This window comes from Schistocerca nitens, chromosome 2 (genome assembly GCF_023898315.1).
Source record: "Schistocerca nitens isolate TAMUIC-IGC-003100 chromosome 2, iqSchNite1.1, whole genome shotgun sequence".
In the NCBI taxonomy this organism is placed as follows: domain Eukaryota; kingdom Metazoa; phylum Arthropoda; class Insecta; order Orthoptera; family Acrididae; genus Schistocerca; species Schistocerca nitens.
Window position 1 is genome coordinate 910,885,935 of NC_064615.1, and position 72,089 is coordinate 910,958,023.

General features: G+C 40.0%; 1 protein-coding gene across 1 annotated transcript; it reads right to left on the bottom strand.

Annotated features, from left to right (window-relative positions):
• Positions 1–2,355: 2,355 nt before the first annotated feature.
• Positions 2,356–40,108, bottom strand: LOC126237224 (hemolymph lipopolysaccharide-binding protein-like). Its single transcript, XM_049947112.1, has 5 exons — positions 39,979–40,108; positions 23,834–23,997; positions 23,624–23,759; positions 8,097–8,351; positions 2,356–2,703 (listed from the first exon to the last, which is right to left on the bottom strand). Exons 2-5 carry the CDS (start codon positions 23,987–23,989, stop codon positions 2,531–2,533), a joined length of 720 nt encoding a protein of 239 aa, XP_049803069.1. The 5' UTR covers positions 23,990–23,997; positions 39,979–40,108; the 3' UTR covers positions 2,356–2,530.
• Between the last annotated feature and the right edge of the window lie 31,981 nt (positions 40,109–72,089).

Consider the following 72,089-nt stretch of genomic DNA (forward strand, 5'->3'; position numbering starts at 1 on the left):
TACTGTGGTATCTTTTGAAGACTTTAAAAAGCTTATGATTATATACATAGGCAAACATTATTCCACATTTTAGGGGAATTCAAGATTGACAGGAAAACAAGATCAGTTATCCAACAGACACTAACAGGAACAACCTATGAAGTTAAATTCATGGGACAAACGTCAGAAGCGTTTCATATTCATTCTGGTGTTCGCCAAGCAGATGGCCTCTCCTCCCATCTATGTAACATGGTTCTTGAAAGGACTGTGAGGACACTAGGAAAGGAAGTAAAGGGAATTCAACTCGGGATTAAAAAAGGAGTAGAGAATCAATGTGAAGTGTCTGCCTTTTGCTGACGATCTTGCCATTCTGACCGAAAATAGAGCAGAAGCCCGATTTGCACTGGGCAAGCTTCACGAAATCTCACAGAAAACTGGCCTACAAATCTCGTGCGAGAAGGCTCAATACAAGGAAAGCAAGGATGCAGATAATCTCCCCATTACAACACAGTACGAGAAAGTGGCACGAGTTGCGCACCTCGAATATCTAGGACAAATAATCCAAACAACAGCTATGAACTCCATAGGCAATCAAGAAAGAATCTCCAAAACGCAAAGGGCGTGTAAGCTCACTCGTAATCACTACAATAAAGAAATCTGTTTCTGTCAATGCAGAACTAAAGCATTACAACACAGTGGTTCTACCAAGAGGACTCTACGCTGCAGAAACTACAGTGATTAATGGTCATATCGAAATCAGAGAGACTGAAAAGCGAGAAAGAAAAATTCTGAGGAAAATATATGGACCAGTGTTTCTGGGAGGAAATAAGATAAAGAGGCCAAGAAGAGAGATCTACAAAGAGATAGAATCAATAATGGACACATTTGGAATTAGAAGGATTAAAATTTATGGCTATATCAGCAGGATGAACAAGAACAGGTACACAAGGCATATCTTTGACATAGCGAACACAAGCGAGGGCAAGACAAAGACATTAATGAACTGCGAACCATACAAGACAATATAAACAATCGAGAGCAGTTCAGGAACATAATTGAGAAACATACACTGAAACAAAAACACACCGAAAAAATTATAGGAAACGAATGGTAGGAAGAACGCAAGAGAAAGCACAGTAAGCTTATGAAAAGAAGTTGGGTAGAATGAAGGAAGAAAAAGAAATCATGACTACTCAAGTTCAATGGCTCTCTTAAAAGGGAATAATCGAAATAAATAATATTAATAATGACCGGTATCAGTAAAACTGTTGTTAAATTCGTGCAACTATTTCATTTCAGAAATGTGATATGAATTACCACTTTCCAGTAGTGGTCACCCTCAATAAGTGCAGCTTCGTATTGGAGGCCTTCACTTCTACTCACCTGTACATTGCGAAGAAACCCAAGTCCACGGACAGATCCAACACTAATACAACGCTCTTGGTGGCCATCTTCATAAAAATTTGAGTCATCGCGGCTTATTATCCATCTGTATCGAGTAACTAACTGTTTCTGTGGTGACGCAACCGCTGTTTGTGGTTGACAACAATAGGCGGAGTCCTCGCTTCTCTTCGACAGCGATGCTCACTCACTCACACGCTAAGACGTCTCCCACGGATTCAAGTACGAGAGATGAAGTGCGCAACAATGGGCGGGGGTGATGGCTACAGCTTAGTTCGAATTGCAAGCGGCAAATACTGAGAGATTATGTAAGGGGCACCGATCCGGAATTCTCTCGCAGTTCGTCTGTGAATGACAAGCATGATTTTAGTAAATTTACATCGTGGTCAGACAGAGGTTCCGAAATTGTAGTGCAGCGTCGCTCATTCATCCATCGCCCGCCAAAGTTTACATTTTTGCATTTTCCATACATATCTCTTCTTGGAGTGTTCTGCAAAGGGCATGATCAAATAGTGGCCTTCCACTTTACTATTTGAATGCTGCAATAAATAGTCTCAAAAACCGGTGTCTGCTCACATCTTTCAAATTAGGTGTGTTTCTTGAAATGGACATGCATAACTGTTGCCAATGAACGAAACCTAGAGTTCGTGAGAAAGCTTTCCTGTATGATCGCTTAAAGGGTTAATTGTACTGGTCAGTAGAAACAATATGAATAAAAACTAGTTGCAACAAGCTCTCCCACAGAACTGACCGTTTTAAAAATGTAAATTTGCCTGTGATTCGACGTTCTTAAGTGCAAGTATGAGTACGTAGATAGTGAAAGAATAAACACGACAATAACAATTTTCATTTCCCACGGAAGGTAAATACACTCTAGCATCAATTTAAACGTGAAAAATATTGATACAAATGGCAGTATAATAAATGCAACTCTTAGGAACATTCTCATTGGCTTCTTGTACGAATAATCAGCACTAACAGAAGAAGAAATGATTTTTATTTTATGTTTTGCTTTGTAACATCTTCCTATTCGCAGAAGAAGCCTGATACGCAGTTTGTTTCTTCCATAATTTGCAACCAAGCGCAGGTGTTGAAGTTTCAGCAATTCACAGCTAACAGCAGGATACAAAAGAGTCAGCCCCGACAAACATTAGAGACTCTGTTCGCACACAAATGCCATCTCCAGGGTGCACCTGCAGTCGTTGATGGTTCCGTCTGCGTAAATGTTCCCGCAGTCCTCGCCTTCCGGAGAACCGGGGAACATCCCGTTATTGGGCTCCCTCTTTGCCCACCTTACGTGGCCACTCGATTTCAGAGGTTCACCTGGAGCATAGGAAACAATAATTTCAGACACGTAAAATTTATTATTTGAATAATTGTTAAATTTGAGCAGTGAGCAAAAACCCTTGTACCTAGGCTAAATCCGTTTCGCAGTCTCGAAAAAATGGCACTCATTTATGATAATCCAAGTTCCCCACGTCATCTTCCGGTCTTTTGCAGAACCAAAGTCGAATTTTCAATTTTTTTTTGAGTTCTTACAACTGAATATTGAATGTGAATTCACCCAAACGGCTTCCTACTGAATCACTCATTTTCATGCTAATGCAGCCATAAAAAACGTGTAACGTGCTAGCAGATGAAATGGGATTCAGAGGCCCGCAGGCACGTCGTGTCCTAGAAGTTTACTCACTCGCGTGGCTCAGGTTCAGGAAATGCGTAAGTGTCAGAAGCTCACGGGACTTGGACGACAATGGGTGTACGCTGAAGGTGCGGGGGAGGGGGGGAGGATTTAGAGAAATCCCACCGACTATATATGTAAAGTGCTGAAATTATAACCTACATACTACACTCATAGAAAAGTAGTAATCTGAAACTGTAACTTACATGTGATGTTCATGTAGTGTACTGAAATTGTAGCCCATACGTTGTACGTATAGAGGGTGATTTTTTCCACCGTGTACAAATTCTAGGGATTGATGGATGAGAGGATACGGAACAAAAACGGTCTAATGAACTTAAGTTCAGAAAAGCATTGTTTGCATGCAAGAGACCATTTATTCAATTATACTTTGTTACGGAGACAGCGGTCTAATACGCGCTGTACCATACAGCCACAGTTACAGTATGCATGGTTTCCTCCTGGAGGGTCGTACTGTATGTATCTCGTACATCACGTCCGAGCACCCTCTCCTGTCATGGTAATTGGTAATGTTGTGTCCGATTCACTTCTCTTGCTAACTCACCTTGTACCAGATTTGATACAGCCTTGTACACAGTGGTTCCTTATGGTCACTGGCACACAAACTGTACTTTGCATCAATGATAATCACGAATCCGCGGCTCTCAGTGCCACTCTGATGATTGCTCGGTCCTCACGTCCTCTCTTCTCACTAGGTTGAGAGCTCTCTTCTTGATGCTGTGTTCACCCATTCTTGCCAACACTGATGAATAGAGACGTCGCTCGTATTCAAATGTCGACCGATTCGCCGATTACTACAACCGCTTTACGAGGCCCCTTCGAATCGAGAGCTCGCCGACGTGGTGTTTACTTATGGAAAGGCAAATGGTAGAGGGCAGCGGGCTTCAAGGTTGTATCAGGAGACCTGTCCTCGCCGACAACAACCACAGCAGTCAATGTTTGCAACAGTGTTTCGTCGTTTGCCGGAGACAGGAATGTTTATGGAAGCAGGAAATCATGAAGGACATACCCGAAGTGTTCCGACACCAGACTTGGAGGAAAATTTGGTTAACGCTGTGGAAGGCGACCGCCGTATCAGTACCAGGCGGTTGACCCGCCAGTACAGGGTAAGCCATACGACCGCTTGGAACATTCTCCATGGCAACTGTTACTACCCTTGTCACTTACAGCGTGTGCAGGGCTTACTACCGACAGACGTTCCACATCGGGAGCAGTTTTGTCACTGGTTTCTTCACCAGACAACCACGATTTCGGGGTTGGTATCATCCAACCCATTCATAGAACAGGCCAACTTTACGCTCAGTGGCATCTTAAACTTTCATAACGATTATCCGTGGGATAGTATGCAGAACCCCATGGTATGGTGACAGCGAATCATCAGCATCGCTGCCGCTAGAAACTGAGCAGGGAAACTGGCAACGATATTTTGGGACCAGTATTCTTCCCCCGGCGCATAACAGGCCGGAACTATCAGCGTTTCTTGAGGGTGATTTGGCTTCCCCTTGCTGGAATAAGTGCCACTGATAATTCAAAGAGTTATGTGGCTGCTACATGATGTTGCTCCAGCCTACTTCGCCAGTAACATCTAGACGCATCTCAGTAGAATCTTTCCCCGTCGATGGAATTGGACGAGGGGACCCGGTTCCATGGCCTACTCGTTCGCCGAATCTCAACCCTTGCGATTTCGTCATGGGGCCGACTCAGAAGTATCGTGGATGCAGAGCCCATTCCAGATGTGGAGACAGTGGAGCAGCGTATTCACGCTGCCTTTGACACTTTTCGCGTGCAGCCAGGCCGATGTGAACGTGTGAGACAGAACATACTACGGCACGTACACACATGCGTTGAGGCACATGGAAACCATTATCAACACATAGTGTATCTGTGGCTGCATGGTACAGCGCGTATTAGGCCGCAAACTCTGTAACGGTGTATTATTGTATAAATTGTCTCTAGCATGGGAACAATGCATTTCCGGACATAAGTTCATTAGTCCCCTATTGCTCCGTATCCTCTCATCGATAGTCCCTAAAGTTTGTACACAGTGGAGAAAATCATCGTGTGGAAAAGGTGTATTGGTAGTAGTAAATGAAATTCTAACCTATATCTTGTAGATGTATTATGACGCACTGGTTGAAGATGTACTACGAAAATGTGATTGTAGCACACTTGTCGTAGATCCATTACGAAAAATGAAACGAAATAATTCTTTATGAACTTCATATTTCAGTGATTTTATTGTGATCAACACCTAAACTTACTGCTTGAACCTGCTTGGCAGGCTGAATATTCCACTGTGATATTATCTACCATAAGGACTGGAGGAACTGGTTGGTAAGCTAATCCTTACGAATATTTTAGCTCTAATGTAGAAATATTATCCAGAGCAACGCTTTTCTGAAGTCAAGCTCGAATTGTTTTCATTCTTAACCGCGCCCTAACGAAGAAATTTTGTACTAGTTCCCTTTGTCCTCACTCGTTGCTGCAGTGTGCTGTCCAATGGTAATCAATTGTTGTACTACCAAAGGTAGGATAGTGTTTTATTTATTTTTTATTTATTTTTCTTGGTTTGGTTTTAAGGCGCAAAACTGCTATGGTCAATAGCATGCACTTACAAATGTAAAAACACTCTGTGTTGTTATGCGCAGGACATGGAATGTTTTGTGTGGAATGTACCTGCAGACATGCACTTGGCCTTTGGTGCTGCAGGAACTATGGAAGGAACACGGCGTTTGTACGCAGAACGTTATCCAAACAGACGAATACCAAATCAGAGTCTGGAACCGCGCTGCTGCTACGGTCGCAGGTTCGAATCCTGCCTCGAACATGGATGCGTGTGATGTCCTTAGGTTAGTTATGTTTAAGTAATTCTAAGTCTAGGGGACTGATGACCTCAGATGTTAAGTTCCACAGTTCTTAGAGCCATTTGAACCAAATCAGAGGCCATTTGGGGCTGTGGATCATCTTCTCCGTGAAAGGGGCACATTGAAAGAGATTTCTCTGCTCGACGTCGACCATGTAGTACACACAGTCATGGTTTCGAGAAACGAGTACATCAAATGTCCGACAACAAAAATTCAAACAGCATACCTCCGTTGCTCATGCTCTAAATGCTAGTTCTAGCAGAGTTATGAGAACCCTTCGTGATGATCATCGTCTTCCGTACAAGCTGAGTAAGGTACAGGACTTTATACCTGCTGGTTTTCCAATTCTGAACGACTTTGCAGCAAAGAATACTAATTCCCGCAATCACAAACATTGTTCTGTGGACTGATGAATTGACTTTCAAAAGCAAAGGAACGTTCAACAGTCTCAATTCCCATATATGAGCTCGTGAAAATCCTCGAGCTACGGCTGTCCACCATTTTCAGGAACGATTTTCAGTTAATACTTGGGCTGGAATTATTCACAGCCAAGCAGTGCGGCCTTACATTCTGGCTCCGAGGCAAAACCAGCTTCATCAGTAAACACAATAGACCTCCACACTGCAATCACTTAGCTCTTTCTTGACCCCACTGAAATCGGAAATAGCGATGGTTTGGTGTCAGTGGAATGTGCGCTACAGGGCTCGTAGCTGTCCTTGAATTAAACGATTTGTAAGAGTTCGTTGTGTCACTATGGTACCAACTGCTACACTAATTATGGCTGCAGATGCAGTACGATGCGCCAGAGCCGTACGCAGAACACGATGGTCTTCCCTCTCGATGGTGCCACGTGGCCGCCTGGATCTCGGTCCTTTTGCGACAGTACATTGTCGTGACCACCGCTGACAGCAATTATACACTTGGACACGTTTCTGTCAAGCCTTTCTGCAATATCGCAGAATGAACATCCACATGGAGTTAATGTCTGGGGTGGGATTTCATATGATAGCAAGAGCCCTCTCGTGGTTTTTCCTTGCACCCCGACAGCAAATTCGTACGTTAGACTGGTGATTCGAACTGTCGTCCAGTCTTTCACGAATATTATTCTAGGGAGTCTTTTCCGACAGGATAGTGCCGGCATTCCATTCTCTACAGAGTGTCGACGTGTCGCCTTGACCTTGTCGATCACAGATCTGTATCCAGTGGAGTACGTATTGGACGTCATCGGATGACAATTCCAGCACCTTCCATATAAACAGCATTAACTTTCCCTGCATTGACCGACCAAACGCAAAAGGCATAGAACTGACATCCGGCACCTGTAGAATACAATGCAGGCATTCAACATTATGGCGATTGCACTGGATACTAAGGTACTAGCATATCACAATTGCTATAGCTTGTCTCACGCTTGCAGCAACCAGTTTTTTTCTATGTTAACCACATAAATATGTCGTCCAGACGTATTTCCGAAATATCATTACTCTACAGTAACTATTTTTTGCTGTTGCGATTTTTATTGGGTGATCAGAAAGGCACTGAACAGCTTTATAAGGGTGTTTCAGTGTAGGCCGTGTTAAGAAATAATTACTCAGAAAAAAATTAGCGCTCTCACCTAAGCTTCGAGAACAAGTGACACTAACTGCACCTGGCGGGCCGCTTGAATCTGGGCGCGCAGAGGCCTGGTTGGCTAACTTCAGTAGCAATTAATTAGGAAATGGTGCCATGTACCTAATTTTTTTTCTTAACAATCCCATCTCAGCACAAAGTACCTTGTAATAGCATTACGAGCATTTCAGCCTGTTTCTGATCGTCCTGTTTGATGAAAGAGAAAATTAGGATTCCTGATATTTGGATGTTTCCTCATCCTGTACGAACCACATCTGAAGTCGTCAACAGGACATCAACCCTAAATGATCACTCCTGCTGTTAACGCCATACAGCTACTTACTGCAAGTACTATCAGCTAAAGAAGGAATGCGGTGGAAAGAGAGTAGAAACTTCTCTCAAATACTGGGCATCTCTTCGGAAATTACACACGAAATACTGACTGATTTGTTCTGTGAGTTCCGTTTTTCTTTCATGTTGAATGATTGAAATACGAATCTTTCCAGCCAGTCTAAATATGTCACTTACATAATAGTGATACTCACCCAAGACAGTGACGTATTCTCCTTCCTTGAAAATATCGTGGAAACCGATGAAAGCAGGGAAGTTTTCTGACGAGTGAGCTCTCATTACTTCGCGTATAGCATTTTCTTCCGCCTCAGAGTTCACAATGGCGAGGTGCGCACCTTCCTTTGCGCATGTTCTCCGAGCATTTTCCCAGTTCATTTTCTCAGTGTGCAGCTTATAGTATCCAACATTTCGAAAGAATTTGTAGTCGGCACCAACACGGGGAGGAGGTGCTGTCCGTGATATATCAAATGACACATTAGGTTCATGAAACAATAGGGAAAATAACGCTAATCATACAAAGATATGTCAACAATAGGTTAGTACAGACCGTCCTGTAAAAATCGTGTGTACTCTTATAGGTAGGCCAAAGACTGTTGCTATCGAATGACTCTGGGATGTGGCTAATTAAACTAACTGTGTATTATTTTTTGTGTATTACAAATAGTATATTGGCTACAATATATTGAAACTTAGTGCATATTAGGTTGGTAACACTGTCTACATGTATGCGAGATTAACTCCAACATTGGCATTGTTGTTGCGGTAGTGTCAGGCTGTACAGGTTGTTGAACGTCCGTAGGGGTCTTCATTACCCTAATGTGCGTTCCGTTTAGTTCATTTATGCACACTGAAAATAATAGCTTGATAAAAACACAGTATTGAAACATATACTATGTGTAACTTATAACTGTTTCCTTTCAGTATTAGCCCTATATTATTTTATTTTATTTTTCAGCGACATTGAGTTAAAGACTTATAACAGATGACGATATACAGTATATACTGCACTTTTGGATGGGTTGGACCAGGAAAAACATTCATTTGGAGGTCTAGATTCCGATGAATATCCTGATTCTGTCGAAATACAGGAATCATCAGGTACAGAAGAGAGTGGAGAAGACGATGATGATAGTCATGGTAGTTCCTTCATTTCAAAAATCTTTCTAGGTGAGAATGGGTATAAGTCGTCTTCAACTACACCATCTAAGAGAGAAAGGACTAAATCCAGAAATTTAGCTACTCACCTCCCAGGACCAAGGGGTCAAGCATGTTTTATTTCTAGTCCAATTAAAGTAAGTCAGTTATTAGTGACAGAAGAAATGCCAGACATAATTGTCACTTACGAGAACGACGAAATTACTCGCAAAAGTTCTTCAACCTGAAACCCGGAAAGTTACCATAACAGTACAATAGTATTGTAGAGCTAAGAGCTGCCATTGGACTCTTGCAACTCTGTGGCGAAAACAAGGCTGGTCACACAAATTTAGAAGAACTTTGAAAATGCCCTGTTTTGCTCTACAATGTCACAAAGGCTATTTCAGTTTCCGACTAGTTGTTTAAGATTCGATGACAAAGCAACCTGCATGAAAGAAAACAAGAAGACTAATTTGCACTCATTCAGGACATCTGGACTAAATTTATTGACAACTGCAAATCCCTACACACCTCTTTCGAATACTATACAATAGAGGAGCAGCTAATGGGCTTCCGTGGCAAATGCCCATTCAGAATGTACATATCTTCAAAACCGGACAAATATGGAATTAAGATTTTGATGCTGAATGATTCCGAGACTTATTACATACTAAACGCTATTCCATACATTATGTGAGAAAGTTATCAGAACCGATCCATGGCACTAATAGGAACCTGAAGTTGACAACTGAATTTCGTCCATTCCTCTTTGTCAGACAATGATTGAAAGCTTTGGTTTGACAATGTTGGCAACTGTATGAAAAAATAAACCTGAAATACCATTTTTACGTTCTAAAAATGACAGTAAAACACAATTTGCCTTTAATGCCAAAATATTCCGTAAAAATCAAGTAATCCATTATATTATGTTACACTATATTACTTTACACATTCAAGTCAGGCTCATGTAATAAAAAATATATATTAAACCTTATTCTCAGTATAGTGCTGAAGTGTAACACTTACCAAATTTATAAATACCGTATGGTACTAATTGTAATAACTAAATAAAGTGAAGTAAGTCATTCTATTCCATTATACACATTCAAATATGAGACAACTAACATAAAGTAATACAAAATATCATTTATTAATAATACTATGCACATTTTATAAATACCATATGTTACTCATTCTTGTAATAATAATAAAATCACTACAGCTAACTACATAGTTATTTACAACGTCATATATATGTAAGACAGTCCAATGTATGTATTAATGAGCTTGGAACACATGATATATGATAATATTTTACTGGGCTCCAGTGGACCCCAGTGTGAGGTGCAAGGTAATTCAAATCAAATTTGCGGTGCGATGGTTAATACACAGGGTGGTCAGAAAAGGCCTGAAAAGCTTATAATGGTGTAGCAGGATACGTTTCGCTGAGAAATAAGTGTTAAACAAAAATTTCTAAACTTTTGCTGGCCCTGAGTCAGCATTGCATTTATCCAGTCGGCCGGCCGGTGTGGCCGTGCGGTTCTAAGCGCGTCAGTTTGGAACCGCGTGACCGCTACGGTCGCAGGTTCGAATCCTGCCTCGGGCATGGATGTGTGTGTTGTCCTTAGGTTAGTTAGGTTTAAGTAGTTCTAAGTTCTAGGGGACTGATGACCTCAGTAGTTAAGTCCCATAGTGCTCAGAGCCATTTGAACCATTTATCCAGTCAGGCCGTTGTGCGCACAAATTCAAGCAGCCCTCCAGTTTAGAGTTGTAAAACTGCAGTGGCTACCGCAGATTATCACAAAGAAGCGTAGATCTCTACAGTTTTCATAGTAGCTTTGGTCAGTTAAGGTGACATGTTGGACGTGTTTCATAGCTATCGGACTTTATCCCATAACGATCGGTTTCCGTATGTACGCAATGAGGGTCTTACGAAATTCCACTGTAAACCAGAAGCTATGAACCATCTAAAAAGTGAATGAGGATATATAAAGGGTCATGTAATCTACGAAACATCTGCCCTATACAGTTATCCTCTTGTTTGTTATTTAAAAATAATCCGTATTTGCAGCAAAATTGAAAATGTCTATGTTTAATTCAGATTTCATTCGAAAATTGTTGATTTGTGACGTCAAACAGAGGGATGTTGTAGCAAAAAGAATACAAGTATCCCATATGGCGATAGGAAACGCAGTTACCTAGAAAAAAGTAAAATAGAAAAAACAAAGAAGAAAAATACATCAAACATCGCTACAGAACATATTTGGCGATACCGTCTCTGATAGGGCTGTTGAACTTACGCACCTGTCGGCCTGACTGGCTAACATAAGTGCTAATTAAGTCGGAAACGGCGCATCACATCGATTTTTTCCTTAACAATCATTTCTCAGCATAGACTACACTGCAACACTGTCAGAAGCTCTTCAGAATGTCTAACTGAAAGATAAAGGTTATCGTCATCTACAATACAGTTGCGAAAGTTAATCAGTTCCAGTAGAAGCCGACCATAATTCGATATATCTTCATTAATATGACACGAGGCATGTAGGTGACTCTTTGTCGTGAGAATATCGCCTGCAAGGTACTCATTCCACAAGACTCAGGCCAAGTGTAGAGCACATACAAACATTGCAAATATCAAGAGACGGTGTGACCAGATTCTATTGCATTTGCTCGGTTAATTTAGAACGAGGACCTTCGTCTAAATATACGGAGATAGACATAGCCTCAATGAAATTCCATAGAATAAACCTTCAGTACTTCTTGCTGTTCTTTTTTATATGACTTAAGTTCGATATTGTCAGACAAAACATACTTTCACTTATTCTAGAGCATAATTACTTTAGCTACAACAACAAACTGTATCAACAACATGAAGGTTTGGCAATGGGAAGTAACTTATCTGGGATATTGGCTGACATTTACATCAACCATATAGAACAAACATTTTTCTCAACCAACCAGCACACCTCAAACAAAATAGTCTACTACAGAAGATATGTTGATTATACAATCTTGATTTTTGATGGCATAGGCAATGAAATAGGTACATTAGCAGCAGATCTAAGCAAAATGCATAAAAATATTAAATTCACAGTTGAACATGAAACTAATAAAATCATTGACTTTCTTGACCTGAAGATTTGCAATAGTAACAGTGAACATCAATTTAGTATTTACAGAAAACCTAACACCACAGATGTCAATATTGACAACTCATCTTGCCACACCTGCCAACAAAAAATGGCGTATTTCACAATGATGCTACACCGAATTAAAAAAGTGCCAATGAGTGACACAGACCAACAAAAGGAAATCAATATAATTCAAACAGTTGCTCATAATAATGGATATAAACGCATAATAATAGAAAACTCCACAACAAAATGCAGACAAAAACCACAGATCCACTTCACAGCAGTCACCTGAAGCCAAATCAGTGTGCCACAGAAGCCAAACCTAAATATGCTACTCCCTCATACATAGGCCCACTATCATAACGAATAGCAAACTTATTTAAAAAGAAAAATATCATAATCAGCTTTTCCACAAATAATAAATTGCAACAAAAAGTAATCCATGATGTAAATACCTCCAAGAGTCCCTACCGTAAATCAGGAATATTCAAACTCAAATGCGATACAGGCCCAAAATTCTACATTGGACAAACAGGCAGAAGTTTTGAAATTAGATACAAAGAAAACATTGATGCTTTAAGACTTGGTAACTTGAACAAATCTGCATTTGCAGCCCATATTGCTGAAGAAAACCATCCAGTGAGAAACACTGAGAACAACTTAAAAATTTTACATCTAGCAGAAAAGGAGCCACCATGAATATATTAGAAGAAACAGATACACACACACACAAAAACAGCATCCCAGACTATATCCTTAATGAACAAACAGAGTTTGCTAACACCCCTTTCCTGAAAAATTTCCAAAAATTATTTTCCAACCTCCAAAGCAAATAATATTAGTACGCCTATCTGCAGATCAAGTAGCAAATTTATATGTCACTATAATTCTCATGATGCTAAATGTAATTAAATAATGTACTATACCTATACAGTAACAAAAAAAAAAAGAAACAACTTTATAATTAATGTAACAGTATCAACTCAAAAAATAAATGTCTATATACTAGTGTAAAATGCATTTCAGTTGCGTTAAGTGAAAATATGATCCTTTCCAAACGTAGAACATCTTCAAACGTTACGATATATCATAGCATCTTTGATACTCATATGTTTGTAAGCTCTTTATATGTATCTAATCATGTGGTGCGTGGTATAAATCTTCTTTGTGACAAATCTAAAGTGTTCCGTGAGAAAAATTTATATGTGCAACAATAAGTATGCAGTGGGATGTATTCACATCTGTTGGACGAATGTTATGAAAACAAACACTCCAAACCGACATCTCACGTCAGTCACATGCAACGAAAATCTGTAACGCAACCACCTGTGTGGGGCGTGCTTACAATTATGTATTACTTATATTTTAGTACAATTAATCTGTAAAAAACACACCACATGTTATAAGGAAAGCGTGTAAACCGTCTGAAGATGGATCACAACGATTTGAAACCGGTAACAGTACCCTTTGAATAAAGGAACTGAAAGTAAATTTGTGGCAGGTTGATGTGCCAACACCATCAACATTTGTCTTCAAATAACAGCCACGGTCTCCAACTATGTCATCATGTGAGAAAATTGCAAAACACAGTGATATTTGATAAAACTCTGTGTGTTGATTTGTTAATAAAACTTACCCAAAGCTAGACGTAATTGTTTTATAATTACAATCCAAAACGTAGGGTAAGAGAGGATTATAATCGTTCCCAAAATTATTCATCATTAGATAGAGAAGTGGAAATGGATTGAATATCTGATGTCGCAGACTAAGTATCTATACGTATTTGCTGTCTCTAAGGATACATCTCTTCCCACTGATCTCGCTGGAAACGACCGAAACACAACTAAAGTGTTTTCACCATGTCCAGACTATAAAGGGTGAAGATAAATACGTGCACCCGGCCTTCGGAGCGCGATTCCTCAAATACTAGCAGTAAACAAATATCTATCACAAAATTTCGTTCTCCGCGTATTTCCGGCAGTGAATGAACGTTAAAGATTGGCAATCTGGCCATACTGTAATCTCATGTACAGTAACCACCTCTGCCAGAAGGACGGAGCAGTGCCGTGCATTTGGTGGATAGCGGTTTGGCTTGGCTTGCCATGAAGGAGATCGGCCGTTCGAATCTGGGTCAAGGCGTATTTGTTCTTGTAAGTTTCATTGTTCCAAGTAATACTGAAATACATACACTGCTTCTTGAGCCACTCGTATCCGACATTTACATAGCACAGGGTTTTGTAACGGTGGACATAAAGAAAGGTGGTCAGACGAGTTAAAAAGAGACAGTTGAAACAAATGACCTGTCTTAGGACAGAACAACTGCAAAAAAATATCAGTTTCGAGATGCCAAACATGACTGCACAGTTAAATAACTCAACATCTGCTAGTCATTAATATTATATGCAGTATGGTTGCTCAGATGTAACACATTAGCAACCAGTGACAATAATAATTTCCATATTAATGACCGAATGATGTTTAAAACAGGATATGTTGTTCTCAGAGCAGATCGTCGAAGTGACCTCCCTGTAGTCCAGTCATTAAACGACCCGATGGCTCATACGGCTCTGGACTCTTCGCAACGTGGATGGATTCACAGACGCAAAAGCACCATGAACACGCACAAGCAGCTCTTCCACTTATGTCGGCGGGGTAGAATACACGTGTCCTTCAAGTGTTCTCATGGGAACGTGTTGATGTTTGGTTTGTGGGGCGCTCAACTGCTCGGTCATCAGCGCCCGTACAAAGTCCCAATTTCTAAACAGTCCAACTTTTTTACACAGTCCACTCTAGCCCCTGTTAAGAATGATGATGATGATGAAACGACAACACAAACGCTCAGTCCGCTGGCAGAGAAAATCCCTAACCCGTCCAGGAATCGAATCCCTCACATGACGAAATGCAAGGGATTTAGGTCAGATGAACGCGGAGACCATACAACTGGACATCCCCATACAACCCATTCCCATGGAAATATTCTGTCTCACATGAATTTCAAAATGTGGAGGTACACCTTCATGTTGGAACCATAACCTCTACCGAAATGAAATGGAACATCTTTCAGTGCGTCAGGCAAACAGTTTGAGAGGAATTTATGGTACATTCGTGCACTTAACCAGTCAGCTAACAAGCAGGGACCAAACTCCTGTCTCCCAATTTTCCGTACATGCTACAGCGAACTTGATATCCATAGTTGCGGGTGACGAACGGGTTAATGTCACACCAATTCTGTGAGCTTTGTGCATATTGAAGACACCTTCACGAGTGAAGGTTGCTTCATCCGACCATAATACAGTGTTTATGACGACTTCGATGGCTTCCTGATGTTGCTGGAGCCTTTCACAGAACTGCACCCATCTACATCTACATTTATACTCTGCAAACCACCCAACGGTGTGTGGCGGAGGGCACTTTACGTGCCACTGTCATTACCTCCCACTCCTGTTCCAGTCGCGTATGGTTCGCGGGAAGAACGACTGCCGGAGAGCCTCCGTGCGCGCTCGAATCTCTCTAATTTTACATTCGTGATCTCCTAGGCATGTATAAGTAGGGGGAAGCAATATATTCGATACCTCATCCAGAAACGCACCCTCTCGAAACCTGGACAGCAAGCTACCCCGCGATGCAGGGCGCCTCTCTTGCAGAGTCTGCCACTTGAGTTTGCTAAACATCTCCGTAACGCTATCACGCTTACTAAATAACCCTGTGATGAAACGCGCCGGTCTTCTTTGGATCTTCTCTATCTCCTCTGTCAACCCGACCTGGTACGTATCGCACACTGATGAGTCATATTCAAGTATGGGTCGAACGAGTGTTTTGTAAGCCACCTCTTTTGTTGACGGACCTACATTTTCTAAGGACTCTCCCAATGAATCTCAACCTGGCACCCGCCTTACCAACAATTAATTTTACATGATCATTCCACTTCAAATCGTTCCGTACGCATACTCCCAGATATTTTACAGAAGTAACTGCTACCAGTGTTTGTTCCGCTATCACATACTCATCAATAAAGGAGCCTTCTTTCCATCTATTCGCAATACATTACATTTGTCTATGTTAAGGGTCAGTTGCCACTCCCTGCACCAAGTGCCTATCCGCTGCAGATCTTCCTGCATTTCCCTGCAATTTTCTAATGCTGCAACTTCTCGGACGGATGTCTCCAAGAAACAGGTTTGCGTTAAAGTATAATGATAGGGGTGCAGCCGATGCTCGCGCAGCTCATCAAACAACGTGCTGACTTGTTACGCTACGCGTACTTCACTGGGTTCTTGGTGTATGATGTCAGTAACTAAGAGTGCGCCTAGTCCGTGGACAACTATTGTCACGCGGTGGTGGAGGGAGAGAACCTCTCTCCCGAAAGCGAAACTCCAGATGACGAAATACATTTTTATCAGTATGACGACGACCAGGACATCTGGCTGCATATTCACGAGCTGCAACACCAGTCCAGTAGTCAGATGCACCAAGGACCAGAAGCATATCCACATATTCATCGCTTGTGTATGTGATACGTCTGCCACACTGTTTTGAATAATGCAAGAAGAAAATACTGTTTGTATAAACGTACGTGGAGTCGGTCACGGACGCGTTACTCCGCTATAAGCTAGTTCGTGTCTGGTGAATGGCGGATACAGTACAACAAGTCATAATTCGCAGCGGGCTATTCCACCTCTTTTACAGCTTTTTTTCTGCACGATTTATCCCCACACTGCCGATTCTGCAATGTTTATTTTCGAAATACACTGTTTCCCTACCGGTAAGAGACGTGATGTTTCCTCATTTCCATTGATGATAATATTAATAATAACAGTAACGCATGTAAATACCTACTAAACAGCATGCATTTACCATATTCCACGTTGAAAAGCATGATTAGTGGTGATAATATATACAAATGGTAACCGAGTTTGTAAATTATTTGTGAAGCAGTTTACTATCCCTACTGGTGACGCAAGGCCCGAACGAAATGTAACTGATCGGAATGCGGCAAGAATAATAGTTGGTAATAATCGATGGGACCATTGACGGAGTGTATGCGTATACAGAAGACAGGTTTGGAATCTAGTAGAGGGAGTGGTTGCGAAACATTTGGCCTCCATGATGTGGTTCAAATAGCTCTAAGCACTATGGGACTTAACATCTGACGTCATCAGTTCCCTAGATTTAGAACTACTTAAACCTAACTAACATAGGGACATCACACACATCCATGCCCGAAGCACGATTCGAACCCGCGACTGTAGCAGCAGCGCGGTTCCGGACTGAAGCGCCTAGAACCGCTCCGTCACAGCAGCCAGCTCCATGATGTCCAAAAATCTTCTTTAAAAGCTAACCAATGAAAACTGTGGTACTTCCATTCCTGATTCGTTTTACGTAAGTAAAATCATTTTGTAGAATACCGACTGTAATCGCTGTATGACGATTAAGATGCAAAATAATGTACCATGCAGCCTACATCTAGCACATAAAAGCACTTACGCCTCGATGGAGACTCGAACCCTCAACCTACAGCATGCTGACCCAAAACGCTGTCTACTGCAACAACTGCACGGCACTACTGCTCTTTTCTGACAGAGATAGTTACCGTACATGCGGTTACAGGGTTCCTGATTGCCAATCTTAAACGTCCATTTACTGCCGGAAATATGCGGAGGACGAAATTTGATGAATGACATTTTTATTTATTGCTTGTATGTAAGGAGGACCGAGTAGGCGAATTTCTCTTCACCATGTATAGTAATTTTCTGACACATACTACAGAAGGTACCATCTTCGTAATGTGTCCCATTTGGCGATGCACTGCTGTTCACGTCGATATTTTTCCCTTCATTTGGTGCAGAAAATTCAATCTCCGTCATTTACGTTTTTATAGTTTACAATATAACTAAGCACTATAAACACTTCCGACAAATTCAATCGGATTCGTTTTATTTTTTGACACTATGAAACTTTTCTGAGAAACTCATCTCGATCATCGAAAATTTTGGACCACATTCACCTTCCTTATCTTACACAGAACTGAAGCACGTTTTAATTCTGTTGCTGTAACTGTTCACAATGAAGTAGAAGATAACTCATAAATATTCACTAACTTGAGATAAATATCATTTGGCGATAAATTACAAATAACAGAAGTCTGGCCGGTCGGAGTGGCCAAGCGATTCTAGGCGCTGCAGTCTGGAATCGCGCGACCGCAACGGTGGCTGGTTCGAATCCTGCCTCGGGCGTGGATGTGTGTGATGTCCTTAGGTTAGTTAGGTTCAAGTAGTTCTAAGTTCCAGGGGACCGATGACCTCAGCAGGTAAGTCCCATAGTGCTCAGAGCCATTTGAACTATTTTTGAACAGAAGTCTACAAAGATGCAGTTTTATATGTCATTGATCCAAACAAAATAAATAGAACACTGTAACTAAACTAAAAGTCTGTTGCCGCTGATAAAGTTGACTCTTGAGTAACATACTTTCACTATATCTGCAACGTAACATATCTCGTAATATTTCATTGATATGAATACCATTTTTGTGCCACTTACAGAAATTTTCACTCTGATCTTTCATGGCAGCAAAATATTGCCTTCCTTATGAATTATCATAATTGAATATTGGCTAAAAAGAAACGAGCAACATAATCGGTAGTTTCTCAACTACCCGCAGCAGCCTAGGACGAGGCATATTTTCAAAATAAGTATAGGAATATTTAAAGATTATTGGACCGTTGACTTCCGACATTGATATGCTTCGGAAAATCCTTAATAATCAGAAACATTTAAGACTTCGTTTTACATCTCACATTTGTTTATGTATTTATTTGATGGATAACATTCCACTCTGCATGAAGTGCTATTGTGGTTATCAATGTGAGCCTTGTCACAAATGTAAGTGGAGCTGCGGTAGGAAATGGAGAAATTGCAGTGGAGTGTAGAAGTTAAGAACGAAAGTAACTTGCGTTATGTGTGACTGGCAATAAACAAAGCTCGGTGAAAGTTGGACTATATGTAGAAAGAAAGGTAACTGAATCAATTACAGAATGAGATGAACAGAAATGAAACTTCCGTTATACAATATCACTTACGTCACCGCGATTTATAATAAGTCCCAAGACAGCACAAAAGCCTGGACATGGTTCTTAATAGTGTGTGTGGTGACCATGGGCAACAGTGCAACCTCTGCATCGTGTTCCCATGCTGGGAACAAGACTGCTAGGGAGTTCTTGCGGTATGAGGTTGCATCTCTCCACCTGCGCAGTTGACAACAGCGGTTTGACAACTGCGGGAAGTTCGTTGGTGCAGGTGTCCGTGCTGCAGCAGTATATCACCCGTCGCATTTTACTCGTGCCGCATGACATTTAACTCGGGCAAACGATCGAATCAGTCTATCCGCCGAATATTATTTCGTACCAGGACCTACTTCACTTGTGCTGTTATACGCAGTCGCCCATTTTCATTCATAAACACGAAGTAAAGGCTGAATACACCCCTGGAAATCGCACATAGGGATGAAATACAGTGTCACATTAACGTTGACCGGTGAATGGAGGTATGGAGGTTAGTGCACCCATGCGATACTATTCCTCCTTCACTGGGACTACCAAAGAAATCTTTTTCGACAGCGCTCCTGGGTGCATTACTTTCGGTCATATGGCGAGACGTGGGAACACGCGTTACACCCAGAAACAGTTCTGAATGTCTTGTGATACCTAATGATGATAAGAGAACTAAAACTCGTCAGTGAACTAGACACCCAAAAACAAAAAATGGCAACACTATGTAAGGGGTTCATTAGGGGTCCATTACTATTTTCTAGCGCACTTGAGCAGATGTAATTTCGATCGATTGCTCACCCGCTGCCTGCGATATGGAATATCTATGCTGCAATAGAATCGCAGGTCAGAGCAGTGTTAGCAGTAAGTCGAGTTTAGTAGCTTGCAGAGAGCAGTCGTGTTTTGTAGCTCGCACAGAACACTTGAGTTATGGATTTCGGACAGAGCAGTGCTGCAGTTGACTTGTGTTGGGCCGGTCGTGCATAACGATGGTGGTGCCTGAGCGATGCGGTATAAGGTAAAAAAAATTATTGTTATGTATTGCCTCGAGCATATGTTAATTGCCATAACTGATTTAACTACAATTGTTAAGTTAAAGTCCCATGTAATTCCTTGCAGAAATGTTTCAATAGTAACTTTTGTTCTGAAGAAAACTTTTCCAGTCATTTATCTAAGTTTAAAGATTTTACGAATTTTTCCTGTGCTTACTCATGTTGATTAAGCAAAAGAAAATCAGTTGTTTCCCTATAAATGAAAATCTAGTGGCGAGCATTACACTGACTTGCGCCAAAAATTTCTCATGGGAGCAGATATATAGCTAGCTTTATCCGGCGACATCATTGTGAGGTAAGAATTTTTCAGTTTATTCAGGATGATTTCACAGGGCCATGACGCAGCGCTGCTGACGTCAAAACTTTAATGGAAGATCACATTAAAAGTTGAAATTTTATTATTGGAAAGAAATTTTTCTATTGGGAACTTAAAGGAGATTTTTCTGTGTGGAGGTTACACTAAATTTGAATATTATAATTATTTTTTTCTTTTGGGAGGTTACAACCAGAAAAGAGTTGCGTGACATAAACGGAAGTTGGTAGGTATGTTTCTACACCTCTCGAGCGTTAGTTACCTGTGAGACTGGACATTGTGAATTGATGTTAGCCACCACTCCCTTGTAGACGACAAAGACATCATTGTCAGCACTTCATTGAGTTTGAAAGAGATCGTGTAATAATGCTACGAGAAGATCGATGTCCCTTCTGCGATATTGCAGGAAGTCTTGGTGTTGTGTTGACTGAAGAGCCGAAATGCACGCGTTTTAGCTCACGCAGGCCGGCGTGAGTAGGGAAGAACTATACTGACGTGAGGTCTGGAACATGACAAGGAATTAGAATTCATAAAGCGGACGTATGTAGTTTGATACTTAACTTTAAACCATTAATGATGAACGTCGCTCTTGACGGTACATGAGTCACAATATTATCTGTTCAGAAGACACAGTAACTGGATATGGTCCGCAGCTCGTGGTCGTGCGGTAGCGTTCTCGCTTCCCACGCCCTGGTTCCCGGGTTCGATTCCCGGCGGGGTCGGGGATTTTCTCTGCCTCGTGCTGACTGGGTGTTGTGTGATGTCCTTAGGTTAGTTAGGTTTAAGTAGTTCTAAGTTCTAGGGGACTGATGACCATAGATGTTAAGTCACATAGTGCTCAGAGCCATTTGAACCATTTTTGAACTGGATATAGCGCCTTGCTAGGTCGTAGCAAATGACGTAGCTGAAGGCTATGCTAAACTGTCGTCTCGGCAAATGAGAGCGTATGTAGACAGTGAACCATTGCTAGCAAAGACAGCTGTACAACTGGGGCGAGTGCTATGGAGTCTCTCTAGACTCGACCTGCCGTGTGGCGGCGCTCGGTCTGCAATCACTGATAGTGGCGACACGCGGGTCCGACGTATACTAACGGACCGCGGCCGATTTAAAGGCTACCACCTAGCAAGTGTGGCGTCTGGCGGTGACACCACACTTGGCAATAATGCGGCCACTGTACCTTTTCTATAGGGAACTTAATCGAGATTTTTCTGGTGGAGGTTACACTAAATGTGAATATTACATTTATTTTTTTCTTTTGGGAGGTTACAACCAGAATAGAGTTGCGTGACATAAACGGAAGTTGGTAGGCATGTTTCTACACCTCTCGAGCGTTAGTTATCTATGAGACTGGACGTGGTGAATTGATGTTAGCCATCACTCCCTTGCAGACGACAAAGACGTCATTGTCATCACTTCGTTGAGTTTGAAAGATGTCGTGTAATAGGGCTACGAGAAGATGGATGTTGCTTCTGCGATACTGAAGAAAGACTTGGCAATAATGTAGCCACTGTATGTACCTGATCGGTGGCAGCGGTGGTCACGAGAATGTATGATCGCAGGAGGACTGCGCTACAGACGGTCACGTGGCACTACTGAGAGGGAAGAATGTCGTGTCCAGTGTATGCCTCTGGTGCATCGTACTGCATGCATCATAATGCATCTACAGCAGTAATATGAGCAGCATTTGACACCACTGTGACACAACGAACTGTTACAAACCGGTTACTCCGTGGACAGATCGAGCGAGACACCAGTATTATGCGTTCAACTGACCCCAGTGACTTCAGTAGCGTAAAGTGAGAACTCAATGGAGGCAAATTGGAGGCCTGTAGTGTTTTCTGATGAAAGCTGGTTCTGTCTCGAAGGCAGTGACGACTGTGTGTTGGTATGAAGGAGACCAGTTGACGGTCTGCAACCATCCAGTCGCTTGCGAGACACATGGGCCTACATGTGGATTTATGGTCTGGGGTACGATTTCGTATGACAGTAGAAGCAGTCTCGTAGTTCTTCCATGCATCCTGATGTCAGTTTGGTGATTCGATGTTCTGTGCTGCCCTTCATGAACGCCATTCCAGGGGCTGTTTTGCTACAGGACAAAGCTCGTCCACATAACGCTGTTGCACCCAAACATGCTCTACAGAGTGTCGACATCTTGCCTTGGCCTACTCGATTACTAGATCTTTTTCCAATTTACCACATATGAAACGTCACCAGCTGACAACTGTACCGTCATCAACAACAGCATTATACGTTCCTGTATTAGCCCAGCTACTGTAACACACATTGAAGTTCATCCAACAAAGTGACATTCGGCACCTGTACAACACGATGCAGGCACGTTCACATGTCTGTATTCAACATTCGGGTGTCTGTACCGTTAATTAATGTACCAGCATTTCACATTTGCAATAGCTTATTCGGGTTTCCATTAATCTGTGATCTTGCAATATTAATGATTTCAATATGTTACTTAGAAAAATGTAATGCAGAAATTTCATATCCCTACACCGATTATTTTTTGTCTTTCGATTTTTTTTGTTTCTTATATGAAGCTTTTGGAAGGAAGAAAGAATCGTTATAACAATCATTCGTCGTAGAGGTCATGAGAGATGGCGTAGAAACTCTGATTCTGGTATAGAATGAAGGAAAGCGGCCATGCCTTTCTTACGAAACTATCCCGGAATTTTCCTCAGACGATTGAGAGAAAGGGCGGAAAATCTAAAACTGGATGGATGGAAGGAGGTTTGAATCGCCCTCCTCCTGAATGCGAGTTCAAATACACGTAAGCAAAAAGTGCGAACAACACTCTGATGAGCATGGAAGGAGGGGAAAACCAACAACATCAATGAGTAGCACAGACATTCTTCGCTACAGAGCCTAATTCGCGAAGATAGAAGCAACAGGAGATAACAGAGAAGAGATTTCTTTCATTCTGACAGAACCAAGGTTTTCTTCCTTCTTTGGTGCTCAGAGGCGAAACTACACTTAACTAAAATAAAAATTTGCTTGGAGTCGGAAGCTCCTTTCGTGATGTTACGTACTGACCTACAACACTGAAAAACGTCGTCAGGGTTTCGTCGTCACCACAACCTTGACGGGTAACGTCGATGTCGTAATGCAACGGCCTTTCCTCAGCCAGCAGGTCACTGACGTCTCTTCTACTTTTGCGGATGAGAGCCGCCTGTAACAGACCAGACAACTGATGAGTTTCGCTGGTGTGAGGGTAGTGTTAGCAGCCGGCGAGTGTACACCCACCTTGGTTATCCAGTGACCCGTAAGGTTGCGGAAGCTGCTCGCAGAGAGGCTAACACTGCTTGCAGAGGACGACACACAGTCGTCTGCGTGGAGCTCTCGAGGCGATGCCACAATGAAGAGTGTCAGCAGAAGCTGCCAAGTGCATTCCCAGACCATACTGTCCTCTGAAAAACCAGACAGAACACGATTAGGAAGCCTTTTCAAGGTACAGAAGTCGATTCGAATGCACAAAGCCCGACACAGTACTTAAATCATCCAGAATTCATGGGCGGATGTCAATGTAACTTTGTACACATACTCTCCGTCATCGGGTGTGTAAAGGGTCGTAATTCTACGTGATACGTGGAATTGGCACCAGAGCTCATTAAGTGTTGTTCGTGGTAGGTATTATTACCAGTCTTGGTAATATATACAGTGAAGTGACAAAATTCATGACCCTTCGTAATATCGTGTCGGACCTCCTTTTACCCGGCGTAGTGCAGCTGTAACTGAACACCACCAGACCACCGTTCCACCAACCTCAAGTGCTTGATCTGCAGCCATGGATGCAACAGCGAAAAATAAGGGAGTTTTCTCAGATATTCAGATACCCCAAAAGCGTAACCATTGAGGATGGCTTCATGTTACCTCAACAACAATGGCCTGGCTGCCAGCGATTCCATCCCGGGGGACCGCATGCGTTCACCGGCCAGTAGCACCACTTGTCCCGCATTTAATAGCATAAATGGTGGCGTTAACGCTTCCACACAGGGAAACACTGCACCTTATACAAGCTGCCGATTTGTTATTGTCTACCAATCACCACGAAAGCTGCCTACCAATCACTTAGCAGTGGCACAGGCAACCTGCCAGTACGTTGTTTCCTACCAGTTTCATGCCAGAGTTGCCTTCCAATAAGCCACCAGAGTAAAACAGATAATACCCTGGCGTTCAGTGATTCCCCCCCCCCCCCCCCCCCGTTGCTCCAACCCCTAATAGTACACATAGCAAGTGTCAAGTGACATCCCAGAAGTGTGACTTTGGTAGCCACCAGATAACCGAAACAGACTGTATATATGGGAAGACATTTACCAGTATTCGCCAATTAATCGCCCTGAAAAGCACCACAGCAAGACGGTCTAAGCCTCTGCTGTTAAGCTGATTTAGTTCTTCATAATAACGTGGCCTGATGCCTAAAATTATTTTGCTGAAAACCACACTACCCGTGGAAGGCTACGATACCATTGTATGCAGTTGTAAAACGTTTCGTATGTGCTATTAGTTAGTGCTAAGCGAAGTATTATGTTTGATTACGCTATCGTTTGAAAGCTGCATGTACTATAAACAATGAGACAGGCGGCAGCAAACTTTCTTTGTATATCGACGTGTTTGTCTAAATTGAATACAGGCAATAAGCTTAACAACCATTCTCATTACGGTGGGTGCTGAAAAGATCGCCGTTGAGCGCCCACAGACACCAAACACAGAAACACTCGTTACGGTGACACAAGTGGAGAAGTGGTACGGTTCGTTTATGCTGCGATAATACGGTCAGCCCAGATACAGAGAAGAGAGCCCCAACACTGTTGCCAGCCGCTTCTTACGGACTAGTAACTTCTTTATCATTGTTATGATTTTTTTAATTTTTTTATTTGGCCTTTGAGTGTGTACTCAATTTATCCATCGGCAACACATAGTGACAATGTACACATAATTGAATAAACAAATACAGAAATGCATATTTACAAGAATAAAAAGCTTAACTGCTACAGTTTTGTACATAATGTTTTAAAAATTGAATTGAATTGAACTGGAAAATAATTAAAAGTGTCTTGGCTTACAATTCACACCAATTCTGAAATATCTTCATCAGCAAAACATATTTATAATTTACGTACACCATTAAAACCTACAGATTCTAACCAGTACTCTTGATGAAGTTAACTATCACTTTATATAGACGAACGTCTTTAGTACACAAAAGAGAAGAAGCTGATTGAGGAAGATGGTAGCCCATACTCAGCAATGTCTTCAGAAAGACCAACCGTTCACGGTCAAATTTGGGGCACATAAATAAGATGTGGTTGACATCAGCTTCCGACTCAGGATCACACTCACATGCTGGTGAACTGTAAACGTTGATCCGATGTAGATGTTGTGGGAAAGAGGCATGATTGAAGCGGAGTCTTCTGTAATGCCTTTAACGAAGTTATTTATTCCAAAGTCACTGTCCTCCGCTTATTTTTTAGCTGACTATTTAAACGTAACATAACTAATAGCAACATCTGGTCAGTCTACTGTTTTTGAAATTAAATTTTTTGGAACAAGTGCGTCTCTTCTGAAATGCATCTGCACACTTGATATTAAACTGTGTGATAGTTTGCACCAACGCATGCCAAGCTAAATTGTGTTTTATGCAAAATTATATGCATGTACATAATATTGATATATTGTTACGAAAGAGGTAATGTACAGGTTTCATGTCACTTTCTGATATGCACTTCTTCAAGTAATGGAGATATTAATGGTGTTTTTAAGAATCTGGGACAGCCTACAAATGCGTTGTTATACATACAGGGTGTGAGAAACACCACAAATACAACGTATAGCCATGCCTTACAGGGAGTAAGGAAAACGTTGACGTTCAAAACAGTTTCCAGTAATTTTGAAATACGTTAACACAGATCCTCTATGGTTTTCAAGGGAATCTTATTCCATACTTCCCACAAAATAGTGGAAGGTGGAGGTAACGAAAGAGGAGGTGCATAGCGGTCACACACCCTTCTCTCCAGAGTAGAGCACAAAAACTCAATAATGATGAGGTCTGGCGACTTTCACGGCCAGGAGAGATGCTACAATTCTCCCTCGTGCTCACAAGACCAGTCCTGAACGATGCGAGCTTTGTGGACACGGGCCCTGTCGTCTTCGAGCACATCATCATCACTGGGAAACAAACACTCTACAATACGATGGACCTAATTATCCAAAATGGACGTATGATCTTTGACAGTAATGTGACCGTGCGGAGCAACAATGGAGCCATGATTACCTAATCCCCGCCATGGTTCGCTCTTAGCACATTGGAAGGGAAGCTGAGAGAGTGAAACGAGACTCATCTGTCCAAATGATATTTCTAAGTTTAATGGTTTTGGCACTACTGTTTCCTGTTATGAGAATATGGATCACTGATGTATGGTTCTGAAATCCCAGCTCGCCTTGCAATGCCCTGTTTCTGGAACCCTCTTCACTTTGTTTCAATGCTGACAGCGACCGTGAGTGCGACAAACTATTGTGCAGTGGCTTTTCCAGCTGTCGCCCTTAATTTTTTGCCACAGTTGGTCGGTGTTGTGATTTATGATATGATGTGATATAAATCTTCGATTCAGTACCTCTTCAAATCACAAACACTTCGGGTCTCTTGGTTACAGAACCACCTGCCATACGAGCACCAACAATTTACTCACGTTCGAATTGTTTCAGCTGTGACATAACACTACACAGATCACTGTTCCCATCGGGACTGACACTTGCATCGTATCGAGGCCACTGCGCAGGTGCCGTTCGCGGTCAAATACAGTACAAAAATACAACAGCGCAACCTCCAGACATGGCTATCACTTGCATTTATGTTCATGTATGTATGTCCCGCGGTGTTCCCATATTTTTATCCAACCCCGTTATTGAAGACATGTTATTCAGAGGGATATATTCATGGGTGTGACGTGATAATACAATGAATAAAGTCATGAGTTTTTTATATTTTATAGGAAATCGAATTTTTTGTGTTTTTAAGTACTATGATGTTCAGAAGTATCCGAACGGATTAAATTGCTTTCCGACTGATTTGTAAACGACATACTAAAGTAACTGTCTTGTAGCTCCCTTATCTCTTTTCGGTACACTCGTTTGACAAGTGCAGATGCAAATTCATAGAATAATAATGCTAGTATCAGAAAACACGTTATTAGAGGCGACAAAGCTTTTAACCCTCATAAACACAAAGTTTTATAAAAATCAAAAGTTAAAAAGGAAGTCTCAACTGATGTTACGTGGCGAAAATTTTTGTACTTGACCGAAACTCGGGTGTTCTATCCAGAAACTATAGTTCCCGTTGACTAACCATGAAATATCTTAAATATGATTTCAGCCACACGTAACAAAGTACACACGTGTTCAAAATCGAAATGACGTGACGTAAGGTATTTGTTAGACGGTGATTGAAATCCAATACATAATGTGGTCGTTCCTTCAACGGATATAACAGAGATAAATGAAACTGAAACGACGAGAAGATAGAAGTTTCGGCTTACCCGGATTTGAATCCTGCATCTGTCGACATTGTTTTATAGTCACCAATAGAGGTCAAATAACGCTTCCTTTCAGCATGCAACATCGTTGCATGTACGAATTGGAGATGACGTGACAAAAATTCCGTTTCTGGCGGGGAGCAAAATCGGCACCAATCAAGATTGTTGACAACGCACGAAGAAATTTTAGAAATCAGGATAGTTTGTACCGTTAGTTATAGCTATAAAATGACATGATGGAAATTTTTGTGCCGGAACAGGATTAGAAACCTAGACACCTGCGTATCGTGGAGACCTCGAAGAGTTAGCACGAAATATGAAACCGTATCGCCCCGAAGCGGTCAAACCCGCGAAAGAACAGATCTCTCTTAGAATTCCAGTCCAGCACAAGTATTTTCAACGTCTCAAGTACAAATACATAACATTGGTTTATTAACAAATAAAAATTTGTGGTGTAAGAGCTGTTACTGCTGATAACCTTTAAACTTGCCGCGACTTTCCACCCTACACCCACTTTTCTCTCGTCGGTAGCGAAGGGACAACAAGTTTAATGTGGATTTGGAAACGTCTGTTCGTGCATATTAAAAAGCACACAAAGCCATACTCATTCCAACAGAATAGCGAACTACACACACACAGCTGCCTCATGATTTTCTCGTAATAGAGGATACTTCACTCTGGATGAGAATACTGACTTCCAGGAGGTGAAATACAGCCTCTTTTCCTTGAGCGTCCGTCCGCAGCTCGTGGTCGTGCGGTAGCGTTCTCGCTTCCCGCGCCCGGGTTCCCGGGTTCGATTCCCGGCGGGGTCAGGGATTTTCTCTGCCTCGTGATGACTGGGTGTTGTGTGCTCTCCTTAGGTTAGTTAGGTTTAAGTAGTTCTAAGTTCTAGGGGACTGATAACCATAGCTGTTGAGTCCCATAGTGCTCAGAGCCTTGAGCGTCCGCATCACCTAAAAGAGCTGCCAAGGCAAGCCAATACGTTACTTTAGTTTGATTTTGTAATCACTAAAATAAAATCACATAGTGGCCATCTGCATCTTTCATGGTCAGATAATTGAGGCGAAGGTTTCTGAATATGATATCAGGCTCATGGCCCAGAACAAAATTTTCAGAAGGTAACCTGCTTTTTAATTTTTGTTTATTATGATAAATTTGAGATGACAAGCGTTAAAGATATGTCATATCCAATAACGTGTTTCGTGATATTTGTATTATCACGGTAGTAATTTGCATGTAGACTGGTAACCATACAGGGCAGTGTTTTCTAGTGGTCTCTTGCAGTATCCGTTTGGAGTAAGTAAACGACTGTACCGGAAGTAGATTAAAGGGCCACAATAAAGTTATGTAATCTGTGTTTCGTACAAATCAGAAAGAAAAGAATACTTTTAAGCATCATATTCACTGTTGGGCATACAGTTTGGTAATGTATTGAAATCAGTAAACATAAGCCTTTCATGCAAATAATCGGCGTTTTTCTACTTTCTTTTAATTATTTATAACTTCAAACATTATATCTTGTATTCACACCTATGCGTCAAGACATACAATCACGTGACAAAGAACACTACCCATAGGACAGCTTAATTAAGATGCGAATTATAAAGCCTACAATTAGGTCAGAATAGTTTATATAACAGTCTGGAACCAAATGTTATAAGTGATTTTAGAACTTTTACTTTATAGGAGAGTATCGTTCGACGCTTGATAACACGTCTTTGTTGATATAATTTCAATGACCTTTTTTTTGTATGTTGAAGAGGCAACGTCGCTTGATTGTATAAATCTGAACTTCAATAGTCAGGCCATTCTCACATATTGGCTTTGAACCCCGCCACCCCTTAGATTTTGAATAAACATCACCAGCAGTGGCGGCAGAAGACACCCTTATCTGCCATCGGCTATGTCGAAGAGAATCGAGGAGCTGACAGAGATTCAAGGAGCTCTCTTGTTCTTGGGTTGGGAAACTGCCCTCTTAAGTCAGAAGAACAGGGATGATCCATAACATGAGAATGCAGAAGGCAATGGAAACCACAGCACTAAAGGCACATAATATGTACCCACAGGACATGTGGCCTCTGATTAAAAAAATTGTCACAATGATCTCTCCCTTAGCAAAAGATTCCAGACTAGCACCCATTCGGATATCTGGGACAGGATTGCACAGTGGGAGGTGATCATGATCAAAAGATTGAATAGTCCGACGAAGGATAACGTCCAACAATTCGGAGCGGGGAATGTCAAAAGTTTTAACGTGGTTGGTCTAACAACCCTACCACAACAAAGGTCAAAATTTAATAATGATTGTGGTGTTGCTCACGCTGCTGAATACTGCATTTTCGGGCAACAACAAAGTTATTATGTGGCAGGTGTCATTAGAGCACAGTTAATAAAGTCATTTCATGTAATAATGATTAAACTAGGCACTCATCTTTTCGTGTTTCCCACGCTGGTTTCGTTGTAAAATCATAGCTCAATCGTCGAAAATCTAGGTGGTGATGATTTCAAGCTCGGATGCAAAGAGGCCTAGGTTTTTTTGTGCGACATTCAAAAGTTTTATAGATGTGTTTCACAAACCATTCTTGAAGATTAAACCTTTGAAAGTTAGCACAATGGTGATGTAAAAAATTATCAGCACTCCGAATTTAAGTTACACTTCCTTTTTATTGCTTTTGTTGCAATATCGCGTAACACACAAAACATCACTTCACAATAAAAAACATACTTGAAAACATCTTCCTCACTTTAAAAGTTCACATTTTATAAGCTGACTACGTTATGCGTCTTTCCAACATGACGATCGACTCTCTAATTAACTAACTAATACTCGCTTACGCGCCCAAAAATCAGAGTTACAAGTACGTCATAGATCATAGTGACAAAAGAAAGAATACACATAAGAATAATATCATTGCAACATAAACATATCGATGTATCAAAGTATCTCTACATTAATGAAATCAAATCTGAATGTTGTCTCATAAATATGTTAACTACTTTACAGAAACACAGTAGGATACTGCTGGTATCGAGAGGTTCAGGTGAGCTGCCGTAATGGTTACGTAATTCAAGTACCATTACATTGGGAAGCTAAAAAAACTGTAAAGGGAAATACAAAGACTCAGTCAAGAAATGGTGAACTTAAATGAAAAGAATATGAGGATTATGGTCAGATTAGTGTAGGGCAATATCAACAGCATCAGAAATTTGTATAACGGGAGTAGGATTCGTTATGAGTAGGAATATGGGGCAGAGAGTGAGAGTTCAGTGATAGGCTTGTTCTAATCAGAATCGACATCTAACCAATATCAAAAACGATATTTCAGGTATACATGCTGACAGCTCGCATTCGAGAGGACGACGGTTCAATCCCGCGTCCGGCCATCCTGATTTGGATTTTACGTGATTTCCCTAAATCGCTCCATGCAAATTCCGGGATGAATCCTTTGAAAGGGTACGGCAGACTTCCTTCCCCGTTCTTACCTAATCCGATGAGACCGATGACCTCGCTGTTTTGTCTCTTCCCCCAAACAACCCAACCCAACCCATGCTGACAGTGCAAGCCGAAGATGAGTTAGAGAATGTATACGACGATACTGAATGGGTAATTCAGTACGTAACTGCAGATTAATATCTAATAGTCATGGGGAATTGGAATGCGGTTGTGGGGGAAGAAGTAGAAGAAAGGATTACTGGAGAATACGGATTTGGTACTAGGAATGAGAGAGGAGGAAGACTAATTGCGTTCTGCAATAAGTTTCAGTTAGTAATAGCGAATACTCTGTTCAAGAGTCGCAAGCGGAGGAAGTATATTTGGGAAAGGACGGTAGATATAGGAGGATTTCAGTCAGATAATATCGGGGTCAGGCTGAGATTTCGAAACCATATACTGGACTGTAAGGCGTACTCTGAAGCGGATATACATTCAGATCAAAATTTAGTAGTGTTGAAGAGTGGGTTAAAACTCATGCGGCTAGTCACCCGTGGTCTGGGGGTAGCATGTTCGATTAGTTATCAAAATGTCCTTGATCCCGGGTTCTAAACCTACTAGGGTTTACTTTTCGGTTAATAATCAGCACTGGCGGCCGAAGGCTTCCGACATACGACATGACCCTCGTATTGTCAAAGAGGGCGGAGGAGTGGACAGAGGGTTCAAGACACTCTCTTGCTCTTGGGCTGAGAAACTGCCGCTAAAGGAGGAAGAATCAACAATGATCAACGACATGAGGATGCAGAAGGCAATGGAAACCACGGCATTAAAGACACAGAACGTGTATCCACAGGACATGTGGCCTGTAATTAAAAAAACTGTCGTGAGGATATCTCCATTGGCAAAAGATTGCGGAGTAGTCCCCCATAGAGGACTGGCAATAGGGAGATGACCTTCAGAAAAAGATTGAATAACCAACGAAAGGATAAGATTCTATGAGTCTGGGCGTGGAATGTCAGAATCTTGAACGTGGTGGGAAAGCCAGAAAATTTGAGAAGGGAAATGGAAAGGCTCAATCTAGATGAAGTAGGGGTCACTGAAGTGAAATGGAAAGAAGACAAGTATTTCTGATAAGATGACTGCAGGGTAATATCAGCAGTAGCAGAAAATGGTATAACGAGAGTAGGATTCGTTATGAGTAAGAAAGAGGGGCAGAGAGTGAGTTACTATGAATAGTTCAGTGGTAGTGTTATTTTTATCAGATCAACAGCAAACCGAAATATTTATTATTTTTAATGATTTCTTTTATCGATCCGCAAATTTTTTTTTCAGTCAAACGTAACCCAAAAATTTAAGTATCAGTAGTGAATGTGACTTTTCACAAGATATGTCATACTCATACTTCCGGAGCCTTCTTAGACGTCTGCAGGATGTTGGGAAATTTCCGTTACAAAGTTCTAGGTAATTGTGAAGGGGAGTGAGTAAACAATATTTTGAACAGGAACCACGTGTCATCAGTTTCTAGTGCATTGGCAAGAACTCATTCTAGCAGATCTTCCTCTGCCTCTACAGAGTCTCGTAAATTAAATTCTGTACACAGACATCAGATGATCGTCTGACGTAGTACGCGTTATCCTGTCTACACTATTGCATACCACCACATGCAACTCTGAGACTTTTCTCTTTCCCTCAGCAGCCGTGGACCTCTATAAACCTGAAACGGTACGTTTCCGGAAATGGATTCATATTCAAAGTATTATGATTCACTCCTCTCTACAAGACCTAGAAGGACAGAACGGGGCGAACACACCGTACACAGCATTAAAAAGTATGCTGTAAATGAAAATCAACAACAATTAACGAAATTAATAGTTTTTTTAAGTTTTTTGTGGTGGTCAAAATGTGTCCCGCCACTCGGTGAAACACTGGGTGGTATTGTTATCACTGTACTAAATGACATTTTCAGGTTCTGTATCCTAGTTATAGAAACACATTTCATGAAATTTAGGTTTTTTGGTCGCGGGCAAAGCGTAGCGTCCCCCCTCCCCCCCCCTCCCCCCTTCTCTTACGTGTTAGGGAAAATGCGTCGACATTGCTATGATTACTCTGGGTAAGAAGATTGGGGTATCAGGATCGAGTGATGCTAGGTTCATTTAAGCGGAACTCAAGTAAACAATGCGTATAAGGCAGCAGCAATTTGTCCGCACCTTTCCAAAGGAACAATGCTGGTATTAACACTTGTTTGTATAAGGAAATAACGGAAACACCAATCTGAATTTCTAGAAGAGAGTTTGAAGCTTCTTCTTTCGAACTAGCGTTCACCGCTTATACCCTCGCAGTATTTTAAGCGCAATTCTGTGCTCTAAAGCCGGCCGGTGTGGCAGAGCGGTTCTAGGCGCTACAGTCTGGAGCCGCGCGACCGCTACGGTCGCAGGTTCGAATCCTGCCTCGGGCATGGATGTGTGTGGTGTCTTTAGGTTGGTTAGGTTTAAGTAGTTCTAAGTTCTAGGGAACTGATTACCTCAGAAGTTAAGTCTCATGGTGCTCAGGGCAATTTCAACCATTTTTTTGTGCTCGAAATATCTAATGAGTCTAATTAAACCATCACTTCACATGAATGATTTCGCAATTTGCTAGTTTTTATCCATTCGTACACCACAAAGGCGTAGGAAGTGGTCTATAAGAAAGGGTGGTAGAATGGGCAGAAAAGACTGACTATTGGTTAAGCTCAAAAACAAGACCAATGTAAACATTAATTATTCGTTTCCGTTTCTAAGCCACTATATTCAGATATGTTGGATGAATCTCAATGGTTTCTCTATCAAATTTTTATTACAAAGTTTGCTATTTCTCCTCACATGAACGCATAAGAATTTGCGTATACAGTTCTTCAAACGGTGGTTGTTTCTCTTAATTTAGAAAGCAGTCGTTACGACAGAATAGCTTTTGGATATTTATGGTACTTCAATCACAAGCTACAAGGCTACGGTTACGTTGTGGAAGTTGAATATGGATAACTGTCCGGATTGACAAAAAGTGTTTTTTTTTTTTTTCAAAAACTCTCCTCCTTTACACTACCAAAGATCACTCGAAATCCACATATCCTGTTGACACACATTACACTGGGGTGACAAAAGTCACGGGATACCTCCTAATAACGCGTCCGACGTCCTTTTACTCGCCGTAGTGCGGAAACACGACGTGGCATCGACTCAGTACGTTCCCTGCAGAAATACGGAGCCACGCTGCCTCTTCAGCCGTCCATAGTTGAGAAAGTGTTGCCAGTGCAGGTTTTTCTGCACGTTGTGGACTCTCGATTATGTTTCATGCTGGGCGAGCTCTGTGGCCAAATCATTCACTCAAATTTCCCAACAGCGAACTACTGTGACCCGTCGATATGGCGCAATGTCATCCATAAAAACTGCACCCTAGTTTGGGAACATGAATTCCATGAATGAGTGCAAGGGGGTCTCCAAGTCACCGACATAACCATTTCCAGTCATTGATAGGTTGAGCTAGAACAGAGGACCCAGCCAGTTCCACGTAAACACAGCCCTCACCAATATGGAGCCACCACCGGCTTACACAGTGCGTTGTTGACTACTTTGGTCAATGGCTTCGTTGGCTCCGTGCCACATTCTAACCCTACCATCCTTTCTTACCAACTAAAATAGGGACTCATTTGACCAGGCTACGACTGTCCAGTTGTCTAGGGTAGAGCCCTGGAGAAGCGCTCCGGGCGATATCGCTGCTGCATAGCCCATTAACGCCATATTTCGCAGTATTGTCCTAATGGATGCGTTTGTTGTACGTTCCACACTGGTTCCTACGGATATTTCACTGACTTTTGCTTGTCTGTTAGCAGTGAAAAACCTACGCAAACGCCGCTGCTATCGGCCGTTAAGTGAATGCGGTGGGTTGTCGGAGGTGAGGGCCAATGCCTGAAATTTGGTATTCTTGGCACACTCTTGACACTGTAGGTCTTGGAAAACTGAATTCCTTAACGATAAGCGAAATGGAATGTCCCATTCATCTAACTCCAAATACCACTGCGCGTTCAAAGTCTTAATTCTCGACGTAAGGCCATAATCACATCGGAAGGCTTTTCACATGAATTACCTGCTTACAAATGACAGCTCTGCCAATGCACTGCCCTTTTTTACCTTGTGTATTCGATATTACCACAATCTGTATGTGTGCACTTCCATGTGTTTTGGCACCTCACCGAATGTGTCTTTAATGCAATGGTTTCCATAGCCTCCTGCCTCCTTATGTCGCTGAACATAGCTAATTCTCCCACCTGTTAGGGACGTTTCCCACCTCATGGGCAAGACAAGGCCCTTAAACTCTGTCTACTCCTTCGCCCTCTTTCACAGGGCTGCCCATGGTCATGATTTCTATACAGAATGTGAGCAGTGATGAGGAAGCAGGACATTTTATTGCTAGTCAGACATTCTACCCCTTGACCACAGCTGTCAAGATCTGCAAAATATTTATGTCATTCCATATTTCACATGCAGATTTGCTACTCTGGCACAAAATATACGATAGATACACTTTTTTAAAATAATTGGAGGTATTGTTGCCGAGTGGAGAGGTGCACTCGTAAGACCCCGGACTTCAGTACCACGTCCAGATATCCAGATTTACCTAAAACCAATGATTTATTGAAGAGACACGGCCGAATTTGCTTCACCGTCTTTCTCTTAAATCAAATAACACCGTCGTCGACGTTACGTTAAACCTTAATTTTCCTTCTTTTTCTTTGCTGCTCGTATTATGTTAGAATATGTTTTCACATGAATTTCGGTTGCGTAAGCACATACGGTATGTGACCCAAACAGGACAGCAGTAAAACAAACTGAAATTTGGTGATATGTAGTTGAATATTTTTTCATAAAGTAATAGTAATTAATGTTCGTACAATTTAATTTCAAATATCAATGCTGTAAATGTATCTAGGAGTGTAGAACGTTGCACATAGGCGTCTACTAATAGTATTTTAAAAAAGGACCAATAATGGATGAGAAAATTATTTGAAAATTTTTTCGGCGAAATTCTTATTGCGTATCGTAAGTCTTAGTTAATTCTTAATTAATTGTAAGCGCCAGTTTTCGATAAAGTTATCTGATATGCATTGTTGGTTGCCAAATCATTGTCAAATGTGTGAAATCTTCCTTCCCAAGTGAGATTCCTACCAAAAAATATTATTCTGTCAAACCTGCCGTCGTACGATGGTCGACAGGTTCGAATTTCTGAGTGTCGGGTGTTTCTGCGATCGGTATCATCCACGATAATGCAGCAAATAGTCCTCAAGAACAAAGAGAAGAATAAAGTAGAGCTACAGGTGTTAATATAAGACCTGATATAGGACTGAAATATAAGAATATGAAAATTTAAAAAGATTACAACTCTGAAAATACTATACGTACAGGAAACAAATAATAAATGTATGTATGATATTTATCACAAATCGTAGGTGTAATTTTACGATTAATATGACGTCCTTTTATCCCCTAACTTGATAGGAAACATTCGTTTAATATCATTCTCCAGACATAGGTAAATAAATAAAAAATTAAAGAAAACAAAATAAGGCAAATAGAAACATAATTCCGTTGAGAAAGCAGGCCGCAAAACTGAGAGACCGTGGCGGTATCCACTGCGCCACGAATACAGCTGAAGTTTTTGTGTCGTAAAAATCGTCTAAATCACGTCGAAAACTTTGACCGCCGTTTCTTCAGAAGTTGCTGGGACATTCGGTTGTGGCAGTAGCGGTGTTCTCGTAGGTTCCTCTACATATAGTACCATAGTATTATAAGGATGATGGTTATGTTTAATCGCTGTTTATACACTTTCATACAACCGGAAATTTAGTACCGCATGCAAGTTTATTAGAGAAAATACCATCTAACGGGACACAAAGCTAAATTTACGAGTGTGATGTCAAACACAGACCATTATCCCGTTTCGCTGGTTCAGAAATCATTCTCAAAAATCGCATGTGGTAGGCCTATTGTCATTAATGTAGTATACTATTAATATAATATGCTGCTAATGTACTAGATGTTGTTATCTGAAAATCCCTACATGTAGCGCTGATAATACTAATGCCTAGTTCGCTTTCTGAGATAAATATCTCTTTCGTTATGGAGGAATGCAGATTCAATTTTTCAGGCAAGCAAATGGGAAGCTAAGCTTTGTAAAGATCAACATCAAAAGGAGACATCAACATCATCATTATGGACATGTTGACAGCAGATATAGTGTGTGTATGTTGTGTGCAGTGATTGGAGTTGAGACATAAATTCTATATGTCGAGTGCAGTGACTATTGATAAGAAATGAATGTACAGTCTAACATTAGCTACTTACGTTACGAAAAGACTTTTTTGCAGTAATGTATATGCGAGACACTGTTGTTCACCCGGGACAAACCGAAGAATTTTGCTATGTTTCAAGCGGATGGGTCTCGTGTTCGGGTCTATGGAGGCTCTAATACCACCGGAACTTTCTGATTCTAGCTTTGCGCGATTTGCAAAATTACTTCAGACAAATAATGGGATAATTGCCCTAAGTGTGCCAATCTTGTGAAAGTAGACCGTTAATGACGTTCATGTGAATTACTTTTTGTTTTGTAACTTTAATAACATGTCGTGTACAATACCGTAGTACAAATTGTACCAAGATCAATAACACTACTACAGCTACAACATCGTACTCCTCCAATGGACTATGACACTGCAAATCTCGTAGATCACAGGATTTACGTTATTGTACATCGTATTTAAAACATAAAGAAATCTGAGATCGCGTCTGAAGTCTTTCATTGAGACTAAAGTGAAAATTCACAAATGCAGCTATCAAAATAAAAGATATCCTCAAAACAATTATTATGAGAACATCGACAAAAGGATAAATTTACAAAAATCGTTTGCGGTGTTCCTGCACTCGAGTTTGTTGGATAGTTGTTATGTTGGATTAGCGAGGGTCAGCGTATATGCTTACAGGCTCGTTCACCTTACTAAGTTACTAATCTTACATGTAACATTCCGTAGATTGATGAAGGTGGCATCACCCTATAACACTGCGCAATACTGTGATAGTAATTGGGTCCTGCAAGCTTAAGCTTGATAGTTGGTCAAAGTAAGTCGGCTGTGCGACGCTCTCGCCATTTCCGTGCAGCATACATTAGAATGACGTTGAAAGTTTTTTTGTGTCAAACGAATTTTTTCTATACTCGGTAGTGGAAAGCGTTAATGAAGATATAATATATTCCGTACGCTGTGGAATATAAATTAATTTTTCATAGATATAAACATCACATCAAAACTGAGGTCTTTTTAATTGCTCTTATGCTGTAATATTGTGTTGTCGCATAAGTTCGTAGCGTTTTTCTATACAACAAACATAACAAATACACATAATCGAAACTTAAGCCATCAGTAATGTATGACGAAATAATCGGCAATGAGTTGCATAGAAGAAATATTGTTTCCTTAACCGGTTACAGGCACTAAGTGACCTCCTCCAGAAGGTTATAGCAACCTCATTATTTACAAGTGTCAACAGTATGATGCATACAGCATACAGCTGTGTTCAAGTGGTTCAGAAATATGCTGCGTGCATCTTAATTGTTGACATTCGTAAATTATGCGGGAGTTGTAATCTTCTCAAGAAGGGCTCTAAGTGCCTGTTAAGGAAATATTTTTTTTTTTTATACAACTGGGGGTCATTATTTCAATGTATGCGCCTACAGTTGCTGAAGATGGATAAAATACTAAACATCAATAATATATTCTACCTCAGTATTTACAACATTCTGCCAACACTGGAGTACCTTTCCGATTCCGTAACTGTAGAAATCACGTGGCTTTGAGTTGAAGAACACGTCAAGTCATGTTGGAAGCGTAGTTTCATCCGCAAATAAAGTACCTTTTATCTACTGAGTACATATGTATTTATTATATGCACAAAAAGTATAACCTACGTTCATATGTTCATTAGAGTATCGTGTAAAAATCTGGAGTAATGCGGTCAAGAATTTTCTATACTTTTGGTTACAATGTTTCCCCTTTATACATTACATATTTACTAATACAAAAAGCAAGTGTACAAAAACACACACGCATTCAAACACAACATTGTGTTAAAATTTTAGGTGAATCGACTAACTACCTTTCGAGTTTTGCGAGCACAAACATACGCAAGCGGAATTTTTATATATGAAGTTATCAAGATGCGTAAAAGTGGGAAAGATATTAGGATCAGAACGTCACATGGAAGAAGACGATATTGTAATTAGAATGTATTCTGAAAACTGTTATCATATTCTATTGAAGCAAACATCTCAATTCCCTCGGTTTCAATGCTTCATAATGTTTTAGTATGTAACAGTACTGCCATTTCGCGAGGCTGACTTTTACTTACGATGATGAAGATCGGTGGCGCTGTCTCCTTCAGAACAGAAACGACTGCTGGCCCTCTCAGTACAGAAGAGTTGGAAGAGTTGGAGTAATCGTAGTGACCCCCACCATGGGTCAGTCCCACTTCCTTTCAAGGAGCAGCTGCGTCTACGGAAAGTACAGAAACAGCGCTGTATATACAAACACAGACCCGGATAAGGACGATAAACGAGATTCTTTGTTGGTCCACAACTGCTTTAATTTTTTTAGAGCCTGGAGGAGTAATCTTACTAAAAATACGTAGTCCTAACATTTACAGCTGTAACCCGAGAGGCTGTCTGTTTTGTACATGCCTGGTGAACATAGTACTGTTACTTCAGACATGAGAACAGAGTAGAGCTGTCATCTGCGTATTCATCTGTTTACGTTCCTGATACCTAGGCGATACTGGCTGATGGTGCACATATTTATAAGTAGGCGTACATGTCTTGGAGTCCATTCTTTGACTTTTACCTGCAGATTTATTACACGCAACGTAGTTTACATTAAGTTACGTTGTTGCATGTTAGCCTATAAATGCATTAGCTACTTTCTTCCTTTCGTGCAATGAAAGCGTTCCACTCGCACTTCTGAAATGCAAATGGTTCCTCAGTTTGTCACTTACGGATGTTGAAGTAGACAATAGAAAACAAAGAAGTCTGAACAATTCGCAGAGATCGTTGCGCATTTACCGCATATTATCAAACAGTATATTTGTACGTGAAACGTAGCACTGTATCTTGACTTCACTATCTGCTCAAAATGTGACGAGAATATGTTAATGGACTGTTGGTCGATATTCATATTCTGTAAATTTCTAATTCTCTTTATGTTTTAAGGAATGACGAGGCCAAAATACACAGTACGTAAAAATAGTAATAAATTTCAGAGTGTTGGATTCGGAAGCACTATATCGTTTCAACCAGATTGCGAGTAGGTACACATGGCAATTAATAGATTTGACATTAATGGGTACTTTGATTAATTTTCTTCTATTTTTGAACAACGGAATGATTAAGAAACGACTGACGATTGTTGTAAATGGTTTTAACAAAAAGTCATTAAATAGCAACAACATTTAGAGACAAACTTTCTCTCCACAAGTCCACACTAATACATTCCAACCACTAGACTAAATTGGGTTCATTGACATGATAGAATTAAATCGCAAGCTAGAGCATGGAAATCCAGTACCATTAATGTAAATGAAATACTGATACGCAAATGTCGTAATGAAGAAATATCCTGATATAGCAGTATAAGACTACATTTTTTTTTTTTTTGAAAATATGAATGGACTCCATTTCCGAAGTGCTGCTTTGTATGGTCTGCAAAATAACCTTCGGCACATATACCCTTCTCATTCCTTAACATGCGGAAACACGCAACTAGTTATAGTGAATGACATATCTGTAGCAATATTCATATCTCAAATTTATATCACGTTTTTTTCGAATACACGTAATTATCTCCCATTGCGACGAATTTTTAAAATTTGGCTCGAAGGTGCGTGATGCCCTGCGACATCAGCTGCGGGCTCGGCGGAGAGTCAAACAGCAGGGAGTCGACACATGTAAAGAGGGTCACAGCTGAGAAGTTCATGTGGCCAGTAAGGTGAGTTAATGACCTCACATTGGCACCAAATTTCATCACAATTCTGTCCAACGCCACTGTAGTCGTCATCGAACCGAGACACGCAGCGCTGAAATCGCGCGGTTTCTAATTGGTGTCCGAGGAAAGCATCCAGATAGATCGCCGCTCAGAACCGATACGAAAAATCCACTAGGGGTCTCTTAAAGGGCGTCAGTAATAACACCCCTTTGTCTGGGGCTTTGATTCCTAGATATTTTAAGGATTAAACCAGCAGACCACAGTGCGATGAGCAAGAGGACGGTGTTCTTCACAACCTTTGACATTACTGACACACTCGTACGTTTCAGTCTTTCTCTCAGACCACCGTGGGGCTACATCCCCATTTAACACGATCTTACCCCCTTGGAGTACAAAGCGGCCGCAATTTTTCCTATCCTGCAAAATTTTGGAACCACTATGGATCGTTGAAAACGATTCGATGAAGTTTGAACGTGACGCGAAGCAGCAAATAGTATTTACACTCTTTGATCTCCTGTTTCCCGCCATCCTGCGACGTCATTACGTGGGTGTGCAACGTTACTAATTGCTTGAATAAAACGGGACCCTCTACGGCAACACCCTTGATGTTTCGTTCCGCACATTAGAAATGTACGTGTCGGATTTTCTTGACACCAATCCAGCTGGCGGCTGTTCTAGCGCCTAATGTTAGGCAAATCACATCGAAGAGGTGTCGTAAGGCTTGCCTAACTCTCAGGTGCTACACCAATGACCATTCTGATTTTTTATAGAAATATCTGAAAATACATTTCTAAAGTGCTGTTCGAAGTTGGTTGTGTTGCACCTAAGATGTTGCCGAATTATGGGATGGGGGAGGTTGAACATAAAGCGATATTTTTGCCGTTTTATTCAGGCACATGTTAATGTTACACTCCCGTGTTATCACGCCACAGGGATACAGAAAATAGAAGGGTTGAAAAAGCGGAAGTATCCATTCCTACTTTGAATCACGTTCCAATTTCGTCGAATGGTTTTGTATGATCCCTAGTGATTCCAACTTCTACACGAGAATCAAAATTGCTGTCGCGATGCACCCCAAAGGCCAGCAATCACGTTCAATGGAAATACAACGCGACAACTTAATTAGAGCAGCCCTGAAACGTCTCAGGGTGTCAGCAGTGTGAAATTTCGTCAAGAACATCTGCATCTACATGGATACTCTGCAAATCACATTTAAGTGCCTCGCAGATGGTTCATCGTACCACCTTCACAATTCTTTATTATTCCAGTCTCGTATAGTGCGCGGAAAGAATGAATACCTATGTCTTTCCGTACGACCTCTGATTTCTGTTATTTTATCTTGGTGATTGTTCCTCCCTATGTAGGTCGGTGTCAACAAAACATTTTCGCATTCAGAGGAGAAAGTTGGTGACTGGAATATCGTGAGAAGATTCCGACTCAACGAAAAACGCCTTTCTTTTAATGATGTCCAGCCCAAATCCTGTATCATTTTAGTGACACTCTCTCCCATATTTCGCGATAGTACAAAACGTGCTGCCTTCCTTTGAACTTTTTCGATGTACTCCGTCGGTCCTATCTAGTAAGAATCCCACACCGCGCAGCAGTATTCTAAAAGTGGACGGACAAGAGTAGTGTAGGGATTCTCCTTAGTAGGTCTGTTACATTTTCTAATTGTCCTGCCAATAAAACGCAGTCTTTGGTTAGCCTTGCCCACAACATTTTCTATGTCTTCCTTCCAATTTAAATTGTTCGTTATTGTAATACCTAGGTATTTAGTTGAATTTACGGCTTTTAGATTAGACTGATTTATCGTGTGACCGAAGTTTAACGAGTTCCTTTTAGCACTCATGTGGATGACCTCACACTCGTTTTGCAATTTGTTTTGGTCTTCTGATTACTTTATTAGTCGATATACGACAGCGTCATCTGCAAACAACGTAAGACGGCTGCTCAGATTGTCTCCAAAATCGTTTGTATAGATAAGGAACAGCAAAGGGCCTATAACATTACCTTGGGGAACGCCAGAAATAACTTCTGTTTTACTCGATGACTTTCCGTCAATAACTACAAACTGTGACCCCTGTGACATCTTCCTGAGGCCCACCGCACAGCAAGCTGTTGCTTTCAACCGCGAAATGTTTGGGAAGCAACGCCACAGGGAAATGAGTATTTTCATTGGCGTCTCTTACAGCTCACATGAACTTTCGATGTGTGAGCTTATTTTTATTTGTGTCGACACCTCGCTGTCTGAAGCGTTGCAGAGCCGAAGGGTGACACCGCAGACCGCCACGCTTTTTCAGCATTACAAAGGAATATTATAGGTACCTTTGAGCCAAATTTCAAAAATATGTTTCGCAGTGAGAGACAGTTACGGAACTCCGAAGAAGAGATCTGTTTATTCTGTTGCACGGTATGGTTCCCATTACTAAAGTAACTTTGAGAGCTATTGTGTTATCCTGATGAAAAACTGTTCTCTTTGATTTACAGCCCGGACTATACGGTAAAACAGTAAAACAAGAGGAGAACGTGATTTCAGGTCTACAGCTTTGCTTCCGCAGTTTTGCGATATATGCAATAGCGGCAAGTGGTGGTATAGGGGGTACGTCATAAGTATCATAGAATAAGATTTGGCTTTTGTAAACATAACGCCATCATGTTATTAGTCGATTTGTGATTGCCTTTTATAGTTGTTCTCCACTGCTCGTAGTAAAGAACGTGTACAGACTGCTCCGTCTGACGTCGAAAACCGGTGGAAGAGAGTAGGTTGTCGAAGCTACCGAAACCGAACGAAACATTCACAGGAGACCGTTCTCGAAAGGAAGTGATGAGTTTGAGTCAAGCGCTGAAAGATAAATCGTCACAGTACAGCGGTAGATGCGAAAAGATGTTTTTGCAGCATGGCAGTTGAAAGGTGGCTACACTGAGCCACAGCGCCAGAGATCGCTAGAGAGCATTGTTCCGCCGCCTCCACGGGCTGTCATTATTGAGATGTGCTAGAAGTCAGTGCTTGTCCAGGACTCGTAGTAGTCAGTTGGTGTTCAGATGTGCTAGTAGGGAGTGCTTGCTGAGATGTGATGCTGAAAGGTTCTTGTTGAGATGTGGTAATAGCGAGTCGGTGTGGAGATATATTGTAATTATGAGAGTGATTTTGGTCAATATATGAAGGTAACGAAACTTGATTTATTTTTCATTATTTCCATGTTTTAAATAATGTGTCATTACAGGTTCAGTCAACAAAGCATCTGGCTTGTGTTCTTGGATTAGAGTGTAATTGTGGTTCTCTTGAGTAATTATGGTATTTGTATTTTCTTTAATTAATTCAGTATAAATGGTATTTGAAATTCTTGTCTTTTGAAGAAGAACCGTGCCAGATGTGTACGTTGAGTCACACTCCCACACACAGAACAGTGATACTTGTGCTTTGGTTTCGTAGGTTTTATAGTTGCTGGGGACTTAATTAATTAATTAATTAATTGTGTTAATGAAAATTTACATTTCATTCTTTGGTATTGTTCTATGCAGTCAGATAGCGTAATAATACTAGTCAGGGCCAACCGGTACGAGACTTCGTAATCGGACAGACTAATACTAAAGCAGAAATTAAAATTATTTGCATTTCACATTTATTAAGCCCCCATGCACGTGGCGACCACTGCTTCGGATCGTCCCTTGGAATCTTCTGATTGTAAAAATAGTAGACAGTAGTATTGTTGTAGTAATTTGTAGTCTAGTAATTGTAGTCTATATTGCATGTGTAGATTTGGTAATTGGCATTCTTCTAATGGTATTTTTCAAAATTTATTTTTTTTGTTGCCTTGTATACGCGTTTGACGATTTAGTGCAATTATTTCAATTGTTCGTTAATCGCGTTTGAGGGAAGCATTCTGTGTGAATGGTATTGTTGGTGATAACGTGTTATATTCTCTGTAATTTTCGTACAGTGACGAGTTTTGTATGTTTTGTAAATGATTACGCGATCGATGAAAAAGGCAAAAATGATGGATAGTCAGAACGACGAAATTGTTGACATGGCGAACTCGCCAACACAGGGGAACAGTATGATGAATAATGAAGTGGAAAACAATTTAATAAGCAGGGAAAATAGTCCAGAACCATTTCAAAATTTTTCTCAATCAGAAAGTTTTCAGAATTCGAGATTAACGACAGAAGATTCTGAAATAGTATCGAACACAAATAGCTTTACAGCCATGACGAAGGAAACTGGTTTTGCGGGAAATGTTAGGGGCGAAAAGAATTTTGAACCATTTAATATGGAGCAGTTGATGGGTGCAATATTAAATTTGGGATCACAAATAGGAACAATTACAACTGATATGGGAACAATTAAAACAGAGATAGGAACTTTGGCAACACGGTTAGACTCACAGGGATCACAAATAGGAACAATTACAACTGGTATGGGAACAATGGAGCAGTTTCGATCTGAATTTAAAGCAGAGATAGGAACAATTACAACTGAGATGGGAACAATGGAAACACGGTTAGATTCACGACTAGGGACATGTTTCAAAAACATGAAAGATGAATTAAAGAAAGAAATTAGAGAAGAAGTACAACCGATTTTGAATGCTCACAATAATAGATTAATTGCAGTAGAGATTAGACAAAGGGAACAGGATAGAGAACAGGAGGAAAGAGATCGCGTGATAGTGCAGAAATTTTCAGAGTTAAATTTACAACGTGCACACGATAAGGAAGAAATATTTGAGAGAATCGAGGAATCCGTACCAAATGACAGATTAAATAACCTAACACAACAATATGAACAGTTAACTACCAAATGTGTCAACACTGAAACCCGAGTCGCGACACTTACGGAAGACGTAAATAAACAGAAAGAAAAAATAGGTGACTTATCGGAAAGAGTTGAGGAGATTTCAGATAAATTGACAAATCTTAGTTTACATGGGGACAGAGATTCAGATGATACAGCACCATTGCCATTTGCAGAAACCGAAGAGTATCAGGACATAAATAAGCATGTTGAAAATCAGGGAAAATTTAATGAACGCGTGAAAAGGGAATTTGAGGCATTAAAAAAGCAAGTCAAACAAATTGAAGGCGAAATCGTAGGAAAAGACGGCAAAAGAGATTTAGAATCACAGATACCAGAGGGGTTTGAAGAAAATAATTTGTTTCATTTACGGGATGCAACAAGAGAGCGCCAGGCTCGCGAACTTGACAATAATCGACATTCAAACTGGGACAGACGCGGTAGGTCTTTGTCGCCACGAGGCGAAAACTTTGACTATAAACACTTTTTGACTGTTCGGAAATTTAAGATCTTCCGCAATTCTAAAAATGACATACATCCATGTGCATGGTTAGATCAATTTATGTATGCACTCCCACCAAATTGGCCATTAAGTCACAAACTGGAATTTATGTGTGGATATTTAGAAAACGAACCGGCGACGCGGATGCGCGCACTCATTAGAGATTGTAATAACCTAAATGATTTTTATCATGCATTTCTATCGGCATATTGGTCCGAAAACACGCAAGACAGAGTCAAACACAGTCTTATTATGCAGCGTAATTTCAAACAGTCTGAGTTCCGCACGCCAGCGGAATATTTTGAAGACATGATTCGAAAGAATCAGTTCCTTTCCAACCCTTATAGCCCGACTGAATTAATTCGCATTTGTTTAACTAAGCTGCCACAATCCATAAGACAAATTGCTTTAGCTGGAAGATGTAAAGACGACAATGAGACTTTCAAGACTTTGTTACAAGAACTTGAGTATGACAACGACGACGGGACTTCTTGTAACTTTTTCAGTAACAGTAATTACGATAGATTTTCAGAGAAAAGGGATAGTGATCGGAACGGGCGTTATATGGGTAATTTTGAGAATGACAGACGTAACAGACAGGACAATAGATACCAGCCTTATGACAATAACAGACGTTCTAACAGAGATTACACAGACAATTATAATAGCGGTAATTCTTACCGGAATGATCAATCATACGGAAACAGTAATCGGTATCATCAAGACAGAAATTATTCATACAATAATAGAAACTCTTACTACAGAAATAACCAGGGTAGTAGGTCTAACAATAATTTCAGAAGTGACAGTCGAAATTATACAAGAAGTAGTTATGCAGACAGACAGGAAAACAGAAATTTTAATAACAGACACAACCAAGAATTTGCATCTAACAGACAGGAAGGACCTAATTGGCATCCTCCGCGTGACAGAAATTCAGAGAGACAAGTGGAAATAGTAGAAATTGATCCGCGAAATGTCGGGAATAATCAAAGACGTGACGCAAACAATCGACAATGACTAGCAGCTTCGGCTTCTGGCAGCAATATAGACGGTTCAGAAAGTAATGACACTACGACTTTACACTACGTACGCCTGGAAGACATGAGAGACATTTTGCTAGATGAAAAGGAAAATAATGTAGACGCATTTTTACATCCTGTTATTGAAGTATGTGTGGGTAAGAATAAGTTCACTGCAGTTTTAGATTCTGGGAGCCCATTGAACGTCATTAGTGAATCAGTTTTTCATATATGTAAAAGAACTATTGCCTGTCCTGTGTTACCTATTTCTAAAACTACAATTCGAGGCGCTATTTCTGGAAAAGGTGTGGAAGTTAAACAACAGACCAACCTAAATTTCATTTGTCAAGGATACGAATTTTCTGCTAATTTTATTATTGTTCCATTACTCAGTACACAGATTATTTTAGGTATGGTGTTTCTTAACGCACATAAGGCAATTTTGAACTTTAAAGAAGGAAGTGTGAATTTGACTGTTGCCGGAATGCCGAAATGTTTGAAATTTTTCGAGTGTTTAGCAAGATCTGAATCAGATACAAAATGCTTAAGGTTTCTTACTTCTGATGCTTTTGTTGAGCGTTATGACGACAGTGTGTTTATTCATGACAATGACAATAGATACAGAGACGCGATGGAGGATATAATTAATAGCGAAGAATTAATTAATGAAAAGGTTAAGAAAGCTGAAGTGCCAGATGACGTTGCAAGAGAAGAGCTGCACCACATTTTGACTTCACATGCTACAGTGTTTAGTCATCACACAGGAACTATACAAGGCTTACAATATTTATTTAAAGTAAAAGAACACACACCATTTCGCGGGAAAACGTACGCTATTCCTTTGGCTTACAGAGACAAGGTTAAGAATGAACTTCAATACATGTTAGATCAGGGCATTATTGAGCCAGCAGTCAGCCCTTATACCAGCCCATTACACGTTGTTCTTAAAAAGGATGGGTCAATTCGTTTGGTTCTGGATTCCAGACAGATAAATAATATTATTATTCCTGAAACTGACCGTCCACAAAATTTAGATGAACTTCTTCAACATTTCCATGGAATTAAAGTTTTATCCACGATTGATATGCGCGCAAGTTTTTGGCAAATAGAACTCCACCCTGATTGTAGAAAATATACTGCTTTTTTAGCCTTTGGTAACTGTTACCAGTTTCGGAAATTACCGTTTGGACTTACTGTATCTTCAGCAGCATTCATTCGTAGTTTAAATGAAATTTTACCTGTTTATCTTCGTGACAATATTACTTCTTATGTTGACGACATTCTTATTGCTAAACGTTCTTGGAGTGAGCACAACAAAATTTTGGATTCATTATTACGTATTTTTGCACGAGTTGGCATGACAGTGAACTTGGAAAAATCAGAATTTGGTCGTTCTCAGGTGAAATTTCTCGGTCACATTATTTCTACAGAAGGTATTCTCCCTGATCCAGAGAAACTAGACGCTATTCGTAATTATGCTGTTCCTACCACAAAACGTGATGTTCGTAGTTTCCTTGGTGTCTGTAATTTTCTTAGACGCTTTGTTAGATTGGACAATTTGGCCACACCTCGTTTATGTGAATTATCTGGAAAAAATTCTAATTGGTGTTGGGATGAGGAAGCTCAGTCAGAATTTGAACAACTTCGTGATGCTTTAGTTGCTGCTCCACTTCTTTCACATCCGGATTTATCTAAAGATTTTTGTTTGGCGACGGACTCATCATACAAAGGCCTAGGTGCACATTTATTCCAAGAGATAGAAGAAGACGGCGTTGTAGTACAGAAAACTGTTGCCTTTGGAAGCCGTGTTCTCTCTAAATCAGAGAAGAATTATTCGATTACGGAACTTGAAGCTTTGGCTGTTGTATGGGCTTTCACAAAATTTCGCACATTTTTGTTTGGCAGACATACTAAGGTTTACACCGATCATCGAGCTCTGGAATTTCTTATGTCAACAAAATTAACTCACGGCAGATTGTCACGATGGGCGTTGTACCTACAGGAATTTGATTTTAGTATTGTTTACATACAGGGATCTTCAAATATTGTTGCTGATGCTTTATCACGTGCACCTATGGGTTTGAAACAAAGTGCTGAAGAGGACTGCAAAGAAAACCATTATTGTTTGATGTACATTCAAGGTGTTGCGTTTGAGAACTTTATTTCGTCTTCGCTCCAGGACATCGCTAAGGAGCAAAATAAGGATCCAATCTGGAAGGACATTAAGGAGAAGTGGAGGAGAAAGGAAAGCGTAGCGATTAGACAGCATTATTTAGTTCGCAATGACATTCTTTTTAAACGGAAATCGGTCGACAACTCTGTTTGGTTAGTTTGTATTCCTGATGAGTGGGTCAATAAATTGATTTGGTACACACATTTCAGTTATGCGCATTTTGGTCCCAGAAAATGCTTTCATAAATTACGAGAAAATTGCTACTTCAGTAATATGGAAAAACGTATTCGATCTGTTCTTGCCAAATGCAAATTATGTCAAAAGGCTAAGCCGCCAACAGTTTCTCACAGAGCACCGTTGTTTCCTATCATTCCAGCGAAATTAAAGGAGATGGCTGCAGTCGATTTGTTCGGTCCAGTGGTTCGTTCTACTAATGGTTTTGCGTATATTTTCGTAGCAGTGGAATTAACATCAAAATATGTGTGTTTTACACCTTTACGAAAAGCAACAGCTCGTTCATTATCTAATGCTTTCATCAAACATTTTCTTAAAGAAGTTGGTCATGTTGATAAGGTTATATCAGATAATGGATCACAGTTTCGCTCTAAAATTTGGCTTCGTACTCTACGGCGTCGTAAAATTAAACCAATCTTCATTTCACTTTTTCACCCTCAATCTAACGCTTCAGAAAGATGGATGAAGGAAATCAATAAATTGTGCCGTCTTTATTGTCATCAGAATCACAGAACTTGGGATCAGTATCTTCATATTTTTCAAAACATTCTGAATGAACTTCCTAATGACTCAACTTCTTTACCGCCTCTATTGATATTAAAAAATAAAGTACCAACAAATCGCATTTCTGAAATCGTTCCTTTTCCGCCTTCACGGAAACCGCGGCATTCTGAAGTTGTCAACCTGGCTCTACAAAATATTGCATCAGCGGCTGCTAGAAGAGAGAAATCAGCTAAGCGTCCTGGTCGTTTAAAAATCTTGTCAGTTGGCCAGAAGGTGTTAATTAAGTCCCACCGTTTGTCTCACAAAGGAAAGGGATTGTGTCGCAAATTTTTTCTGCTTTATAACGGTCCATTTAGAGTTCGCAAAATTATTCATGATAACACTGTTGAAGCAGAAACTCTTAAATCACGACGCTCTAAAGGAATACATCATATATCAAACGTAAAAATTTTTGTGGAATGACCTACTTGTGAGAAACCAACAGTTTACGTAAACATGGAGAGAGTACAAAGATACCGCGCTGTGTTTTGGCGGCGGCACATACTCAAAGCAACAGTCAGTCTGCGCGCCGCACAAGGCAGTCGTTGACCGCAAACAATCACCTCCTACGTCACGCGCCTACAGCTGATCGAGCGCTCAGTGCGAATGCACTGACAGACGTAAATAAATACACAGTTTAATTTCTCCGAATAAATTCTGTATAAAGCTATAAGGACTTCATAAATTATGTTATTAACGTTCAGTATTTTTCAGGATACGCTTGTGTAAAGTATTTAAGACCTTCAGGTAAATTCTGTGCGTGTCCGACGTTAAGAGGACTTGCTATGGAGAAAATTTCAGGAAGAATGTAATTTCAAAAAAAAAAAAAAAAAAAAAAAAGGAAGTAAAAAAAAAACCCAAAAAGGTAACCATTAATTGAGTTTATTTTTCAGGTAACATAATTCCACTTAGGTACGTACTTTAGACGTAATTTGCTGCTTGCGATTACGTGATTCATACTTTGTGCTAATTTCATGTTCTATGAATTTACTAGTGAAGCGACGTGCTTACGCATATTAACTGATTTTGACAATGATTAATTAATGAACAGGGTTGTTATTTGTATATATTATGCATCGCTTGGCTGCTATGCTTTTTCACTGATGTCATATTTTTTTATTATGTGCCTGCTGTGCTTATTTATTTAAATTATAATTGTCACCTGATTAATTGTGCTGATGTGGTTAGATGTGTAAGTTATACTTTGTGATTTATCTGCTTGCGCCTTCATGTTTACTTATTAAGATTACATATAAACATTTATTTGCTTATGCTGATATGATGCTAATGACCTGTTTATTATGATAGATAACATATTTGCTGCCTTGCTTATGGATTGCATGTTTACACATTTCTGTTTTGTTGTCATAACTACTCTTCAATTTAGTATATAGAAATGCTGATATACTGTGTACAAACATAGAGACTAGGTTACGCTATGGTATTAATTATAGATTGTTCGCTTGGCAGAGCCTTGTTATAGGGATTGTGCTGCATCCACTTGTTGACATTCTGTTCTCTACTGGTATATTTACTCGCTATTGCATGTTTTGCTTACGCTCAGTGCCTTATATTTTTAAGATAAGAAAATGAACTGCTATAATTCGACGAACGACATTAGTAAAAGAAAGTCATAGAAGTCACATGAGCTGAGGTTTTATGGAAGCTGTATAAATTTATGCTAATAGGAAGGAAGCTAACGACATGACAGACCAAAACTAGGTTTAGACCATTGACAGTATTACACTGCATTTTCGTGAGCAATTGAAATAGGAAGTGACAATTGACACAAAAAATACTCCACATGTTTGCTTCTGCTATGATTCTTGAAGTGGTGTACACACTGTGAAATATTATGATCATTCACACTCCGTAATCGTACTTAATTACTGAGAGTTATTCGAACTAAGTCTGTTAGAGGTCATGTATGCATTTCTTTTATTTAATGATGGACAAGGAACCAAAATGTATCTTATAATTTATAATGAGTAGAAAATTTGGGTCAGATGGATTACACAGAGGTTGTGTGTGGACACTGTGTCTTCGGATTGCATGGGATGCTGAATTGAAGTTGCACTAGGATTTTGTCTGTACTTGTTCGAGGAGACTGACTAGAGGAAAGAGTTGTTATGGAAGTGAAATGATATTGGTGCTGAGGTTTATATGTATAGACGTATTATTGAGGTATTGAGATTATGTGAAGTTGATGATTATTCGAGTTTTGTGGACAAGAGGTAAGGTAAATGAGGTATTATTGAAGTTAAGTGATGATTATTGGAGTTTTGGTGGATAAGAGGTAAAGTAAGTGAGGAGCATATTTTTTTTTTTGTTGGTCCATATGGAACAAGGAGGATGAAGATGGCAGACTAGAACACTCAAGTAGAAAGAAGATTGCCTACACACACACTTTGTCAAATCGCCAAGCAGTATATACTTTTTTTTTTGAGAGAGGAAGCATTTGCATATCTTGGTACACTGACAGTTGTTCAGCAACCGTACATTTTGATCTGCTTGGCAAACATTGGTCTTGACATGATGACTATGACGTTGACTTAACTATTATTGACTGTTATACATTGCTGCCACTACTACTTGATACACAGGATGAACATAAAATTTTGACAGAATTGCATTTACACAGTTAACACTATTCAATTACACAGTAGCACTAATGTGGATGAAAGATGAGTGAGTGTGTTTTGTGTGTTTTCCTTTTATAATCCCAGAGAAGCGATCCCAACCTATCTCCTAAATATTATTTCACTTGTTTGTTGTGGCTTGCACTGACACCCACAAATATTATAGGTTAACTGTTATTATGTACTGTAATAGTTAATGTGACAATTAACTGATATCATTTGTGTGTTTATTATGATTTGTATGTTTAGTGTAAGAGCATTGATTATATTTTGTTAAAGAAATTGTATGTGCATTCAAACTATTGTTCATGACTGAACTGTCTCAGTAGTTATGGTGAATAGTATGGACTGTTACTTGCACCTTTTCTACATGATTGGTGCTACAAGGATATGTTTAATTTCTGCTGATGAACTGTGTGATCAGTGATTGTAAAAAAAAATTATGGACTGTTACTTGTACCTTCTCTACATGATTGGTGCCACTAGGACATGTTTAATTTCTGCTTATAAACTCTGATGAACAGTGTGATCAGTGATACTAGATTTTATGGAACTGCTTCTGCTGAGAAATGTGGCCTGTTGCTGTGTGCACCTGATCAACATTGCTGGTGCCACTAATGGACTGCTTCTACTGAAATGGTGTTACTTGTTGGTGTCTGTACCTACTCAACATTTCTGGGTGCCACTGATGGACTGCTTCTACTGAAATGAAGTCACCTGTTGCTGTGTGCACCTGATTAACATTGCTGGGTGCCACTAATGGACTGCTTCTACTGAAATGGTGTTACTTGTTGATGTCTGCACCTGCTCAACATTGCTGGGTGCACTGATGGATTGCTTCTACTGAAATGAAGTCACCTGTTGCTGTGTGCACCTGCTCAACATTGCTGGGTGCCACTGATGGACTGCTTCTACTGAAATGAAGTCACCTGTCGCTGTGTGCACCTGATCAACATTGCTGGTGCCACTAATGGACTGCTTCTACTGAAATGGTGTTACTTGTTGGTGTCTGTACCTACTCAACATTTCTGGGTGCCACTGATGGACTGCTTCTACTGAAATGAAGTCACCTGTTGCTGTGTGCACCTGATCAACATTGCTGGGTGCCACTAATGGACTGCTTCTACTGAAATGGTGTTACTTGTTGGTGTCTGTACCTACTCAACATTTCTGGGTGCCACTGATGGACTGCTTCTACTGAAATGAAGTCACCTGTTGCTGTGTGCACCTGATCAACATTGCTGGGTGCCACTAATGGACTGCTTCTACTGAAATGGTGTTACTTGTTGGTGTCTGCACCTGCTCAACATTGCTGGGTGCCACTGATGGACTGCTTCTACTGAAAAGATGTCACCTGTTGATGTCTGCACCTGCTCAACATTGCTGGGTGCCACTAATGGACTGCTTCTACTGAAATGGTGTTACTTGTTGGTGTCTGCACCTATTCAACAGTACTGGGTGCCACTGATGGACTGTTTCTATTGAAAAAATGTTACTTGTTGGTATTTGCACCTGTTGACCATTGCTGGGTGCTACTGCTGGAACTGTCAACTGCTTATTCTTGAGCTATGGAAAGCATTTATGTGAATATTTGTATAAACTGATTTTTTGTGTATTACTGTTAGTGAAAAATTATGAGACTCTTACTTGCACATATTCGTCATTGCTGACGCTATTGATTGAACTGTTTAACCACATAATACTTGTGTAAACTATTATGTAAAGTCACATGTATGAAAGAATTTGTATTGCTTACTGTATTTTATATATTAGGTTATTGAAAGGTCAGTGCAAAGCCAAAATTTTATCTAGTTATATGATATTTACGTATTAATATTACCTTTTATTTTTGTCTGTATTTTTTTGACGAATTTGGTGGTATTTTCACCACCAATGCTGGCAAAAATACCATCAAATTCTAGCCGTGGAGGAAGGGCATATGAAAGGTGGCTACACTGAGCCACAGCGCCAGAGATCGCTAGAGAGCATTGTTCCGCCGCCTCCACGGGCTGTCATTATTGAGATGTGCTAGAAGTCAGTGCTTGTCCAGGACTCGTAGTAGTCAGTTGGTGTTCAGATGTGCTAGTAGGGAGTGCTTGCTGAGATGTGATGCTGAAAGGTTCTTGTTGAGATGTGGTAATAGCGAGTCGGTGTGGAGATACACTCCTGGAAATTGAAATAAGAACACCGTGAATTCATTGTCCCAGGAAGGGGAAACTTTATTGACACATTCCTGGGGTCAGATACATCACATGATCACACTGACAGAACCACAGGCACATAGACACAGGCAACAGAGCATGCACAATGTCGGCACTAGTACAGTCTATATCCACCTTTCGCAGCAATGCAGGCTTCTATTCTCCCATGGAGACGATCGTAGAGATGCTGGATGTAGTCCTGTGGAACGAATTGCCATGCCATTTCCACCTGGCGCCTCAGTTGGACCAGCGTTCGTGCTGGACGAGCAGACCGCGTGAGACGACGCTTCATCCAGTCCCAAACATGTTCAATGGGGGACAGATCCGGAGATCTTGCTGGCCAGGGTAGTTGACTTACACCTTCTAGAGCACGTTGGGTGGCACGGGATACATGCGGACGTGCATTGTCCTGTTGGAACAGCAAGTTCCCTTGCCGGTCTAGGAATGGTAGAACGATGGGTTCGATGACGGTTTGGATGTACCGTGCACTATTCAGTGTCCCCTCGACGATCACCAGTGGTGTACGGCCAGTGTAGGAGATCGCTCCCCACACCATGATGCCGGGTGTTGGCCCTGTGTGCCTCGGTCGTATGTGTCCTGATTGTGGCGCTCACCTGCACGGCGCCAAATACGCATACGACCATCATTGGCACCAAGGCAGAAGCGACTCTCATCGCTGAAGACGACACGTCTCCATTCGTCCCTCCATTCACACCTGTCGCGACACCACTGGAGGCGGGCTGCACGATGTTGGGGCGTGAGCGGAAGACGGCCTAACGGTGTGCGGGACCGTAGCCCAGCTTCATGGAGACGGTTGCGAATGGTCCTCGCCGATACCCCAGGAGCAACAATGTCCCTAATTTGCTGGGAAGTGGCGGTGCGGTACCCTACGGCACTGCGTAGGATCCTACGGTCTTGGCGTGCATCCGTGCGTCGCTGCGGTTCGGTCCCAGGTCGACGGGCACGTGCACCTTCCGCCGACCACTGGCGACAACATCGATGTACTGTGGAGACCTCACGCCCCACGTGTTGAGCAATTCGGCGGTACGTCCACCCGGCCTTCCGCATGCCCACTATACGCCCTCGCTCAAAGTCCGTCAACTGCACATACGGTTCACGTCCACGCTGTCGCGGCATGCTACCAGTGTTAAAGACTGCGATGGAGCTCCGTATGCCACGGCAAACTGGCTGACACTGACTGCGGCGGTGCACAAATGCTGCGCAGCTAGCGCCATTCGACGGCCAACACCGCGGTTCCTGGTGTGTCCGCTGTGCCGTGCGTGTGATCATTGCTTGTACAGCCCTCTCGCAGTGTCCGGAGCAAGTATGGTGGGTCTGACACACCGGTGTCAATGTGTTCTTTTTTCCATTTCCAGGAGTGTATATTGTAATTATGAGAGTGATTTTGGTCAATATATGAAGGTAACGAAACTTGATTTATTTTTCATTATTTCCATGTTTTAAATAATGTGTCATTACAGGTTCAGTCAACAAAGCATCTGGCTTGTGTTCTTGGATTAGAGTGTAATTGTGGTTCTCTTGAGTAATTATGGTATTTGTATTTTCTTTAATTAATTCAGTATAAATGGTATTTGAAATTCTTGTCTTTTGAAGAAGAACCGTGCCAGATGTGTACGTTGAGTCACACTCCCACACACAGAACAGTGATACTTGTGCTTTGGTTTCGTAGGTTTTATAGTTGCTGGGGACTTAATTAATTAATTAATTAATTGTGTTAATGAAAATTTACATTTCATTCTTTGGTATTGTTCTATGCAGTCAGATAGCGTAATAATACTAGTCAGGGCCAACCGGTACGAGACTTCGTAATCGGACAGACTAATACTAAAGCAGAAATTAAAATTATTTGCATTTCACATTTATTAAGCCCCCATGCACAGTCCTCGATCTAATGTCACAAAACGCGTCAAAAATCAATTGCAAACGGTGAAACGAGAGTCCCACACTAACCGCTGTATAATCTAGACATTTCTCCCACTGACTACCATCTTTTTCGATCTATGACACACAGCCTCGCTGACCATCACTTCCATTGATATGAACAAGTACAAAATTGAATGATTTGCGGATCTCTTCAAAAGACGCAAATTCTTCCGAAGAAAGATTCATACGCTGCCTGAAAGATGAAAGTAGTGGCCAGTGTTATCCAGTACCTTGAATCGTAGATTTTTTGTAACTTTTTCGCAAAAAAGCCCCGAGCATCGAGAAAAAAACGCGGAAGAAAAATTGTAGACCAAATAAAATGGTAGCAGTATCTGTTTTTAAATGAAAGGCAGGGAAATGAATTGCTTGTCGTGAACGATTCAGTGATACTACTGCAAACCGTAGCCACTAACAACAGTTTAGTTAGTCATGCTGATGTCTCTAGCCGAAGCTGAAAAGAAGGCTGTTACCAGGCTATTCAGATTGTAGAGGACGATAAAAATCTTAACCTCATTGGAGATTGGAACACTGTAGTAGAAGAAGGAATGAAATAGAGAGTGGGGAATAAGGGACTGCAGAATGAACGAGACAGCAGAAAGACCCGTTTATGTCTTCAATCATTTTCAGCAAGCATTATCAAGTACACTTCTCAAGACGAAAAGATACACTTGTAAAAGCCCTGACGGTACATGAAAGTATCATCTGCGAAATTTCGAAATCATGTTGAAAGGTGGCTACACTGAGCCACAGCGCCAGAGATCGCGCTAGAGAGTATTGTTCCGCCGCCTCCACTGGCAGTGATTATTGAGATGTCGTAGTGGGCAGTGCTTGGGGAGAGCTTGTGGTAGTCAGTGCTTGTTAAGAACTCGTAGCAGAGAGTGTTTGTTGAGATGTGCTAGTAGAGAGTGCTTGCTGAGATGTGATACTGAAAAGTTCTTGTTGAGATGTGGTAATAGCGAGTCGGTGTGGAGATATATTTTAATGATTAGAGTGATTTTGGTCAATATATGAAGGTAACGAAACTTGATTTATTTTTCATTATTTAATGTCGTAAATAATGCTTCATTACAGGTTCAGTCAACAAAGCATCTGGCTTGTGTTCTTGGATTAGAGTGCAATTCTGGTTTTCTTGAGTAATTATGGTATTTCTATTTTCTTTAATTAATTCAGTATAAATGTTATTTAAAATTTCTTGTGTTATTGAAGAAGAACCGTGCCAGATGCGTACGTTGAGTCATACTTCCACACACAGAACAGTTACACTTGTGCTTTGGTTTCGTAGGTTTTATAGTTGCTGGGGACTTAATTAATTAATTGTGTTAATGAAAATTTCCATTTCATTCTTTGTTATTGTTCTATGCAGTCAGATAGTGTAATAATACTAGTCAGGGCCAACCGTTACGAGACTTCGTAATCGGACAAACAGCTACGAAAGCAAAAAATTAAAATTATTTGCATTTTCATTTTAATTAAGCCCCCATGCACGTGGCGACCGCTGTTTCGGATCGTCCCTTGGAATCTTCTGATTGTAAAAATAGTAGACAGTAGTATTGTTGTAGTAATTTGTAGATTAGTAATTGTAGTCTATTTTGCATGTGTAGATTTGGTAATTGTCATTCTTCTAATGGTATTTTTTTTTTGCAAAATTTCATTTTGTTATCTTGTATACGAGTTTGACAATTAGTGCAATCATTTCAATTGTTCGATTAATCGTGTTTGAGGGAAACATTTCGTGTGAATAGTATTGTTGATGATAAAGAGTCATTGTGTGTAATTTTCGTACAGTGACAAGTTTTGAATGTTTTGTAAATGATTAAGCGATCAATGAAAAAGGCAAAAATGATGAATAGTGAGAATGACGAAATTGTTAACATGGCGAACTCGCCAACAGAGGAAAACAGTGTGATGAATAATGAAGTGGAAAACAATGTAATAAGTCGGGAAAATAGTCGGGAACCATTTCAAAATTTTTCTCAATCAGGAAGTTCACAGAATACTAGATTAACTATAGAAGATTCTGAAATAGTATCGAACACAGATAGCTTTACAGCTATGACGAAGGAAACTGGTTTTGCGGGAAATGTTAGGGGCGAAAGGAGTTTCGAATCAGTTACTATGGAGCAGTTGATGAGTGCTATATTAAAAATGGAAACACGGTTTGGATCTGAATTAAAAACAAATAGGGAAACAATGGAAACACGGTTAGACTCACAAATGGGAACAATGGAGCAGTTACGAGACTCACTTGGATCACAAATAGGAACAATTAAAACCGAGATGGGAACTTTGGGATCTGAATTAAAAACAGTGGGATCACAAATAGGAACAATTAAAATAGAGATGGAAACAATGGAAACACGGTTAGATTCACGAATAGGGACATGTTTCAAAAACATGAAAGATGAATTAAAGAAAGAAATTAGAGAAGAAGTGCAACCGATTTTGAATTCTCACAATAATAGATTAATTGCAGTAGAGATTAGACAAAGGGAACAGGATAGAGAACAAGAAGAAAGAGATCGCGTGATAGTACAAAAATTTTCAGAGCTAAATTTACAATGTGCACACGACAAGGAAGAGATATTTGAGAGAATCGAGGAATCCGTACCAAATGACAGAATAAATAATCTAACACAACAATATGAACAGTTAACTACTAAATGTGTCAACACTGAAACCCGAGTCGCGACACTTACGGAAGACGTAAATAAACAGAGAGAAAAAATAGGTGACTTATCGGAAAGAGTTGAGGAAATTTCAGATAAATTGACAAATCTTAGTTTACATGGGGACAGAGATTCGGATGATACAGCTCCATTACCATTTTCAGAAACCGAAGAGTACCAGAACATAAATAAACATGTTGAAAATCAGGGAAAATTTAATGAACGCGTTAAAAGGGAATTTGAGGCATTACGAATGCAAGTCAAACAAATTGAAGGCGAAATCGTAGGAAAAGACAGCAAAAGAAATTTAGAGTCACAGATACCAGGGGGGTTTGAAGAAGGTAATTTGTTTCATTTACGGGATGCAACAAGAGAGCGCCAGACGCGCGAAATTGACAATAATCAACACTGGGACTGGGACAGACGCGGTAGGTCTTTGTCGCCACAAGGTGAAAACTTTGACTATAAACACTTTTTGACTGTTCAGAAATTTAAGATCTTTCGTAATTCTAAGAATGACATACATCCATGTGCATGGTTAGATCAATTTATGTACGCACTTCCGCCAAATTTGCCACTAAGTCACAAACTGAAATTTATGTGCAGCTATTAAGGTCCTCAGGGGATTCACTATACTAAGTGAATATGTGCCGTAGCGTTCACAGGGCCCCGAGCTGTAGTGGTGCTATTTCCCTTTTAGTTTTCTGTACCGCTGCCTACTCTTTCACTATTCTTTGCATCTATAAAAAACAACTCTTCTACTATCCATCTATCTAGACAGTAGGTAAAGATTAACCGGATTTGACTGTTTTACCCTAAAGTGACTTTGGAAATTACCGTTTGGACTTACTATATTTTCTGCAGCATTCATTCGTAATTTAAACGAAATTTTACCTGTTTATCTTCGTGACAATATTACTACATATGTTGACGACATTCTTATTGCTAAACATTCTTGGAGTGAGCACAACAAAATTTTGGATTCATTATTAAGTATTTTTGCAAGAGTTGGCATGACAGTGAACTTGGAAAAATCTGAATTTGGTCGTTCTCAGGTGAAATTTCTCGGTCACATTATTTCTACAGAAGGTATTCTTCCTGATCCAGAGAAACTAGACGCTATTCGTAATTATGCTGTTCCTACCACAAAACGTGATGTTCGTAGTTTCCTTGGTGTCTGTAATTTTCTTAGACGCTTTGTTAGATTGGATGATTTGGCCACACCTCGTTTACACATTTCAGTTATGCGCACTTTGGTCCCAGAAAATGCTTTCGTAAATTACGAGAAAATTGTTACTTCAGTAATATGAAAAAACGTATTCGATCTGTTCTTGCCAAATGCAAATTATGTCCAAAGGCTAAGCCGCCAACTGTTTCTCACAGAGCACCGTTGTTTCCTATCATTCCAGCGAAATTAAAGGTCATGGCTGCAGTCGATTTGTTCGGTCCAGTGGTTCGTTCTACTAATGGTTTTGCGTACATTTTCGTAGCAGTGGAATTGACATCAAAATATGTGTGTTTTACACCTTTACGCAAGGCAACAGCTCGTTCAGTATCTAATGCTTTCATCAAACATTTTCTTAAAGAAGTTGGTCATGTTGATAAGGTTATATCAGATAATGGATCACAGTTTCGTTCTAAAATTTGGCTTTGTACTCTACGGCGTCGTAAGATTAAACCAATTTTCATTTCACTTTTTCACCCTCAATCTAAAGCTTCAGAAAGATGGATGAAAGAAATTAATAAATTGTGTCGTCTTTATTGTCATCAGAATCACAGAACTTGGGATCAGTATCTTCATATTTTTCAAAACATTCTGAATGAACTTCCTAATGACTCAACTTCTTTACCGCCTCTATTGATATTAAAAAATAAAGTACCAACAAATCGCATTTCTGAAATCGTTCCTTTTCCGCCTTCACGGAAACCGCGGCATTCTGAAGTTGTCAACCTGGCTCTACGAAATATTGCATCTGTGGCTGCTAGAAGAGAGAAATCAGCTAAACGTCCTGGTCGTTTAAAAATCTTATCAGTTGGTCAGAAGGTGTTAATTAAATCTCATCGTTTGTCTCATAAAGGAAAGGGCTTGTGTCGCAAATTTTTTCTGCTTTATAATGGTCCATATAGAATTCGCAAAATCATTCATGATAACACTATTGAAGTAGAAACTCTTAAATCACGGCGCTCTAAGGGAATACATCATATATCTAACGTTAAAATTTTTGTGGAATGATATACTTTTGAAAAAATTTTGTGGAATGACATACTTGTGAGAAACTAACAGCTACATGTAAACACGAAGAGAGTACAAGGATACCGCGCCGTGTTCCGGCGGCGGCAGATACTCAAAGCAACAGTGAAGTCTGCGCGCCGCACAAGGCAGTCGTTGACCGCAAACAATCACTTTCTACGTCACGCGTCTACAGCTGATCGAGCGCTCAGTGCGAATGCACTACAGACGTAAACAAATACACAGTCTAATTTCTCGGATCAAATTCAGTATAAAGCTATGGTGACTTTATAAATTATGTTATTAACGTTCAGTATTTTTCAGGATACGGTTGTATAAAATTCTGTGCGTGTCCGACGTTAAGACGACTTGCTATGGAGAAAATTTCAGGAAGAATGTAATTTCGAAGAAAAAAAGTAATAAACTAAAAAGGTAATGATTAATTGAGTTTATTTTTCAGGTAACATATTTCCACTTAGGTACGTACTTTAGACATAATTTGCTCCTTGCGATTACGTGATTCATACTTTGTGCTAAATTTCATGTTCTATGAATTTACTTGTGAAGCGACGTGCTTACGCACATTAACTGATTTTGACGATGATTGATTAATGAACAGGCTTGTTATTTGTATATATTATGCATCGCTTGGCTGCACTGCTTTTTCACTGATGTCATACTTTTCTATTATGTGCCTGCTGTGCTTATTTATTTAAATTATAATTGTCACCTGATTAATTGTGCTGACTGTAGTTAGGTATGTAGGTTACACTTTGTGATTTATCTGCTTGCGCCTTCATGTTTACTTATTAAGATTACATATGAACATTTATTTGCTTATGCTGAATGATGCTAATGACTTGTTTATTACGTAAGATATATGTTTGCTGCTGTGCGTATGGATTGCATATTTACACATTTCTGTTTTGTTGTCATAACTACTCTTTAATTTAGAATATAGAAATGCTGATATACTGTGTACGAACATAGAGTTTAGGTTACACTGTGGTATTAATTATAGATTGTTCGCTTGGCAGAGCCTCGTTGTAGGGATTGTGCTGCATCCACTTGTTGACATTCTGTTCTCTACTGGTATATTTACGCGCTATTGCATGTTTTGCTTACGCTCAGTGCCTTATATTTTTAAGATAAGAAAATGAACTGCTATAATTCGACGAACGACATTGGTACAAGAAACTGCATAGAAGTCACATGAGCTGGAGGTTTTTAGGAAGCTGTATAAATTTATGCTAATAGGAAGGAAGCTAACGACGTGACATACCAACACTAGGTTTAGACCATTGACAGTTATTACACTGCATTCTTCGTGAGCAATTGAAATAGGAAGTGACACTTGACACAAGAAATACTCCACATGTTTGCTTCTGCCATGATTCTTGAAGTGGTGTACACACTGTGAAATATTACGATCATTCACACTCCGTAATCGTAATTAATTACTGAGAGTTATTCGAACTAAGTCTGTTAGAGGTCATGTACGCATTTCTTTTATTTAATGATGGACAAGGTAAACAAAATGTATCTTATAATTTATAATGAGTAGCAGATTTGGATCAGATGGATTACACGAGAGGTGGTGTGTTGACATTGTGTCTTCGGATTGTATGAGATGATGAATTGAGGTTTGCATTAGGATTTTGTCTGCACTTGTTCGAGGAGACTGACTAGAGGAAAGAGTTGTTATGGAAGTGAAATGATATAGGTGCTGAGGTTTATATGTATCGACGTATATTTTGAGGTATTGAGATTATGTGAAGCTGATGATTATTGGAGTTTCGTGGACAAGAGGTAAGGTAAATGAGGTATTATTGAAGTATTGAGATTATGTAATGCTGATGATTATTGGAGTTTGGTGGATAAGGGGTGAAGTAAGTGAGGAGCATATTTTTTTTGTTGGTCTATATGGAACAAGGAGGATGAAGATGGCAGACTAGAACACTCAAGTACAAAGAAGATTGTCTACACACACACTTTGTTAAATCAATAAGCAGTATATACTTTTTTTTTTTTTTTTTTGGAGATGGGAAGCATTTGCATATCTTGGCACACTGACAGTTGTTCAGCAACCGTACATTTGATTTGGCTTGGTAAACATTGGTCTTGACATGATGACTATGACGTTGACTAACTATTATTGACTGTTATACATTGCTGCCACTACTACTTGATACACATGATGAACATAAAATTTTGACAGAACTGCATTCACACAGTTAACACTATTCAATTACACAGTAGCACTAATATGGATGAAAGATGAGTGAGTGTGTTTTGTGTGTTTTCCTTTTATAATCCCAGAGAAGTGATCCCAACCTATCTCCTAAATATTATTTTACTTGTTTGTTGTGGCTTGCACTGACACCCATAAATATTATAGGTTTACTGGTATTTGTGTATTGTAATAGTTAATAGGACAATTATCTGATATCATTTGTGTGTTTGTTATGATTTGTATGTTTAGTGTAAAAGCATTGTATGTGTATTCAAACTATTGTTCATGCCTGAACTGTCTGATTAGTGATGGTGCTGCACGTTTCAACATGATGTGTGACATTTAGTCATGTTTAATTTCTGCTGATGAACTGTGTGATTAGTGATAGGGAATATTATGGACTGTTATTTGCACTTTTTCTACATGATTGGTGCCACTAGAACATGTTTAATTTCTGCTGATGAACAGTGTGATTAGTGAAAGTGAATATTATGGACTGCGGTCTGCACCTATTCAACATTGCTGGTGCCACTAATGGAACTGCTTATACTGAATTGGTGTTACTTGTTGGTGTCTGCACCTGCTCCACATTGCTGGGTGCCAGTGTTGGACAGCTTCTACTGAAAAGATGCCACCTGTTGATGTCTGCACCTGCTCAACATTGCTGGGTGCCACTGATGGACTGCTTCTACTGAAATGGTGTTACTTGTTGGTGTCTGCACCTATTCAACATTACTGGGTGCCACTGATGGACTGCTTCTACTGAAAAGATGTCACTTGTTGGTGTCTGCACCTGCTCAACATTGCTGGGTGCCACTGATGGACTGCTTCTACTGAAAAGATGTCACTTGTTGGTGTCTGCACCTGCTCAACATTGCTGGTGCCACTAATGGAACTGCTTATACTGAAATTGTGTTACTTGTTGGTGTCTGCACCTATTCAACATTACTGGGTGCCACTGATGGACTGTTTCTACTGAAATAATGTCACTTGTTGGTTTTTGCACCTGTTGACCATTGCTGGGTGCTACTGCTGGAACTGTCAACTACTTGTTTCTTGGGCTATGGAAAGCGTTTATGTGAATATTTGTATAAACTGATTTTTTGTGTATTACTGTTGGTGAAAAGTTATGAGACTCTTACCTGCACATATTCGTCATTGCTGACGCTATTAATTGAACTGTTTAACCACATAATACTTGTGTAAACTGTTATGTGAAGTCACATGTATGAAAGAATTTGTATTGCTTACTGTATTCTATATAATAGGTTATTGAAAGGTCAGTGCAAAGCCAAAATTTTATCTAGTTATATGATATTTACGCATTAATATTATCTTTTATTTTTGTCTGTATTTTTTGACGAATTTGGTGGTATTTTCACCACCAATGCTGGCAAAAATACCATCAAATTCTAGCCCTTGGAGGAAGGGCATATGAAAGGTGGCTACACTGAGCCACAGCGCCAGAGATCGCGCTAGAGAGTATTGTTCCGCCGCCTCCACTGGCAGTGATTATTGAGATGTCGTAGTGGGCAGTGCTTGGGGAGAGCTCGTGGTAGTCAGTGCTTGTTAAGAACTCGTAGCAGAGAGTGTTTGTTGAGATGTGCTAGTAGAGAGTGCTTGCTGAGATGTGATACTGAAAAGTTCTTGTTGAGATGTGGTAATAGCGAGTCGGTGTGGAGATATATTGTAATGATTAGAGTGATTATGGTCAATATATGAAGGTAACGAAACTTGATTTATTTTTCATTATTTAATGTCGTAAATAATGCTTCATTACAGGTTCAGTCAACAAAGCATCTGGCTTGTGTTCTTGGATTAGAGTGCAATTCTGGTTTTCTTGAGTAATTACGGTATTTCTATTTTCTTTAATTAATTCAGTATAAATGTTATTTAAAATTTCTTGTGTTATTGAAGAAGAACCGTGCCAGATGCGTACATTGAGTCATACTTCCACACACAGAACAGTTACACTTGTGCTTTGTTTTCGTAGGTTTTATAGTTGCTGGGGACTTAATTAATTAATTGTGTTAATGAAAATTTCCATTTCATTCTTTGTTATTGTTCTATGCAGTCAGATAGCGTAATAATACTAGTCAGGGCCAACCGTTACGAGACTTCGTAATCGGACAAACAGCTACGAAAGCAAAAAATTAAAATTATTTGCATTTTCATTTTAATTAAGCCCCCATGCACGTGGCGACCGCTGTTTCGGATCGTCCCTTGGAATCTTCTGATTGTAAAAATAGTAGACAGTAGTATTGTTGTAGTAATTTGTAGATTAGTAATTGTAGTCTATTTTGCATGTGTAGATTTGGTAATTGTCATTCTTCTAATGGTATTTTTTTTTTTGCAAAATTTCATTTTGTTATCTTGTATACGAGTTTGACAATTAGTGCAATCATTTCAATTGTTCGATTAATCGTGTTTGAGGGAAACATTTCGTGTGAATAGTATTGTTGATGATAAAGAGTCATTGTGTGTAATTTTCGTACAGTGACAAGTTTTGAATGTTTTGTAAATGATTAAGCGATCAATGAAAAAGGCAAAAATGATGAATAGTGAGAATGACGAAATTGTTAACATGGCGAACTCGCCAACAGAGGAAAACAGTGTGATGAATAATGAAGTGGAAAACAATGTAATAAGTCGGGAAAATAGTCGGGAACCATTTCAAAATTTTTCTCAATCAGGAAATTCACAGAATACGAGATTAACTATAGAAGATTCTGAAATAGTATCGAACACAGATAGCTTTACAGCTATGACGAAGGAAACTGGTTTTGCGGGAAATGTTAGGGGCGAAAGGAGTTTCGAATCAGTTACTATGGAGCAGTTGATGAGTGCTATATTAAAAATGGAAACACGGTTTGGATCTGAATTAAAAACAAATAGGGAAACAATGGAAACACGGTTAGACTCACAAATGGGAACAATGGAGCAGTTACGAGACTCACTTGGATCACAAATAGGAACAATTAAAACCGAGATGGGAACTTTGGGATCTGAATTAAAAACAGTGGGATCACAAATAGGAACAATTAAAATAGAGATGGAAACAATGGAAACATGGTTAGATTCACGAATAGGGACATGTTTCAAAAACATGAAAGTTGAATTAAAGAAAGAAATTAGAGAAGAAGTGCAACCGATTTTGAATTCTCACAATAATAGATTAATTGCAGTAGAGATTAGACAAAGGGAACAGGATAGAGAACAAGAAGAAAGAGATCGCGTGATAGTACAAAAATTTTCAGAGCTAAATTTACAATGTGCACATGACAAGGAAGAGATATTTGAGAGAATCGAGGAATCCGTACCAAATGACAGAATAAATAATCTAACACAACAATATGAACAGTTAACTACTAAATGTGTCAACACTGAAACCCGAGTCGCGACACTTACGGAAGACGTAAATAAACAGAGAGAAAAAATAGGTGACTTATCAGAAAGAGTTGAGGAAATTTCAGATAAATTGACAAATCTTAGTTTACATGGGGACAGAGATTCGGATGATACAGCTCCATTACCATTTTCAGAAACCGAAGAGTACCAGAACATAAATAAACATGTTGAAAATCAGGGAAAATTTAATGAACGCGTTAAAAGGGAATTTGAGGCATTACGAATGCAAGTCAAACAAATTGAAGGCGAAATCGTAGGAAAAGACAGCAAAAGAAATTTAGAGTCACAGATACCAGGGGGGTTTGAAGAAGGTAATTTGTTTCATTTACGGGATGCAACAAGAGAGCGCCAGACGCGCGAAATTGACAATAATCAACACTGGGACTGGGACAGACGCGGTAGGTCTTTGTCGCCACGAGGCGAAAACTTTGACTATAAACACTTTTTGACTGTTCAGAAATTTAAGATCTTTCGTAATTCTAAGAATGACATACATCCATGTGCATGGTTAGATCAATTTATGTACGCACTTCCGCCAAATTTGCCACTAAGTCACAAACTGAAATTTATGTGCAGCTAATAAGGTCCTCAGGGGATTCACTATACTAAGTGAATATGTGCCGTAGCGTTCACAGGGCCCCGAGCTGTAGTGGTGCTATTTCCCTTTTAGTTTTCTGCACCGCTGCCTACTCTTTCACTATTCTTTGCATCTATAAAAAACAACTCTTCTACTATCCATCTATCTAGACAGTAGGTAAAGATTAACCGGATTTGACTGTTTTACCCTAAAGTGACTTTGGAAATTACCGTTTGGACTTACTATATTTTCTGCAGCATTCATTCGTAATTTAAACGAAATTTTACCTGTTTATCTTCGTGACAATATTACTACATATGTTGACGACATTCTTATTGCTAAACATTCTTGGAGTGAGCACAACAAAATTTTGGATTCATTATTAAGTATTTTTGCAAGAGTTGGCATGACAGTGAACTTGGAAAAATCTGAATTTGGTCGTTCTCAGGTGAAATTTCTCGGTCACATTATTTCTACAGAAGGTATTCTTCCTGATCCAGAGAAACTAGACGCTATTCGTAATTATGCTGTTCCTACCACAAAACGTGATGTTCGTAGTTTCCTTGGTGTCTGTAATTTTCTTAGACGCTTTGTTAGATTGGATGATTTGGCCACACCTCGTTTACACATTTCAGTTATGCGCACTTTGGTCCCAGAAAATGCTTTCGTAAATTACGAGAAAATTGTTACTTCAGTAATATGAAAAAACGTATTCGATCTGTTCTTGCCAAATGCAAATTATGTCCAAAGGCTAAGCCGCCAACTGTTTCTCACAAAGCACCGTTGTTTCCTATCATTCCAGCGAAATTAAAGGACATGGCTGCAGTCGATTTGTTCGGTCCAGTGGTTCGTTCTACTAATGGTTTTGCGTACATTTTCGTAGCAGTGGAATTGACATCAAAATATGTGTGTTTTACACCTTTACACAAGGCAACAGCTCGTTCAGTATCTAATGCTTTCGTCAAACATTTTCTTAAAGAAGTTGGTCATGTTGATAAGGTTATATCAGATAATGGATCACAGTTTCGTTCTAAAATTTGGCTTTGTACTCTACGGCGTCGTAAGATTAAACCAATTTTCATTTCACTTTTTCACCCTCAATCTAAAGCTTCAGAAAGATGGATGAAAGAAATTAATAAATTGTGTCGTCTTTATTGTCATCAGAATCACAGAACTTGGGATCAGTATCTTCATATTTTTCAAAACATTCTGAATGAACTTCCTAATGACTCAACTTCTTTACCGCCTCTATTGATATTAAAAAATAAAGTACCAACAAATCGCATTTCTGAAATCGTTCCTTTTCCGCCTTCACGGAAACCGCGGCATTCTGAAGTTGTCAACCTGGCTCTACGAAATATTGCATCTGCGGCTGCTAGAAGAGAGAAATCAGCTAAACGTCCTGGTCGTTTAAAAATCTTATCAGTTGGTCAGAAGGTGTTAATTAAATCTCATCGTTTGTCTCATAAAGGAAAGGGCTTGTGTCGCAAATTTTTTCTGCTTTATAATGGTCCATATAGAATTCGCAAAATCATTCATGATAACACTATTGAAGTAGAAACTCTTAAATCACGGCGCTCTAAGGGAATACATCAAATATCTAACGTTAAAATTTTTGTGGAATGATATACTTTTGAAAAAATTTTGTTTAATGACATACTTGTGAGAAACTAACAGCTAGATGTAAACACGAAGAGAGTACAAGGATACCGCGCCGTGTTCCGGCGGCGGCAGATACTCAAAGTAACAGTGAAGTCTGCGCGCCGCACAAGGCAGTCGTTGACCGCAAACAATCACTTTCTACATCACGCGTCTACAGCTGATCGAGCGCTCAGTGCGAATGCACTACAGACGTAAACAAATACACAGTCTAATTTCTCGGATCAAATTCAGTATAAAGCTATGGTGACTTTATAAATTATGTTATTAACGTTCAGTATTTTTCAGGATACGGTTGTATAAAATTCTGTGCGTGTCCGACGTTAAGACGACTTGCTATGGAGAAAATTTCAGGAAGAATGTAATTTCGAAGAAAAAAAGTAATAAACTAAAAAGGTAATGATTAATTGAGTTTATTTTTCAGGTAACATATTTCCACTTAGGTACGTACTTTAGACGTAATTTGCTCCTTGCGATTACGTGATTCATACTTTGTGCTAAATTTCATGTTCTATGAATTTACTTGTGAAGCGACGTGCTTACGCACATTAACTGATTTTGACGATGATTGATTAATGAACAGGCTTGTTATTTGTATATATTATGCATCGCTTGGCTGCACTGCTTTTTCACTGATGTCATACTTTTCTATTATGTGCCTGCTGTGCTTATTTATTTAAATTATAATTGTCACCTGATTAATTGTGCTGACTGTAGTTAGGTATGTAGGTTACACTTTGTGATTTATCTGCTTGCGCCTTCATGTTTACTTATTAAGATTACATATGAACATTTATTTGCTTATGCTGAATGATGCTAATGACTTGTTTATTACGTAAGATATATGTTTGCTGCTGTGCGTATGGATTGCATATTTACACATTTCTGTTTTGTTGTCACAACTACTCTTTAATTTAAAATATAGAAATGCTGATATACTGTGTACGAACATAGAGTTTAGGTTACACTGTGGTATTAATTATAGATTGTTCGCTTGGCAGAGCCTCGTTGTAGGGATTGTGCTGCATCCACTTGTTGACATTCTGTTCTCTACTGGTATATTTACGCGCTATTGCATGTTTTGCTTATGCTCAGTGCCTTATATTTTTAAGATAAGAAAATGAACTGCTATAATTCGACGAACGACATTGGTACAAGAAACTGCATAGAAGTCACATGAGCTGGAGGTTTTTAGGAAGCTGTATAAATTTATGCTAATAGGAAGGAAGCTAACGACGTGACATACCAACACTAGGTTTAGACCATTGACAGTTATTACACTGCATTCTTCGTGAGCAATTGAAATAGGAAGTGACACTTGACACAAGAAATACTCCACATGTTTGCTTCTGCCATGATTCTTGAAGTGGTGTACACACTGTGAAATATTACGATCATTCACACTCCGTAATCGTAATTAATTACTGAGAGTTATTCGAACTAAGTCTGTTAGAGGTCATGTACGCATTTCTTTTATTTAATGATGGACAAGGTAAACAAAATGTATCTTATAATTTATAATGAGTAGCAGATTTGGATCAGATGGATTACACGAGAGGTTGTGTGTTGACATTGTGTCTTCGGATTGTATGAGATGATGAATTGAGGTTTGCATTAGGATTTTGTCTGCACTTGTTCGAGGAGACTGACTAGAGGAAAG

What these genes read in the sequence shown, in the direction of transcription:
- LOC126237224 (XM_049947112.1), bottom strand. Translation starts at nt 23,989, where the DNA reads ATGGTCTGGGAATGCACTTGGCAGCTTCTGCTGACACTCTTCATTGTG. An exon ending in CGGGTCACTGGATAACCAAG is followed by an intron (nt 23,760 to 23,833) that starts GTGGGTGTACAC and finishes GGTCTGTTACAG; the next exon opens with GCGGCTCTCATCCGCAAAAG. An exon ending in AGAATACGTCACTGTCTTGG is followed by an intron (nt 2,704 to 8,096) that starts GTGAGTATCACT and finishes CCTATGCTCCAG; the next exon opens with GTGAACCTCTGAAATCGAGT.